Here is a 55,167-nt window from a genome sequence, read left to right on the forward strand (position 1 = left end):
TATTGAAAGGTCTGATTGTGAAATCCGCTGAATATTCGAACGCTTGACCTCGTTCCAATGTCCTACTGCAGTTTGCGACTGTTGTTTGAGTTTGTACTAGTGGGTCATTGCTAGTTAGCAATTGTTGTAGGCATCTTTGGCATTTGATCCAGTCTCGGTCGCATTCTTCCAGCGTCATCATTGTGTTAGTTCCGTTGTATGTTACACATTTTTCATTTGGTGGTCTTCCGCTTTTAAGTAGTCCCCAATTTAATTAAGTTTCCAAAAATCGGCGAATTAATGGTTGTCGTTACTGCTCTTCTCTGTTCTAGTCTTATTTCTTCCAGGTCGTCGATGGATGTTTCTGGGAAGTTCTCTTATACTTCTGGGTTTGAATTTAGTGTTTCAAATACCCATTGCTGGTTGTCGTCCATATCGTCAGGTCTGCTGCATTTTTGCAGGATTAAAGAGCGTTTGGTTCCTTCGTCCTCGTCTCGTAGTGTGATGCATAGGTGTTTTTCCAATGATATTAGCTGGTGGTTTTTTGTATCGAATAGCCAGCGCGACGTCCGTTCACCGCATTGTCCCGTAATGATCGTGTTTATCTCCGATGTCGTTAGACACGTGGTGGTTCTTCTGATTCGTAAGGTGTGGTCCATTAGGTACTCGAAGTCTGTTCCATAAGGTAATTTTTCGTCTATGTCGAATTGGTTATGGATGGTCACTTGTTTTTGGGTGTACATTATCTTGATGTAAACGATTGAATCTTGTTTGCGTATTACGCCGTTTTCTTCTATCTTTGTTATTTTTGGATGGCCTAAACGAATCCATCCCCAAGCATAAGAAATGCTGTAGAGTCGTTTTCCCAATTCAGCTTCTTCGAGTGGATCGTTTAAAAGGAATTCGACTTCTTGCTTTATGGATCTTTTCGTTTTGCTATTCCTCGGTTCTGCAAACTCATTGCATGACCATGAGTCGATATTGGTTTGATTTTTACAGGAGGGTAGGGTGTTTTTATGTATTTTGTATAACTTTCTTGTTGTTTCGGCGGGGAATATCAAAAAGGTTAGGGGGATGCCGACTACTTTAAAGCTGGGTTGAGCTAGTTCTTTATTATTATTATCAGGGGTCAGACTTGCCGCGCCGATCAATTTTCCGATCTCGATCTCCGATCCGATCTTTTGAGTTTGATCGGATCGCCGATCAAGATCGGCCGATCATTTTTACCGATCTTTTCTACGACATCTGCGCTCAAAATTTATATTTATCGAATTTAGTTGGCTGTCACAGCGACAGTCACTGACGGCCATTGATGAACTAAACAGAATTGTTCGCAAAAATAGTAGTGGTATTTAAAATCGACTTTGGCGAAAAGTGATGGTTTGGGTCAATCTTCTTTATCATTTTTTTGATCGAAGATATTATTATCAGGGGTGTTAAAGAATGATATTTCAATTTGTCTACTGGTATCTAAGAGTCTACTGGTATTTACGATTTCTGTGGTTTGGGTCAATTCTAGATATCCAATACCTTTAAGGATTATTTGGGAATTGGAAACATTACTAGATTTATCTCTCCATACTATTGTATTATTATTTTGAATGATTTGGCCGTCTTGTTGGGTAGCATTTAAATATCCAAAAGGGCTTTCAATTGGGCTTTCAGGGGTTTCCTGTCTTAATGTTATCTCTTCTGCAAGGCAATTTAGGACGCGATATTCTTTAATGGCATACCACGCACCCTCTCCCGTTGGGGTTGCTGTGAAACTTAATGAGGTTGGGGTGGCCTGCATAATATTGCCTCCGCATCTCTTATCGTTAACCATTTCCCAACATTCTAACGGTGAAATCAGTTTTGTTTCTTGGGAGAAAACCGTGTCGAATGATCCAACCCAAAAGGATCCTGTAATTTTTTTTGTTTTTATCCATTGTTTACAAGTCCATCCTTTCCATGTTTTAATGGGTTTTTGTTTTGTCATTAGGGTATAACTAGTGGGGAAACGTGGGAAATGTAGCCTGGTTCCGACATTTTCTTTATCGCAATAATAGGGTGAATTTATATCCAGTATGCCTCTTGTTTTCACATTCTTACAATCGCATACGGACACGTAAATTGTTTGGGAAGTTTCAAGGGTAGCTAACACGCAAATTACTAGTAGGATTATCTCCATCTGTTATATAAAAAAAATAGTAATTTTATTACTACAGGTTTTTTTTTTTTTTTTTTTTAGTTTTGCTTAATAAGTTCTTTTCCTAAGATTATAGCGGGCATTTCCCGAATTGGTTGGGGTGTTTAGTTCGGCATAGGACATTCTTTGGTTTTTGATCAGGGGTACAGGATTCGTGGAGTTTTTTTCTGTTTTCAAATTTAATGGGCCAATCTCTGTTGTTACATTTTTACGTGGTCTTCCAGGGCCTCTTTTGATTTTACTTTCGATTTTCACGTTTGGATTTAGTATTTCTGTGGTGTTTGGTACACTTTCTCGAGGGATATAGAGTTTCAGGCGATTAGAGTGAACTGTTGCTTTTTGTTTTTTGTTTTCAATGTTTTCGACCTCGTAAGTTATGTCTGAGAAGTTTCGTGTGATTCGGAACGGTCCGTTCCATCTGTTAATGAATTTACCTGCTGATGGTGGAGCTTTTAGCATTACTAAGTCACCAATTTTATACGCAATTCCTTTTGCTCTTTCATCGTAGTATCCTTTCTGTTTAGTTTGTGCTTTGAAGAGGTGACTTCTTGCCAGGTCTTGAGCGTTTCTCCATTTTTGGTAGTATAATCCACTACTGCCTTCGTCGTGCTCGAAGTTCCGATTTATTTTTATGTCGTTAGGTAGAATTGGTTCTCTTCCGAAGAAAAGGTAAAATGGGGTGTCCTTTAGCGTAGCTTGTTGTGATGTGTTGTACGCCAAGGTGACAAATGGTAGGTATTTGTCCCACTCTTCTGGTTCATCTACTACGTAGCAAGCTAGCATATCACACAGAGTTCTGTTGAATCTTTCTACTAGTCCGTCGGTTTGCGGATGGTAGGCGGTAGTTCTTATTTGCTTGATTTTAAAAAGTTTACACATTTCTTGAACAAGGCTCGAAAGGAAATTCGTTCCTTGGTCGGTTAGCACAATCTCGGGTGCTCCATATTTCGTTATCACTTTATTTACCATAATGGATGCGATTGTTTGGGCGGTCTGGTTTTTCATTGGAAATGCAAAAACGAAACGACTGGCATAATCAGACAGAACTAGAACATATTTATATCCCTTAACACTTTCTTGAATTGGTCCTACTATATCCATTGCAATGCGTTGCCATACTCTGTCAACTGGTGGCAGAGGTTGCAATGGTGCTATCGTTGCGCCGAAGGCTTTACGCCTTGCACATCTTAAGCAACTGTTAACGTATGTCGTAACATCTGTTCTCATGCTTGGCCAAAAATATTGTCTTTGTAGTCTCGCTAAAGTCTTCGCAATTCCTAAATGTCCTGCTAACATGTGATCATGATTTTCTTCCATTATTTCTCTTATTGTATTTCCTGGCACCACTAGTCTTCCATATTTGTCTACTAATTCACCTTTTTCGTTTATCTTATATCCATTTATATTCTCTTCCTTTCTGGTTCCCTGTTTCTTTTTTTTCATTAAATTACCTATAATTCTTCTGCAATTTATATCGTTATGCTGTAGTCGAACCCATTCGCTTTCTTCCTCTTTAATTTCGCTTTTAATCGCTCTTGCGTCTACACTAGCTATAGTTGCTACTGGGGTACGACTAAGGGTATCCGCATTTTGGTGCGATTTACCTGGTCGATATCCAATTACGATGTCATATTCTTGGATTTTGAGTGCCCATCTAGCTAGTCGTCCTGCTGGTTCCGCTTTACTCATTAACCATTCTAACGGTCGGTGGTCGGTGTATACTGTAAATTTACGTCCGTATAGGTAGGTTCGAAATACGTTGATTGCATGAACGATCGCATAAGCTTCCTTCTCTGTGGTGGACCACTTGGCTTCGCGGTCATTCAGATGTTTGGAGCTGTATGCAATGACGACTTCTGTGTCGTCTGATTCACTGAGAACTGGTTCGTTAGTCTCACCTGAATCCGCTGATTGAGGTAGAGATTGTATTTGTGCCAAGACTGCTCCTATTCCATACCCTGACGCATCCGTATAGATGATAAAGTCGCGCGAAAAATCCGGATAACTCAGGATAGGTCTAGTGATGAGACAGTTCTTTATACAATTAAAGGCGTCCCCTTCTGACTCTCCCCATTTCCATTCTGCTGACTTTTTCGTAAGTGCAGTCAATGGATGAGCTTTATCAGCAAAAGCTCTGATAAATTTCCTGTAGTAACTAGCCAAACCTAAGAATGAACTCAATTCTTTTGTATTTTTGGGAGCGGGGTAATCTATAATTGCTTTTAATTTTTTCAAATTTGGTGTTATCCCTTTTCTAGAAACGATGTATCCGAGATAGTCCAATTCTTCTTTAAAAAATTCACACTTCTTTCTTTTTAGCTTAAGTCCCGCAATTTCCAGAAGCTCGAAAACTTTATCTAGGTGCGATAGATGTTCCTTAATCGATTTACTAAATATAATTATATCGTCTAAGTATACTAGGGCGAATTTGTACAGCACGTCTTTCAGAATGTTATTCATTGCTCTTTGGAACGTACTTGGTGCGTTTGTTAACCCAAATGGCATTCTGTTAAATTCGTACTGTCCAAATTCGCAAATGAAAGCTGTTTTATATTTATCCTTTTCTTCAATCTCGATTTGCCAGTATCCGCTCAAAAGATCCAATGATGAAAAATACATAGACCCGCACAATGCATCCACAGTATCGTCAATTCTTGGTAAAGGGTATTTATCTTTAATTGTTATTTTATTTAGCGGCCTATAGTCGATGCACATACGCATCTCTCCATCCTTTTTGGGTACCATTACGATGGCTGCGGCAAACGGGCTGTGGCTCTCCCTTATTATCTTATTTTTTAGCATTACTTCAATTTTAGATTTTACGGTTTCTTTCAGTGCTTCGGGTGTTCTACGGAGTCGTTGATTAATCGGGATGTCATGTCCGGTATTTATAAAATGTTTTACTCGTGATACGAGACCAAGGTCTGATTCCTTGTCCGCAAATAATTGCTCATGTTTGTTAAGTAAGTTTTTTACTTTTGTTAAGACTTCAGTTTCAAATTCTGGGATATTGAATTGTGGTGGTTGGCTATCTAGCGCTTTCGTCTTGTCTTGTTTCGAGATATCACACTGGCTGAAAGGTTCTAAGTTACGGCGATCTTTTGCTGTTAGTTTTCCCTCTTGATTGTTAGTAAGTACTGGTATTATTGGTATGTTAATTCCCGCATTCTCGAAGGTTAGGTTATATAACGGTATATTCTGCCTATAGCTATGTTCTACGCCTAAATGGTCATAGCATATTTCTCTATTTCTAGTATTAATTTTCACGTTATTGTTAGATAGAAAATCTAAGCCTAAAATGCAATCTTCGTTCAGTTTTTCTATGGCATAGAAGTAGTGATTGATTAAATGGTTATTATTTATGGTAATTGTTAGTTCATATTGCCCTATTGATTTTAGTGTCTGACCGGATACGGTCCTAAATGTGGGCATATTTTTATTTTTTATTTGTTTTAGTTCTTTTTCATTTATGCTGAGTAAGGTATCTGCGGAAACTAGACTGGCTGCTGCTCCAGTGTCTATCAAAGCTCTAATTACTATTCCATAAATTCTAATGGGTATGCGTATTAGTTGGGGTATGTTAGAATCTAATTTATCCGATTTTATGCTACTGCGGGTTAGTGCCTTATCTATTCTATTTGTTGGTGATTCGCATAATTCATAAGTGCCATATTGGTCCAACATTCTCTTGCTATGTGTCCCTTTTTGTTACACTTATGACAAATTATATCTCTGTTTACTGGGGTACGGACTCCTGTACTGCGATATTGGCGATTGCTATCGTTTTGCTGCGGGTACCTGATATCTGCGTGGTTGTTAGTCCTGAAAGGTTGTTGGTATCTTCCCGGTTGATGTGTATAGGGGTGGTTTCGTTGGTGTCGGAAGCCTGTTGTATATGTTGGCTCACGATCCCTTATTGGTGCGTTATGCCTCCAACGTTGTGTAGGTTCGTTTCTCCTAAACGGGCTCGCTTCTCTGCTTTTTGAAAAACTCGGTTCTCTACTGCGTGAATAACTTGACGCTCTGCTGCGGTCTAAGGTATCTCGGAAACGGACTCTGCCTGAGTACTGTTCTCTGGGGTAACCTGGTCTACCTTGGCGTATGTTCGACTGCCGTCCGCTGTTGCCGTAACGGTCGGTGGCTGCAATCTGCACACTGCTTTCCTGTGATGATTCACGATCTTTATTAAAACATTCCAACTCTAATAATCTCTGGCTAAGTTGTTCTAGTTCAGTTTTTTGTTTAGACAATTCGTGATCTTGTTCTTTCTCACGGTCTGTAATTCCAGCAATTACTGCCGTTATTTCTCTATCTTCATTATTTTCCTTTTCGTGCAATATCTGTTCTGATATGAACAGTTGTTTGCAAAGCGAATCGAAGTCGTCGGATTTTTCTGGCATTCTGAGGTATAGCTCCGCTTTTACTTTAGGTAAGATCCCTTGAAGTAATATTTTTATCTTTGTCGTATCTCTCATCTTCTTTACTTTATTAAATAGTTGATCCTCTATTATTGTTTTGTCGTGGTCGAGTTTTTCTTCCTTTCCCTCTATGGTGTCGTATAGGCTGTTTAATCTCGACACGAAAGCTCTGCAATTTTCTTCAGGTTTCTGCTTTATCTTCATTAGTTTTTTCTTCAGCGCTGCTATGTCAAATGCATCTTGAAATCTTTCAATTATTGCTGCTTTCCACTCTCCATATTCCAGCTCGTCTCCTTTCTCGTCGACGTAAGCTTCATGCCATTCCATGGCTTCTCCTTTAAGTCGGTCCGAGAAGAATCGTAGCTTTTGCTCGTCGTCCCAGTTGTTATTTCGGGCCACGTGCTCAGCTGCTTTGAGCCATTCGGTTATTAATTTATCGGTGCTTTTACCCTTGAATGGCGGGATGGATTTCTTGTCTTCCCTCGAAAAAAGTTCTCCCAGCACTCTTACAATGGGTTGAGTGATGCTCATCATGGCCTCTTCTTCAGCGGTATATTTTCTGCTTCCTAGATCCGGTCTGGTGGAATCGTCGTGGTGTTTACCCATGGTCCTTTTGAGATGATAGTTTTCTTTTTCCAAGGAGGTTATATTTTTACTTTGGGATTCAACTTGTTTTCCCAATAGTTCAATAACTTTTTGCAGTTCTGTTATTTGCTCAGCTTCAAGTTCAAAATGTAGTGATTTATCTTGCACTTCACTTAACGAGGATAGGTCGTGTATTTCATTAATTAATCTTGTTACTTCCCCGGGCTGTTCCTGTTTTGTATGGGTCTCTTCGGCTTCGATGAATAGAAGTTCTCGTTGTTTATACTCTGCGATACGATTCTCCAGGCGGGATATTTTATTTTCTTGTTCTGCTGTCTGCTTTTTTATTTGCTGAAGTGCTCGATCAAGGTCTTTATTTTTAAGAACAGTTTCTGCTTGTGTCTTAGTTAGCGTGACTTTTTCTGCTTTTGACTTGTCTAGCTGAGTTTTTATTTCGTTTGTAGCTGCTTCTAATTCTTTTATCCTTTCAACGTTTACTGCTATCTGTTTTCTGGTACTGTTTAGTTTTTCTTGTAGTTGGATATTTTCTGCTTCGAGTTTATTAATTGTCTCTTGACCCTCTCTTTCAACGTTTTCGGTAATTTCTTCTCTCTTTTTCAGCCGGTCTTCGAAATATTTTTCAGCTTCTTGTGATTTTTGTAAGTCACTCTCCAATTCTGCAATTCGGGTATTTGCTTTTTCAAGTGAATTTTTCAAGGACTCGTTGTTTTCTTGCAGGCGCTCTAGGGAACTGCTGAGCGTGTACTTTGAACTCTTTGCCTTTTTCTTGTTGCTCTCGATCTGTTTTCGTAGATTGGTATTTTCTGCGGTAATCTGATCTTTTGCTTGCTGCTCTTCTACTTGCTGGTGTAGAGTTTCACTTTGAAGGACAGCTAACGTTTTGCTGAGGAATTCTTTTTCTTTGCCGTGGACTGTTTTTAACTGGTGGATAAGAGTGTCGACGAAATTATTTTCTTCGCCAGATTTCGCTAGTTGACTTTTTAAGGCTTCAGTGGTCTTGCTGATTGACTCGTGTGAGGTGGTGTCGTCTTTTGTCTCGAGATTTTGCTTTATTAGTGAGTGAGTGTATAGTTGTAGAGCGTTGTTTAGCTCTCTGTGGGAGAGTTTTCTCCTTTCTTCCAATTGTTTTATATTTGTTGTTGTTGAAGTTGTTTGGTATGTTTTATTTTTCTCGAGGAGATAGTTATATTCTAGCTCTACGAGCTCTTTCCACTTTATAGCAAAATTTTCTTTGAGGGTTTGTGTCTCAGAGTTTTGTGTTGGTAAGGTAGGATATAGTGGAGGTAATGTTACGACGGGTAAGTCTGGGTAGATCGGGTTGGTTTCGAGAGTTGCCACTACTTGTATATCTTTAAAAGTGCTATACATTCGCTTACCTCGTCTACGTCAACTTCGGACTCGTATATTTTGCTCTTACTTCATGTGGTACGCATGTACTTTTAGGGTTTATTACGGTGAACCTTTTATATATCTGAATGTCTCGTTGGGACCTCCAAATGTAAGGTTCTCATAACCGTTTATTATACCCCAGTACAAGTGCACACAGTGACAGAGCAAAGGCAACTCCGATTAATGATTAAGAAACACGGGTTTATATACCAGTAAGGGGCTACAGCAGCGCACGTCATGGTGATAATTAGCATCACGCTTAGACGGCGGGGGCGTGACAAGGTCATGGCGCGATGGCTGTATACCACGCGCCATACCCAACTCCGTGTCATGGAGGCGCTGCGCTAAACATACTCAGAGCGGCTCCTATTCGATAGGTGATGACGTAGTGTGTACACTACGCGTCGCACTTACGTCAAGGATAGCATAGGCTACCGTCAAGTAGGCTATACATGAAAGTGTATATCGACGCACTTACCCCTTAGTTATAGGACTTTTTAAAAATGTATTTAGACTGGTTCAGTCTACCTCTGATAAGCAGCAACCGTTTGAATCTCTTTTTGTTCGTAAGAAGATAAGATGAGGAAACGAGATGATTCCGCTTACCCTACTGTTTGCATTGTTTGATCAGCTTTAATATTTTTATTATACTATGAAGTAGATTACAAAATATTCAATGAAGAATTTTCCTGTCTAGTTTCTATTCTGGCCACCGTCTCCATACTGCAATTCATTGCTTCGAAACAAAAAATATTAATGACCTAATTTTTCTGTTTCTATACGTGCCATATTATGCCGTTTCCATAAAATAAGCTGAAGTCTAAAACTCTAAGCGGAACTGGGAATACTGATAGAAAAGATTGTTTTATTTTGTATATTATGTGATTTTAACTTAGTAATAACCCATACGAGGCGGAAGAGGCAAAGAAGGTGGGGGAGGTGATTGGGATTCCTCCTGTTGCCGAATGTTTGTTTTCTTTTCCTGGCATTGCCAACACTACTTTTATTCCTTTCTGAATCTGTTGTCAAAATGTTTTCCATCTGTAAAGGCGATTTGCATTACGCCTTTCTTCTTGGTAGGGGAGACCAGGGCTAATCGGGACACGGGTTAGTTGGGAGTAGCTATGTTTTACAAAAACGGTTAATTAAAAAATTATGAAATTTACACATCATATTTGTTAACTACATGGGCATTTGGGGATGAGTTTTTGTGGTAAAGGTGGCATCCGTTATTGAGATACGGCCATAAGAAATTTTTAAGGGTTCGTAAAATTATGTTGCGCTCTATTAAAATATTTATTTACGGCTACGTCATTTGATGTAAAATTTTGCAAAAAATAGAGTGAAATCCACTGTTAATTTTCACACATTTCTTTGGTTTAAAAAAGAATTCTGAAACGGTTTGCTGAAAATCACACATTTTCAAAGACACCACCCATGGAGCAGGTTGGGACAACAAATTCTGGGGTAAAATGGGACGGGATAAAGCTTTTCCGTGGCCGAATATGTAAATTCCTTTCTTGCCACTATGTGAAAGTTTGTCCAAACAATATTAGAACTCAGCTGTGATTTTATATTTTGTATTTTCATCATTCGTATTTCAGTAAAAAAAAAAAAAAAGTTTTTTTGACGGTGACCTTACTTTTTGTCGTTTCATCTTGTCAATTTTCTAGTCTCTGGCAATTTTATAAAATTCTCGCAGATTGATTAAACGAACCATGCCAAACTATATACTGGCTGGTTTGTAATGAGACAACGTACTTGGAAACTTTTTTTTACAAAATTGTAGGACCAGCCAGTAGCATGATATTAGCTCTGTCCTGAGTTACCCCATGTCCGTCCCAAGTTACCCCGGTCATCGAGTGAGCTAACGGATTTGAAGTAAATTTCAGTATTTTTTTTTACCACTAAAAATGAAAATACTTTCCTTAAAAAAATACTGTGTATAGATAAAGGCATTGTGGTTTTAATGGAAAAGAAAAGTTATGTTTATCTCTCATTAGTCGAAAGTTATTCGAGAAAAAAGAAACTCGTCCCGAGTAGCCCCGGTCTCCCCTATTATCTGAACGACAAATTATATCGAAAAAAAAAACAATACTGATTGAAGAATATGTTTGCAATGTAATCTAAAAACGAAACTCATACCGAAGCCTTTCCTAACACGGGCAGGATGTTTTCTGTTTTTCCCTATATGGCCCGTATCTTAATTCTAGGAATTTTGTTAAATGCTTGCATTTGGGGGACCTCAAACAGGCTTCGCCGTCAAACAATGCCTCCTCCGGCGCCAGGGAATAGCAGACGACCATCCAGACCAACCGGAGTTTTCCATGACAGCATTCCGCCCAACCATGTTTCCATGATCGCCAAGGAAAAACTTCGCCACTTTAGTAAAAGGTACTGAGTACCCAAACCGAGGATTGAACCCTTGGTTGGTTTGTCAAAGAGTATCGTAATCCAGATTGCTACCTAGCACCCTACTATTCGACGTAAATCAATTACAAAGTTCCTAGCCTGTATGATGTCTCATGCATATATGTTGTTAAGTGCTCCACACAATTGGTTTCGGTTTAATCGCTTATTAGGTGTATTTCCTTACGGTGTGGCACAAATGTAAGTACTGGCACATTCCGCTAGCGTTATGAAGTGTTCCGCACAATTTGTTTTGATTTGATCGATTATAAAGGACCACAACGTGATTTTACCCTATTTATTTGCGGAATCCTATACCCTATATTATGCAAATCATTTTGCGTAGCACATTCTATCGGGTAGAGCGTAAAACTGATAAACCATCGTGTTAATGTTCGAATTTGAATGAAAGGCTTTATGTGAATTCCAAGAAATATGTCATTTGGCATACGAACATCGATATCCTCTTGTGATATATCAGTATGGTAATATTCAAGACTAACACCGATAATCGATAGCATTACAGAAAAACTATAATTGTTTCTCGTGACATCGCATACTTATATTATCATATGAAATTTTAGTACCATAAACTCAAATACCAGCATGGGTAAACATTGAAAAAAACCGTTATGGAAAAAATGTAAAAGTAAAAATAGGAATGAAGTATTTGATGTATAATTGAATTATGAGTAAATTATGGATTGGCGGAGAAAAAGGCCCAGACGAAAAAGGCCCGGACGAAAAAGGCCCGCAAAAAAGGCCCATACGAAAAAGGCCCACACGAAAAAGGCCCACTTTTTTCCAAATTTAAAAGTGGGCCTTTTTCTCCATTACACTGGGCCTTTTTCTCCGCTCAATTTCCATGTTCCTACAAACTTTATATTTGTTTCCAAAATGTATTTCCAACTTTCTATTCCGTGGAAGTTGGAATGTACCGTTGATGAAACCGCTGTTGCTGAAACCGTTACCTTCTATAAGGTTTGCCGAGGTCAAACAATGTTAGCGTATGTACGCTAGTTAATCTTTGATTACTTATTCGGTAGCAATCTGATTTCGGATTATGTTAGTATTTATATATTGCTAATATCCCGTTAAATAAAGTTCATTTTTCACAATTTTTGTTTATTGAACTACTATCGCTTCTTCAAATATAATATAAGAAATAAATGTTTTTCGCACTTAGCCTTGTTCTGTGCACCTTTTTTGATCATTTCCCAAAACCCCAGTCCATCTCCCTTATAACTTCCCTTTGTCGATACTTATGCCATAGGTAAAGACCACTGATTCGTTGTGAATACGGAAACTGAATGAGTTCCGCGGGGCTTTTGTGGTTGCTGGGAACAAAAATGTTAACACGAAGACTAGTTTATTATTATTAACATTTTATAAATAATTTTTATAGGAATAATGTTACAAACTTAAACTATCGTCTGAGGCAAGGACAAAAAAAAGAATATTGTAAATCAAAATTGATTCTCATACCTTTTATTTCCTTATCAGATTTTCAATTCTTTTCACAATTACAAAGAGCCAAATAAATATATTAAAATCATAACCTACTGCTAAATAAAAAGTATCGCGATAGTATCGCAGTATCGCGATACTACCGGTACCGGTACCGCGATATTTCTTTTTTAAAAGTATCGGTACCGGTATCGGATCATAAATTTTGACTTGCGATCCCGATACTTTTAATACGTGGCGCCATCTAGGATTAAAAAGTTTGACTACTTTTTCTACCATCAGAGGGTTCTACTGTAACCTAAAATCTTCTTATCGTCACAGTGCGTCTTTTACTGCAGCCTATTTCGTGTGGTCACATTGTTACCGTCAATTCAGAATTTGTTCTTCTGCAAACAATTAGAATTTCAATTAGAAAGATTTTCTGTCAATTAGATATTTCCTAGATTTGGCATGCCTCCAAAAAAATCACAGTAAGTTTTTACAGATATTAGTTGACAGGATATATATCGTTTCATTTCGTGTTTTCAGGAACGTGAAACGGAATTTGCAAACGAGCGATTCTTCTGTTAAGAAAACTTGGAATTCCTCAAAGCAAAGGTTTCCATAAACAATATGAACAAAGATGCATTGCCTGCAGAAAGTAAGTTCAAATGTGTGTTCTACTGTCTTCAATAGAAATTACTATTGACCTTAGTATTGTAGGTTCACTATTGTTCGATCAGCTAATGTTTCTATCACGCCCTGCTCAACATTCCTCGATTCAGCTACCTGAATCAGCTGCCCAGTTAAATGTGTCTGATGATCGACCAGGTAAGAAAGTAAATTCTCTTCTTGTGTTATGTAAACTTGTATGAAATTATTAACTTGAAGTTTTGCTAGCCTATTCGTAGGATATTTTTAATTTTATATTGATAAACTGGTGGGATGAAATTAATTTATGTTGTTGCATAATGTATGTAGAGATATACCGAGGAGAAAATGATACTTCCGTATTATGGATGACATCGAATCCGATTTTTCAGAGAGCGACGCTGAAAAAAGCATTGATCCTACATCATGCGCACTTGAAATTTCTGAGGAAGAGGAGTACCCCGAATTTTCCCCTGGAATTGAAGACGAACCTGACGACTTCATTCCAATTACTGAGGCTTTATGTGAAAAGGAAAGCGCACATGACATTTATTCTCTTCCTACCCATCGCCGATGCGCTAGCCACACCTTAAATCTCATTGCAAGTAAAGACGTTTTAAGAAATTTTGAGAAAATGTTGTTTGTGAAAGTAAAAAATGATTTGCAATAAGAAGAAACAATAAAAGAAATACAAAAAATATATACTATTATTGCATTTATATCCTGTTAGTCAACTGATAAGACAAAGCGTAAGTAACAATAAAACTTGGATAGCGGAAATGTTGTTTAACGCCATCTATCGAAAAATTTTCTTAGTAACAAAATTCACTCCTAGATGGCGTGAAAGAAAGTAAAAGTATCGGTATCGGTAACGCGTGCGATACTTGAAAATAGTATCGCGATACATTTTTCGAAAATTGAAGTATCGGTACCGCGATACCGATACTTTTTTAAAGTATCGCTTCCAACCCTGGTTAATGCTTTCCATCTGCTTATACTGCCCTCTAGTGGAGGCGTCCTGAAGCTAGATTTGGCTTGAAAATGTCGTTCTCTAAAGAAAATAACAATAGGCTAGGTTCGTATAGTGTGATCTATGGAGTGACCCACGATAATCTTGAGAGACCAAGGTAAATATAATAAAGTTTAAAGATTATGACACGAGAGGCAGTTTTGGTTTATGGAAAAACTGAACAACAACTTGAAAGTGTCGTCTAAACAAATTTTGTAGGAAATGAACCTAAAATATCAAGAGCCTGATAAAAAGCGAGGGCCCGTTGACATCGTCGCACTTAAAAAGCAACTCTCTTCTGAAGACCTTTCATTTCTAGCTCATTGACCAATATTCCAACTCAAAGTGTTTCTACAATTCAAGATCTTGATAGGAATCAGGCTGGTGTTCACCACAATAGTTCTTTCGAAAAAATTGACACCAGGAACTGGGCTTACAATCCTGAAAAAAATGGACTTTCAAGGAAAAAGCTGGATTTATCTGATAAGAAAACAAAAACCAAACTAAACCAAAGTCAGATGAAATGAGGAAGAAATTAAAAAGGAAAACTAAGAAGAAGAGGTCCTGAATTGCCAAACTTGCACGAGCCACCAAGGCAGCATCTGTGTCATCGACCTCTGGTCTTTCAGAGTTTGTCAAAACAGAAATTCTAGAACCAAGACTAGCAAGCACACTGCCAACACCAATTTTCAACAGTGAAGGCTGCCTAGTTTTCAGCAAATTTGATTTTGGAGAACTAATAACGATTTTAAACGAACAAATAAATAAAGAAACGAGATACAATCAAATCAGAAAGTAAAAACAATTGGGCTGATCGCATCGAAGAAACGGAAAAGAGAAAAGAATAACAACAGAAAAAGAAAAAAGCCAACATAAAGAAAAAGAAAACTGAAAAGAAAGAACATAAAGTGGTTAAACCTAATCAAAAAAAGGAAAATTTATCGTATGAAATACTGATACCGACTCATTGATGAGCTAAACTCGTGTTCTTTCATGTGCAAGCCATGTTGTAATAGATTTTTATAAAAATACAGTGGCATGTCTTACATGATCTTGGAAAATTTCAAGAAAAAAAATCGTAGATTCATTTTAAATGGTTTATTAGTGTCTTCACTAATAAAAGACTAATAAAAAAAGCCCTTCATGGTAGAAAATAAACTAAATTGATTTGTAATTGTTAGTAGCTTTGTTAACGTCAAGTGCAAAGCTTCCTTATATTTCACTGTAGTATGTGATGTGAATAAGGTAACCAAAAGCTGCTTGAAAATGTCCATAAGGGGAAAACAAGACACGAAGAACGTAAAAAATCATTTATCATTGCTGGAAAAACGCGAGTTCTTACCAGAGACGTAGATGGTTCTCTCGGGCTAAATTTGAGGTTATTCTTTAACAAAAGATTGCTGTTTAACAAAAGCCACGCATTAACTTTTTAAGTTTGACTTATAGACGTTCCTACGCAAATTGAATATTCCAGTTTTGCTCGAACTATTTATTGCTTAGTTGAAAAGCGCTCCAAGATAACAGTCGGCAGTCACCGCCTGGCATAGTTATAGCAGTAGGTTATGATTTTAATATATTTATTTGGCTCTTTGTAATTGTGAAAAGAATTGAAAATCTGATAAGGAAATAAAAGGTATGAGAATCAATTTTGATTTACAATATTCTTTTTTTTGTCCTTGCCTCAGACGATAGTTTAAGTTTGTAACATTATTCCTATAAAAATTATTTATAAAATGTTAATAATAATAAACTAGTCTTCGTGTTAACATATCTTTGTTCCCAGCAACCAAAAAAGCCCCGCGGAACTCATTCAGTTTCCGTATTCACAACGAATCAGTGGTCTTTACCTATGGCATAAGTATCGGCAAAGGGAAGTTACAAGGGAGATGGACTGGGGGTTGGGGGCATGATCAAAGAGGGAGAACAGAACAAGGCTAAGTGCGAAAAACATTTATTTCTTGTATTATATTTTAAAAAGCGATAGTAGTTCAATAAACAAAAATTGTGAAAAATGAAGTTTATTTAACGGGATATTAGCAATATATAAATACCAACATAATCCGAAATCACATTGCTAACGAATAAATAATCAAAGATTAACTGGCGTACATACGCTAACATTGTTTGATCTCGGCAAACCTTATAGAACGTAACGGTTTCAGCAACCTATGTACATTCCACTTTCTACGGAATAGAAGGTTGGAAATATATTTTGGAAACAAATATAAAATTTTGTAGGAATATGGAAATTAAACGGAGAAAAAGGCACAGTCCAATGGAGAAAAAGGCCTGCTTTTAAGTATGGAAAAAAGTGGGCCTTTTTCGGCTGGGCCTTTTTTGCGGGCCTTTTTTGTCTGGGCCTTTTTCTCCGACTTCCCAACGAGCCCTTAAGTCACGTGTCGTAGCAAGTAATTAACGTCTGCTTTGAATAACAATGGATCCTGAAGCTCAACAGAAGCCAGCGATAGAATTCAGATCTGAAGGTCTGATTTTAAAAAATATCTCTTGTAAATAAATTTTATATGATATATATAATGTATCACAATATATTAGATAAACGAGAACGATATTTTCACGGACTGTTTAAATAAGAAGCAAAACGTTTTAAAGCAGAAATCAAGGATAAACATAATAAACACCTTACACGTCATGCTTGCTGAAATAAAAAAAGTACATTTATTTCAAATATCTTAATCACTTACTGCTTAATTTAAAATGAACCATGGTTGGATTATAGTGTGGATGAGTAGGTGCCTGAAAACTGAGTTAAAGTACAATGAACATTCCCTTCAAGAAATAGGAACTTATAAATGTGCATGAAGCTGCATTAGCACAACTATTCCTTACAATTCTCATTCTGTTAATTAATTTTGTTTAATAGTTGTTTGAAAGGAAAGAAACAGATATAAAGTTTGTCTACTCTTGTTGGCTAACCTTCACGACACAGACCAGAACGATCCAAATGTTAAGGCAAGCTGTCTCATGCCAATACGCCAGGCAAGAGAACAGACACAATCATCCATAACATCCTATCATGGTAAGTCCTATAATAACAATTGGTAATAATGGTAGTTATCAAATTTTCATCTGTTGACACTTAAACCGTACTAAAATAGCAACAAATTCCCAAGTTATACTGTTTGCAGGGTTGGAAGCGATACTTTAAAAAAGTATCGGTATCGCGGTACCGATACTTCAATTTTCGAAAAATGTATCGCGATAGCGGTACTATCGCGATACTATTTTCAAGTATCGCACGCGTTACCGATACCGATACTTTTACTTTCTTTCACGCCATCTAGGAGTGAATTTTGTTACTAAGAAAATTTTTCGATAGATGGCGTTAAACAACATTTCCGCTATCTCAGTTTTATTGTTACTTACGCTTTGTCTTATCAGTTGACTAACAGAATATAAATGCAATATATATTTTTTGTATTTGTTTTATTGTTTCTTCTTATTGCAAATCATTTTTTACTTTCACAAACAACATTTTCTCAAAATTTCTTAAAACGTCTTTACTTGCAATGAGATTTAAGGTGTGGCTAGCGCATCGGCGATGGGTAGGAAGAGAATAAATGTCATGTGCGCTTTCCTTTTCACATAAAGCCTCAGTAATTGGAATGAAGTCGTCAGGTTCGTCTTCAATTCCAGGGGAAAATTCAGGGTACTCCTCTTCCTCAGAAATTTCAAGTGCGCATGATGTAGGATCAATGCTCTTTTCGGCGTCGCTCTCTGAAAAATCGGATTCGATGTCATCCATAATATGGAAGTATCATTTTCTCCTCGGTATATCTCTACATACATTATACAACAACATAAATTAATTTCATCCCACCAGTTTATCAATATAAAATTAAAAATATCCTACGAATAGGCTAGCAAAACTTCAAGTTAATAATTTCATACAAGTTTACATAACACAAGAAGAGAATTTACTTTCTTACCTGGTCGATCATCAGACACATTTAACTGGGCAGCTGATTCAGGTAGCTGAATCGAGGAATGTTGAGCAGGGCGTGATAGAAACATTAGCTGATCGAACAATAGTGAACCTACAATACTAAGGTCAATAGTAATTTCTATTGAAGACAGTAGAACACACATTCAACAGATGTCACCCATGATTCTAACTTGTATTACTAAAGCAAATTTTACTATCCCTTTCAACTTACAGAAAAACCATCTAATAGACACTGCTGCTTACACTGCTGCACATAATCCTTGTGGGGTATGCGTAATCAACACCATACATACTGCTTTTATTTCGTGTGAGCACACCCGATGTGGAACATGTGCAGAGCATGTCGGCTCTTTTTGCAGCTTTTGCTGGGCGCCCATTCAACGAATTTTAAGGATTTTGTTCAATGAATTCTCACGGTTAATATGATAACAACGTGTGCTTGGTGATGTATATTAAAATCAGAACAACGTTTCATAAGTATAATTGTTCATTATGACTGAATAAAATAATTTTCACCAAAAATATATTAGATGAATTAGTAAATATCACCATCAGTAAAGTAATATTTTACAGCCAGAATGTATAAATATTTCATAAGAAAAAATGTTACAGTTGTAATAAGTATCATAGATAATAATGATGATAAGTGAAGGAATGATAATTATAAGTAAAAAGTTTCAGATGTAACGAGAACTGGTAAATAACAGAAGACAATACAGCGGAATTGTTGGTAGAAAGGTATGGGTGTAGAAGAAAGGGCTGGTCTTTCGTCTCGTTTTTCTGAGGGTTCTACAGGTTAGAATTGTAAGTTATTATTTGTAGTATTATTTGTAGGGCAGTCACGGCAACACAATTATTGTCGTTCTTCGAAAGAAAAACATATCCAGCGTTTCTCGCACAAGTCGGCTATCATTTCCCCTGTCCACAATCCCCAAACGAACCAAAAGGCATAAGTAGTTTCGTTCGTCATTTCAAGGAAACGAATAATAGTATGGAGACGATAACCTGGATAGGAATTTTCTAAGGACATTCTTCATTGAATATTTTCCAGTCTGCCTTTGTAACCCCTTTCATAGCACCATAATATTGTTAAAGCTGATCAAATACCCGTACATAACGTTAAGCTTACCCAAGCTTTGAGTTAGCTTTGATTGCGACCGCTCTGTAAGGAATGGCCAGTCGGCACTGCTTTCCCAACACCGACCCTGGTTCCCACGGAGGACTTTAACCTCCGAGAACCGGCCATACCCTTTTCACACCTTAGCGTTAAATTTACATGGTAAAATTCCCTACCTTTCCTGAAGTGTTAAATAATTCGACCTTCCACTTTCCTATAAAATGTTCCCCCGAAAAACCTGTAGAACCAGTTAGTTTTGTGAGTCGGAATGAATAAGTACTCTGTATTAAGTGCGTGCTCAATAAAAAAAACTTTGTTGTTTTATTCCGCCGCCAGTCGCCGCTTCTGCCATGAGCCCAATGTAAGTAGACCACTACTCCTATCTATCTTTATTGTTTGTATTGCTTGTTCTCCACCATTTGTGGCCAAGCTTTACAGTTCCAACCCCCCCCCCCCCCCCTCCAAGCTAACGATTTAGCTTAAATTTTGTATGATTTAAGCTTGGAAATTCAAGCTAACCGAGGCCCGCGCGTCGCTAGCTTAGATTAGGCAAAGCGAAAAATAGAAGGCTGTGGCTGCAATCGAACTCTGGTCTCCCCCACCACGGTCGGGTATTCTTTCCACGGGATCATTCTGTACATCTTATAATTACTATTTTTGAAAAATACAATAGAAATGTAGAAAAATACTTAAGTTTTTTCGACAACAGATCACCAACAGAATTTTAAAAACAAAGATAAAGTCGAAATTAAGATAAACTTTTGTTCCCTCAAAAGTAATTAAGCCAATTATGCTAAATGTTTTTTATTTTTAAATTTAAGTATGATTTGTTTATTTTTTTAAGAAAATGAATTATTGGAGATTAAACTTCTATCATAACTAATGCTTGTTTTTATTCTTTTCTTATGCTAAATAATATATATATTCCTAACTCCCATTTTTCTAGTTTACACTTTTTTAATAGCTTAATTTTCGTAAGCTAAGAGGGGAAGCCTAACTCTATTAAATACAATATAATTCATGTTCTCCTGTAATTTAAATTAAAATAGGATAAGAAAAAAAAGTTTTGTGAACCATTTATCTAATGAGTTAACACCATCGGTTTTTTAAAAAGGGAAATGGATATAAGCCGCCGCTCTTACGTAATACATTGCCTACCGGATTGGAGGCCCATCGTTCCCCTTAGAACAAGGTAAATGAAATAGGACTATTTCTATGGAGAAATAGGACTGATGCCGAGGAGATATAGGAATGATCCCATGGAGAAATAGGACTGTCCTAAAAGGTTTTAAAAGTCAGTCCTATTTCTCCCAGTCCTATTTCTCCAGTCCTATTTCGTTTCAGTCCTACCTCACCGGCTACTTAGGTTTGTCGGGCTCAACTAAACGAAGGGGTAGGTGTGTCGATCAGCTTTTAACAAAGGGTAAGGTATGTCGGTCTGTATTAATCGCTGGGGTAGGCGTGTCGTCCGGTTTCCGGTAAGAGAGGTAGATATGCCGGACTGTTTTAATTGAAGAGGTTGGTGTGTTGATCAATTTCCATCTAAGTAATAGGTATGTCGGACTGTGTTATTCGAAAGGGTAGGTGTGTCGGTCAGTTTTAAACGAACGGGTAGGTATGTCTGTCTCAATAAAACAAAAGGATACATACGATGGCTGTAATTTACTATATTTATAATGGGGCAGATGCGACGGGAGCATTTTTAAATTTCTTATTGCGTACATGTGTCAAGGTAGCTTTGGCGGGAGATGTTTTTTCATTTTCTGCAGGGTTATGTATGTCGGGGTAGGTCTGTCGTTTTTTAGGGTACGTTAGTCGAAACCTCTAGGTACTTGTGACGGAGGGTAGCACTGTTCTCATGCCTGCACAATAGATAGCCAAACAGAACCCCAAGATACAAAATTCTTCACAGCTGGGGCATTCTATCATAGCTACGAAGCAGCAGAAATGCGAACCTCTGCAGTTAAAGGCATTAATTGCGTTCATGTCGACGGGCATGGCAATGTTTCTCTCACTCCATGAAAATGAAGTCACTCACACAATAGGGTTTAAAAAGATTTTATTCGTTTCTATGCTTGGCATTAAAGTGATCTTAGTTGTCGCTGCTACGGGCCTTGGAGCCGTAGTGCACCTCGTAACGACAAAGTTTCATGTTCTGGAAATGAGATAGTGCAGTTAACTGGATAAGGGTAAGAAAACACTCTACCTCCTAAACCTTATAGGTGAAACACAGTACGAAGAAATCGTTTTCTCAGCCCAAAGGTCTATACCAATGAACATCTGGCACCAACGAATGGCACATGTAAACGTAATAACAATGTAACAGATGGACTCGCAACGGTTAGTTGAAGGATTAACAATTTCACGAGACCAAGGTACACCAAGCTTGTTTGTACAGGATGCGTGTATAGACAAATGCATCATCTTCCATTCCTCATTGGGGAGTAGGAGCTCCGCTACGTAATCACAGACCTAAAATTTGGGTTAGCATGAGACCTATTGATGCATTGGAGCAGCTAGAGCCACAACATTTCAAGGAAGCGATGCTAAGTGATAAGCATATAAGTGGCAACCGGCCATTCTTGATGAATACAATTCGGTAATCGAAAACGAAACCTGGTATGGTCGGATACCAAGTCGGATATTGAAGATAAGGGATATTTACAAGGACACTCCACAACGGTACGATGCCCAGTTAGTTGCTTAGAGCTACAAACGAAAATAGAGCATTAACTATGAAGAAACATATGCGCCTGTAGTCAAATCCTGCGCATCAAACTATCCAATGTATCAACCAATGATCTAAAAATGTCTAGCCCGACATTAAAACAACATTCCTTTAAGGGATTGCCAAGGAGCCTGAACGTTTTGTTCTGACCGACAAAGAGAAGGTGGTTTGCAAACTAAAGAAATTTATTTACGCTTAAAACATTCACCAGGAGCAGGGAACGAAAAATTCAACATTTTCTCTTGAAATTTGGACACGTTAGAACTACTGCTGATTCCTGTATATATTTTTGTCGCAGAGATGACACTTCAAATCGTGGAAATTTGCGTTGACGATGGTCTGACGTGTAGAAAAAGTGCCGAAACATTTTCCAATTTCCTAAACTACCTCCTGGCGTACATCCAAATGGAATGCGTTACTGAAATGTCTGGTGAGCGTCACGTAAAGACCATACTCCTTCATTTGGGGCAGCAACGGGATATCGCCTTCATGGCAAGGATCGCGTAATTTCTACGAAATTTCAGTATCTTATCGGGAGTGGATGGGGCCATCGCTTCGGCTTTTTGGTTCTGCCGATTGGGCTCTCTCCTGGGACTTTACATGTTATGATGCAGATACTTCAACCCGTACTGTTTGCCAACACCATCACAGTCCGTTCATCGTGACATTAAAATGACAACCAAGGTAGTCCTTGGGCCGGTTACCAATACTCCGGTTACTATCGTTAACATTACGTCACTTCCAACTTCGGCTGGAGTGCATTCACACAATGGCGAGAAGAAACCGCCCTCTTTTCACACCCCTAACCAGACCACTCCTTTGTAATGCTGTAGGTCCTTGTGGTAACCAAAAGAAGGACATGATCATCACGAATGTAATGTATGCAAAGTTACCCCGAACCCACATACTGTTATATTCACAACCGTATGGTCAACTAACATACAGTATGTTCCAAAAAAATCCGACTACCCCCCTTTAAAAAAATGCCCCCTATCAACGTATAGCTAAGTTACTTAGTAGTTTAGGTGGGTTATGTTAGGATATGTGAAAATGCGGAAAAAATGCAGTAGACGTTACCATAGAAACGAGACATGAATGAGCTCGTGTCTCGAATCGCTAAGGGGTGAGACAAATTGCCGGCAGGTAAAGCCAACAATTTTTACAAATCTACTAAAAATTGTATTTGTACTAGGCTACGAAGCTACGAGACTTTGGGATGAGAAGTCTTGTCTCCATGGTAACTAATTTAATGAATCATGGTATACGCGCCTTTTTCAAAATCTTTGTTCTTATGCGTTAAATTATTATAAAAATGGGGGTTGGATTATAAAACTGATACAGTTCATAAAAATGTTTCGCGAAAATAGCGCAAAAAAGTTAAGTATTGCGGAAAGAAGGTCTGTGGTATTGTTATGCCTAGCCGGGTACTCAATAAATCAAATTTCCCGAAAATGAATTGTTTTGCTCCTCGATTTTTGGTTGCATGCTCCCGACACTTGGACATCTGGTGACGATAGGACATCTGCCCATCGACGCTTGGGCTGCTATTTCTTGACCTTTCAGTCAATATGGTCATTTTCACTCAAATTCCTTTCTTCTGTTAGTTCGTTGAATTTAAATTTAAATTTGAATGTTAAATAAATTTTACGAGCTATCTTTTCTACTACGTAATTTTTTAGAAGTGTATAATAATCCAATAGAATATTATTAAATATGTAATAATCGAAGGTCATGCTAAAAAGTAACTAATAGTTTAATTGCAAGTGACAACTCACGTAATTATAATTATACTTTTCTTCTACAGTAGCAATATCTAAATTTATTACCTGATAAACCGTACTAAAATATCTACTAAATAACCACAAATTATTATGCATATCTATTCATTCAGTAAAAACAAAAAAAAAAAAAGTCTAAACGTCTCTGGCATAAGAGTCTACTTGTTGTATAGTATAGCGCTTGCTTGGTTTAGCAACATTTCGTTGCGGTGGTCAAACATCGGGAACCAGTAGTTCAAGCGTCGCTAGACAGATGTCCTAGCGTCGTGAACCACTCGTCCAAGTGTCGAGTGTCAAAAGTCCTAGTGTCGGAAAACCTATAGTCCTTTTGCCAACTAGCCCAAAAGACTCTATCCCCAACTTACCGCCAGGGACTGGAAAAGAGATGAGATAAGAAAAGATTCACATTGATTGGTACAGCTCATGCCTGCCGAATGCGTCATGTGCTCGGAAACTGTACTGTCACATGCAATAACCGTATCAAATGATAGGTGATTCAGGCTTCCTTGTTATCTAGAAGGCCATGCTACTCTGCAGATGTTCATTCGGTATAAAGTAGATTAGCGGATTCACCACTAATACGGAATGGCGCTGTAGCTGCGGTTTCCCTTTAGTTTGCTTTCTTCATCTTTTCTTTCATCAAGTTCCCCTACCACTTACTTTCTGTGTGATGTTATTGGTAGGGACATGAGAGAATGGCCATCTGCCGGAGCCTAACTTCCCCTTGAACAAGAAGATCGCCTTTGGCGTTGGTTTACAGCCGGTTTACCTTCGGTTTTTTGCAGTTTCTGGGCAAACCTTGGGTTGTTACCACGGGCGCGCTTGTACTCACTATGGCTACTTTAAATATCTGAAGCTATTAAGTGTAGTTGTGTAAGAATCCGTAAGGATTTACTTAGTTTTTAGTTTGTCTCGAGCCTGTACCGCTGGATTGTTAGTAGAATTAGGCAACATCATCGAAAGTTAAGCCTTAAGCATCAAACAATATTCAACGCCAGATGGTGTGCTGACCAGATTAAAATTTGATCAGAAAAATTCAAAAATACGAGAAAAAAAGGCAAGAAAAAGGTGGTTGACATGTCAATTTTAATCGTAAACGTCTTTCACCTACTAAAAATCTTTTGACAGTTGTGAAACAACAGTGTATGTCTTAAAACTTTCGGTGTAAAGTGTCCTTGTACAGCCATAAAACAGTGTAATCAATGTTAAGGTGAACTAATTAGACCTCCTTGTTTCAGAAATGTTTGCTACATCAAATTGTATGTAGTTATTTTATATACTTTGGAAACAGCTGAAATCATAAACAAAATCATCAAGCAGAAGAAAACGTAATGTATCCAACAAGAGAACAGTTTACTTGTGTTAGGTGTAAGGAAAAGGTTTTCACCTCTTGGAATGATTTTGAAAATCACCATGCCAAGGTAATTTTCAATAACAATGTTGCAAGAAAAAGAACAAGATAAATTCACTGTTTTTTTTATTATAGCATGCTGTCGATTTTACATTTTCTAAACTTCCGGTTGTAAAGTTGCAACAAATCCAAATTTCAAGTATCAAGTCGAAAATCCACAATCTATCCCCTATTGCCAACAGAAATATAGGCAGAAAATCACCTAATTCCATTGTGTCAAGATGCTCCAAGAATACAGGATCTCATACTAAGGAGCCAGAGTCTTCTGAAAGCAAACTAACAGAACAGGAAGACTTGCATGCTTGGCCAGGAAGTTGTGAATCTTCTAGTCCTGTGGCTTCACCAAGTAGTACACAAATTGGTGCTTTAAATAAAATAGTGTCACCTGCAAGCATGATAGCAGTGGAACTCCAAGTAGATTCAAATATCCTAGATCCAATATTCATTGAAAAACTAGGAGAGGAAATCAGTTTTTTGAACCAATCCTCAGTTGATTCTATAACTGAGGTTTGTGTGCAAAAGGATTCTTTACCAGAAGTTGTTCAATCATCAGATGTGAATCTACCAAGCTCTTCTAAATCTCCAATAGGTATCCTAACTAATCTATAGCTTTATACCTTTATGCAACTGGCTTTTGATTGTTTTCAAGCAGATTTTCAGGCCATTTCAGCAGATACCCCTGCAATAGAACAAACAATTCTACAAAATCTTACCACAGAGAAAAACCTAGCATTGTCACAACTTCTAAAAGACAAACCTGAAGATAAATCTGTTGAAATAAAGGGAAATGATGCATTAAATCCGGGAAATGAATCGCCAAAGGAAATAGAGCTACCAAAATCAAAGGGACAACTGCGTTTAGTTCCTTTTGAATCACTTTTGTCTCCATCTCGCTTGCCCGTCGATTGCACAGAGAAGGAAACAACGATAACTTCATTCCCTGTCTCGCCATCGAAGAGTCATAACAGAGAACATGCTATGGTTGTCATACCCGAAAGAAATCTGACAGAGTTAAATATCTCAGGCCAGACTGCATTGGTAACTCGTTCAGACTCTTTAAGATCCTCTCCTGTAAACCGTGAGTATTACTTAATTACTAGAAAACAATTGGTCTGTTAATTGTTTTGTCTTGCTTTTCAGCTGTGATGCAACAGCAGCAGCAAGTTTTGCAAATATCTCGATCAATTTTACCACCTGCAGTGATTAGAAGTACAAAGATTCCTTTTCTAAAAAGATAATTTGGCAGATTTAACAAAATGTTATTTCTTACTCATGCGCTCTAGCTATGCTTCCAAATCCTATATCGTCGATTTTGCCTCTGCCACAACAGCCGACCGCAACACAGTCGTACCAGTTTTATCACCCACTAGGACAAGGTTTCCATTTGCTTTTTTATTTTGTTTTATTTTATTTTATTTATGTTCTTTTTGCCATTGTGAACTCAACTTGACAAACCGATTTAACGATGGATCATGAATACGCTTACAGGTCGTCATCATCCACAGGTATATCAACAACAAAAGCAGCAGCAACAACAACAGCAGCAGCAACCAAAGCAACAACACCAGCAAAAACAACACCAGCAAAAACAACATAAACAGCACAAACAACAACAAGCATACAACGTACTACAATATCAACAACAACCAGTGTATCGACCACAGGGGATGACAGGTCAGCAACAGAGTTCGTACGCAACAGCCGTTCAGTATATCAACCGGCCTTCAAATCAACAAGAAATACGGTTTCCATCGCAATGCTACTCTACGCCTACCCGAGCTATCCAACCTAATGACTTCTGTAGAGCAAGTGTCAGTACAGCAATGACTTTTGCCAATCATGGCTCAGCACACATCCATGCAGTTTCCACTACCAGTTATCTTCACCAGACCACGAATAATCAAGTTCAGTCAGTACCATCTTCCAGCCATCCGCAATGTCAGTTTCCCATCAGTAACGACATTTACAATACTTCGTTACATCATACTAATAGCCCTTTGCCACATTACCCTGCTCAACCTTCTGCTCCTATCGTCCACCATGTTCAGTTGCAGATCCCATCTGCGCAGTCTACTCGACCATCTTTTTCGACAGCACAGACTACCGTCCGTCAACAAACAGTGGTGCATCCAGGTCAAGAAGCGCTGCGCCATGCTCTAACCAGTTTATCAGGAACCCCAATCCGTGCTCAGCAAATAATTCAACAACGCCCTGGATATGTTGGTATCCGGCCACATAGTATCCGGCCACAGACGTCCAATAATCTAAACTCAGGTAGTACACGTCCAACATCTCATGTGGCGCTCAGTTCGCAACCCGTGGGGATCGCTTTACCGTCTACATCTACGGCTTTTGTTGCGACTTCGTCAGCCATCCGTCTACCTCAACCATATCCAAGGCAGCAAACTTCAAGCGCACCAAGTCAGCCTGTTATGCAGAAACGACTTTTAACAGTCGAAGAAGGAATATCAGAAGTATGCCAACCTCCTCGTAAAATAGCCCGTGCGGAAGAAGAAGTTGCTGCCTCTACCTCGCAGCCCAGTGGAGACTGTGAAGTGCGAATTATTCAAAAGAAACAGACAGGTCTACCCGTCATTCAAAGCGTAGAAGGTGGAATTAACACGGTGATCATAAAAGCTAGTTCACAGGCCCTTCAAACGCCATCTGTTGCGTCACTGCTGAGTAATCCCAATATAACGGTCACACCGGCAAAAAATAAGGAAAATCAAGTCGCATCTGAAACCATTGCAAGTTTAAAAGCTACAAGTACCCCCACGTCAACAACAACTACCAGTACCAAAACTCCTGGTGCCATCACAATCGACTTAACAAACACAGCGTCTGTTTCACTGCAGCATCGTAACCCTTTGCAATGTCAAGTTTGCAACGAAACGTAATTATGGTTTAAATTTCTTTCGTTGTTCATATTTTTATCATTTCGATTGTTTTAGCTTCAGCTCTCAGTCGCTACTTAAAAACCATTTGGTACTTCATCTAAGAAAGGTACGTCCCGCCACTGTCCGGCCTACGAATAGTCCGCCAGTTGCCCGAAGTTTGGTTTCCAATCAAACGTTGGAAGTACATTCTTCGACGTCGCGTACGTACCCGAGTAGCCAGAGAGGACGAACTAGCGAATCGACAATGCCTAGCGCGTCCGGTTGTGTTTCGGTGCCCAATAATTCTGCAACCAGCAAACAAGGGACACATCCATCTGTGGTCACACGGGCAAGCATAGGTAACATTTAATTTTCAGTCATCATACTATTGTATCAATCAAACTGATAACATTCCAATGGGTGTCAGATGGTGAATCGAATAGTTCGGCGACTGTCATGATTTCTAATCAAGTAGGGGCAGTCGATTCGTTCACCTCTCACACCAAAACCCTTTGTAGTCCTAGTGGGCAAACCTCTAGCGCGACATCGGCCAGCACGTCTAGCAATGTTTCCATAAATAATAAGCTGGTCACGGGTACGAAGGGGCTTCATTCTCTTGCCATCGTCAAAACAACCACAAGTAAGATTCTATCTTGGGGTGTTCTGCAACTACTTGATAACATATACTTCCTGCTATCTAGGGATCAACGATGATGTAGTAAGCCACAATCAGCAATCCAAAAGCGGAGAAATATTAGGATCATGCTGGCAAATTCAACCAGCTAATTTTACGCCTAACTGTACAAGCTTACCTGTTCAACCTTCCGCCACTAACGAGCCAAATTCACCTCTGATAGAAAAAACAACTTCATCTAACGAATTTTATATTCCCATCGTGGACTTGAAACGAGAAGATGTTATGGCTAAGCTCGAATTAATGGGAATTAATCAATTTATCCCTGCATCCAATTTAACATCCTTTACTGATCACGGTGATTTCGCTATACCTGTTATGTCAGCGACCGCGGTACGACGAGCAGGCACGACGGGTTTCCCTAATTTGAGTGGAGTAATTAATCTTGGATCCCCTAAAACGTTTCCTTTTCCTTCAAAGTAATAATCTCTTAGCAGTTCTAGTTACAAAATTCACGTGTTAGCGAATTTCATCTTATGACAAATATATATCTTCTGAAACGCAAAATAATCATGAATCCTTCCAAATGTATTGGAAAATGCCATTAGGAATCTGTACAGTAGGTTATAAGTCACCTAAAAACGATCAGATGATCTACTAGCAACTGCTCTCAAATTACCATAAACCTTAGAAGGGGGAGAACCCAAAATCAAATTGCAAATGGCTCTTTTAGCAATTTGAATGTTTTGATATGAACCTAAAATGTTAATTTTTTGATCAGCCAAAACAATCCTTGTTTTTGTTACATTTTCAATGGTGAATTTAGTCCGTCCACCCTTTCCTGCTAATCTTCCAATAGCTCTGTTTAAATGATCACCTAAAAAAAAACAATACTTTAGGACATTGACACAAATTTCAAATATGGTTATCATACCTTTAAGAGATGATTTTACATCTTTAATCTCAAATGAATCTACAAAAAGGTCATCCAAACGAATCAAGGCCAATGCATCTTCCACTTCAAATCCACAAATAAAGGCTTTTACAAAATCAGCAGCCTTCTGAATGTTTGCTAATCATTCAACAAGCAACAAATAAATATATAGCAGTAACAAGATTACAATCAACAAAGTACAATTTACTAAATGAATTCTTTCATACCTATATCTTTTGTATCTTTACAAGTCCTGATTTCAACTTGCCGATTCTTCAAATTGAATCTGATTTGAAGGTGGAGATGCTCAACAATTGGAGTGAAAAGCTTCATCCAATTCTCTTTTAAAGGAGAATATCTGTGAGCAGGCACAGCTATTTTACGCATCTCAGCTGCTTTGTCTAACTTTTCTCGCTTGACTGGTGGAAACGCAGGCAGAGTCACAGTCGTTTCTTCGGATACTTCCATCGACGAAGTCTCGTTTTTATTCAAATTCTCAGCTTGGCTAACTTTACGTTTAGCTGCTTTTCGTTTAGGATTTGCAATAAAGTCACTTCTAGGCTCCGTCTGGTTAATATTTTCCATTTCGATTCTTTACTTGTGCAATACACGTGTAGCTGCTATCAGAGCTATAACAAAAGGAAATGGTAGCAGACGAAATTTTGTAACACAGCGTTTGCTCAACATGGTCTCTGCGAATCGACTAGGGTCAGCGTAAAATGCGGACGCGGACTGCGGACAGCAAAGACTGCGGACTTTTAACTGCGGACTGTCACAAAATTTTTGACAGTAGTCCGCAGTTTATGCATGCCACAACGGTCCGCAGTCCGCGTATTATACGGGGGTACAGCATAGTATATCAACATCGTACGCGGACAAACAATCACCGTTCTTGATATGGCAAATCACCTGCATTCCGAAGAGGGAAAATTACTGACTATTATGCATTACTGACTATATGCATTACTGAATAGGCACTGAACATGCTTTGCATAAAACATATCAGCTTAATTATTGTTATGTATTGGCTTTTGTTCGTGAACAAAAGCATGTGCGCAACAATTCCAATGAGTGAACATAAAAATATGTACAGCCCTTAGTCTATGGATAACTTTTTCGATATTTTCCTATAGGATAAGATCCATTAGAGTCAATTTTCATTGATGCACAACTAAGAATTTGCAGTGGACTGCAGGAGCGGAGGTAATGAGTCATCAACAACCAAAGGTAGTTCGCCCTTCAGATCGCCGAATATTCTTGGATAGATTTTCTGTCATGGAATTCGTTATTGACGGCGAATCATTAGTGGAATGTTTTGTTACTTCCCTAGTCTTTGCGAGCACCTGCTCGTCGGCAATCTCTGTGTTAAAACTTCGTCGCCATAACCCCTCTCATTCCGACCTTGGTCTTATTCTTTTGATCACATGCGAAGCGATAAAAAAGGGTGACATAACTACATTTCGTAACAGCAGGTACATCCCTCATTCTGTTTCTGAACTCTTACTCTGACGGTAGTTCATTTTGATAATTTAAGTGTTGAATATATCGGGTGTTTATATGCAATATGGAAGACGGCGATTATGAGTTTATGGTGTCGGACGAGGAAGCTGAAAGAAAGTGTAAAGAGAAGGGAAGTATCCACATACTGTTTCAATAAACGATATGTTAACTTAGTCGTACTTTTAGTTTGTTATTTAATATTTGATAATGTTAACACCGATATCAAGGGTATTGTAATGGGGTACGGGTAGGCGATAGGTATTGTAAAGTAAGTCCGCAGAATATCAGTCCGCTGTTTACCTTACCCGTTCCGCAATATTAACCGGTACACGTACAGTATCCTGCACAAAAAGAAGAACACCCGATTTTATTTTTAAAAGCCATCTATGGGCAAAATATATTAATTATTGACCTTTTTTAAATAGGGTTAGGGCGGGTTTGGCGCAAAAACGCTATAAGTTGGGAAGGGTAGTTTTAAGTCCAGACACCTTTTGCTAATGCCTCAGGTGTTACGAAAAATGTCTGGAAAAAGTAGAGTCTAGTCTTTTTTTGTTAGACCCCAACCCCCATGCCCCAGGCTAAGATGACAAATATCTAATGAAAAAAATATTATCCTCAGTCACCCACTTTGTTCAACGGCGACTTTACAGCGCGGTAAAAATTTCGTCTCATTTCGGGATTGAACCACTGCTATCCGTGTCTGAATACGAACATCTACCACTGAGCTACAATTTCTTAAGACATTGTCTTATAAATACCTATATAATCGTTTATTTCATGGAGGTTGAAGGGGAAATTTTGTTACTATTTGTAAGTTATATTATTTACAAACGATTCTTCAGAACGACATGATGTATAAAAGTGATTTTCTATATGAAGTCTTGAACACCGATCTCCCGCGTCGCAAAGCGAAACTTACCGCTTACGCACCATAATGACTAACTAGATTGGCAGCGTATAGCACTGCCATTTTTGTATTCATCTTCCACATCGTTTTATAACCAAAAGTATAGACAACAACGAGTAAAAGTAATAGGTCAGTGGCACAGGATCGGATTCAGATACGGATTGCAGTGGTTCGATCCCGAAATGAGACGAAATTTTTACCGCGCTGTAAAGTCGCCGTTGAACAAAGTGGGTGACTGAGGATAATATTTTTTTCATTAGATATTTGTCATCTTAGCCTGGGGCATGGGGGTTGGGGTCTAACAAAAAAAGACTAGACTCTACTTTTTCCAGACATTTTTCGTAACACCTGAGGCATTAGCAAAAGGTGTCTGGACTTAAAACTACCCTTCCCAACTTATAGCGTTTTTGCGCCAAACCCGCCCTAACCCTATTTAAAAAAGGTCAATAATTAATATATTTTGCCCATAGATGGCTTTTAAAAATAAAATCGGGTGTTCTTCTTTTTGTGCAGGATACTGTACGAAGCCGTCCGCATTTTTCACTGACCCGAGGTCAGCGAATATTTTTTCAAAAATTTTGTACAGCCTGCAGCTAAAAGACTGCAGTTTTTCCAGTCCGCAGTCCACGACCGCATTTTACGCTGACCCGACTCGACTATTAGGGTTGCCAGCAGCACACGCTTCTAGCATTCTGATTGGCTCTCTAACTGTAATTCCAGTAGCCACCATAATCGAAAGAAAGCAACAGCACGGCTGTTGACATGTCGCCTGCATCTTGAAAAATTTCAAAATAGGCCCATAATTACTCCAAAAACATTTCCCTGTTCTTAACTCTACCAATAACAATAGGAAAACTGAGCAGTAAAGGGCGGACAGGAAACGAAAGAAAGAAAGTTCAGAGAAGAGAAATTTATAGAAATCGAAATCTCTTACCAAGCGCTATTCATTGCAATTAAAATTATTCATTCTAGACCCATAGTTTGTCCTTTAGTAAATATTTTAGTTTTGTACGTTTATAGGAGGGAAAACTACGAAAAACTGTAAACTTCGGGACCTTCGGGAATTTTTATGCTTGTTATGTGTTGTATATGTAATATTTAGATTCCTTGTGACACAAGGAGTGTTTTAATGTGTATTACACCACAAAATTTGTCAAATCAGTTGAACAAATACAAAATTATTAACAGCCAATCATAGAAGAGAAGACAGAAGCCATTACTTTTGGGCGAATTTTTTAAATTTTCCATTGTTGTCGATGTAAGAAAAGTTTCAAAACAGTTTTGCGATTGTAGGGGAGCGTGGGGTGCGCCGGGGCAATGGGTGAAGTGGGACTGAAGGGGGAAAAAATAGTAAAAATTTATTCAGAATTTCCCATAAATTGCGAGACGTGTATTCGTGTTTTCTGTTTACGGTTAAAGTTTTTAATAATTATGCAATAAAGTACAGAAGTTATTTACAACGTTGAAAAACATCATTTTCTTCCCTAAAAATTTTGCCGCCATTTAGTGTTTCTCGTTGCAACCAGTGATCGACCGAATCAATTTTTGATTCGGATCAGTGATTCCAATCAATTCTGCTTGATTCTTACGATTTTTTATTTTCTCAAAAATTTGTTTTAATTTTTTGTTCTGATTGTATGATTTTCTTAACAAAACTGTTTAACAAAATCAATTATTTTTATTAGTTATTTTTGCAACCACGGAAACGTTTAATAATAATGTGGGCTACGCCACAAAGCTGTCTGTTTACTCTGTTAAATAGCAGGCGAATCATAGTTTCAAACGAGCTACATTTGTACTCTGAACAACGTGACAGTAGTGTTGGCGATTATCTGGTTCTGCTAGATACAAATTATCTACGCCCAATTTTAGATAACGATACGATTATCGTTAAAATTCTAACAACCCCCATCTAGCGGCCAAAATAGCACTGCGTAAATGATAGGGGTTAGTTTGTCGGGTATCGATATCGATAATTATTCACAATAACCTTATTCCGGCAAGCATCTTCTAAAATAACGTATGTCATGGCGGTGTGGTTAGAGTAGTGTTGGCGACTATCTAAGTTCTGCTAGATACAATTATCTACGCCCACTTTTAGATAACGATACGATTATCGATAAAATATCTAATAACCCCCATCTACCGGCCAAAAATAGCACTGCACAAATGATAGGGGTTAGTTTGTCGGGCTTGTATCGATAATTATAAACAATAATATTTAATAATATTATATTAACGGGAATTCACAAATATTTTGCATTACAGTCCTATATAAATATTGTGCCGTTTTTAATAGTTAATTTGCTGTATAAGAATACTATTAATTGCGGTGGCAACCCTGATATCAATAGTAAACAAATCTTCAATTTAAATCGTTGCAGACGACAGCAATGTTAGATTTTCGTCTGCAATTTGTATCGATACTTGTAAACAGGATTATTATGTATTGCTTTGCAAACACTTTTCATGAGGTAGTAGCGCTGTGGATAAGTACTGCGATTGGGATTCGGAATTCTCGAGTTCAAATCTTTTGTGGGGCAATTTTTTTTACAATCTGCTAGACATTAAATTTTAAACGTATCTGAGTAACAAAAATTTAGGATGATCGCTCTCTGTTAACTGAGGCGTGTATGATACTAATAAAATAACATTTGTAATTTATAAATGTAACAGATTTTCATAGCAAAATAGTATTCTGTTTAGCATTGTTGATAAAGCAGATAACGGTAAGTAACAGTTGCTTCTGAAATTAATTTGTATCGATACTCGGCACCAAACGTTGGACTTGTTGCCTGACACACGAAAACTGTGGAGAGTTAGCTTTGTGGATCAATTCCGCGCTCGCAATGCAAAGTACAGAAATTCGAATCCGTCTGCGAGGCATTCTTTTAAAATTTGAAATACATATTTTTATATGCTGACGATAAATACATTTGCACAATGTTAAATTATTATTTTCTCTACATTTAATATTCATGTAATAAAAATTTCAACAAAAATCTATTGTATTTCATAAGGCAACACTGATATGTATAACTAAAATCATCTGTTAAGACTTGTAGAGTAAAGCAGACGATAAAAATATTGTATTTTATGATATTTGTATCGATACTCGCCAACGAAAACCATACTTCTGCCATGTCGTTTTTATCTTACTGGTTTAGTGGTGTGGGTTAAGTCGGCGCTCGTAACACGAAGCGGCGGAGTTCAAATCTAGGCAGAGGTGAAGATTTTTAAATTATTATAGTTTTTTTTTCATTTGCACTACACGCCATCTATTGTTAAATGTGAGATCTATTTGGAATGTATCGATACAGCGATTATCTAAAAAAGTCGACTATCTAAAAAGTATCTAAAAATATCGATATATCGTTTTCAGGTTTAGATAGTCGCCAACACTAGGTTAGAGAAGACGCATACGATTAAATAGTTCCGAGTTCAAATCCAGGTACGGATGTTTGATTTTTCTCCACTTTTATATGTTAGAAAAAATGCATTTTACGCTTTGAAAAGCAAGCAGGCGACTAAAATATTTATAGTTTCGTTTTCAATTTGTATCGATACTATTCAACAACAATGCATTTGGATTTTGGTTCAACTTTTATAAAGCGTGCTGGCGCAGAGCTATAATGCGTGGTTCATTACATGAAGTCTTTGGGTTCAATCCCATTCGATGTAGTTTTTCACAATTTTTGTTTGTGGCAGAAAAATTGCATAAATGTTTTTACAAAGGGTGTTTTAGAAGCGGTAGCATTTGTCACGTATTTTTTAATTTTTATAATAATGTATTAGAAATATTAGAGAACCGATAAATTTTATGGCAACACCGCTTATATGAATAATGAAGAAGTTTACTGCGCAGCTTCGTAAACTAGAGCAGACGATGCTAAAGTTAGATATTCGTCAATAATTTGTATCGATACTGCCCTACGCCAAATACCCCCTTGCTAGCTACACGTTTTGTAAGAAATTCATGCCGTAATCGAAGAAGACGTGACTAGGGATCTTAAGGTACCGAATTCAACCCCGAATGGTAACTAAGTTTTTTTTACCGCTTTTAACATTTGAAAAAATTGTTTTACATGTTTTTTAACGGAAATTCCAAAATGTTTTGCATAACAGTCCTATATATTATATTGTGACGTTTATAATAGTTCATTCGCTGTATAAATACTATTAATTTCGTTGGCAACCCTGATATCGATAATAATCAAATCTGAAATCTAAGCGGTGACAGACGACGGCAATTTTAGATTTTCGTCTGCAATTTGTATCGATACTCGGTAACAATATTATTATAGTTAACACTGAAAATAAATTTTATGCGGTAGTAGCGATGTGGATAAGCACTGCGCTTGGGACTCGGATTACTCGAGTTTAAATCTGTTTTGAGGCATTTTTTTTCGACAATCTGCTAAAAATTATATTTAAATCGTATCTGAGTAACAATAATTTAGAAATGCTTACAAATTGTTAACTGAGATGTGTACGGTACTAATAAAACAATAGTCTTAATGTATAAATTAAACTGATTTTACAGCTAAGTAGTATTCTGTTTAGCATAGTAAATGACGCAGACGATGGTAAATAACAGTTTCATGTGAAATTTGTATCGATACTCGGCAACAAATGTTGGATTCATTCCATGACACACACAAATTGTGACGAGTTATCGTTGTGGATCAATGCGGTGTTCATGATACAAAGTACACGAGTTCGAATCTGCGTATCGGTTTTTTGTTTTATTTTAAATAAATATTTTTAGATGCTTACGATAAATATATTTTGCGCAATGGTAAATTATTATTTTCTTTTACCTTTTATATACATGTAATAAAAATTAAATAAAATCCATTGTATTACGTAAGGCAACACTGATATTTATAACTAGAAATTATCTGTTAAGACTCGTAACTTAAAGCCGACGATAAAAGTATTGTATTTCATTTTGATATTTGTATCGATACTCGCCAACGAAAACCATCCTTCTGCCGTATCAGTTTTTATTTACTGGTTTAGAGCTGTGGATAAAGACGGTGTTCGTAACACGAAGCATTGGAGTTCAAATATAGGTAGACGTGAAATTATTATATTAAATTACTTTTTTTTTTCTGATTTGCATCTAACGCTATCTGTTGTTAAATGTTGCCATATAAAATATAGTTTACTGTATTCTTTGAAAATTGTGTTTAAACATGTATTAAATTATTTAAGTAAAAAACATTTTTAAGACATAATTTCTTTTGTTGGAAATTCGCAATGAATATCTTAAAAATACGTCCATTAAAAACATAGTTTGGCATCTTTGTTAAGCTAATCAATCGATCTAGTTTCCTTTCCAGATGTAGCCTAGTATGATATTGTTAAACATCGCTAGCAGAAAATAAGTGGATGGGTTTCAGTTGTTTTGTTCATTTATTTGTGAAAAGAATTGATATTACCAGCCTCCTTTGGATTTCTCTAGAAGAGAGTATATTACTCAAAACTGCTTATCACTGAGGTTGGTTTTTATTGGTTGGTTGCAGACTTGCCGTTGCGATTGTTTTTTCGATTTTGATCGCCGATCAAATCATCACTGATTGATTTTGATTGGCGATTCGATTTTTTCAAAATGATTTGATCGGCGATAAAATTTCAGCGATTGCGATCATTTTGGGGCGAAATCTAGTGGTGGAAATTTAAACTAAACTGTCACCATTTCAAGTCAATGGCGACCAAAAAGGCGTCTGCTGCGAAAAAAGGATAAACAGCATCCTCAGCAAAACTTTTTAGCAAAAATTTATATGAATCATAAGTTTTTACGTTTGGTGGCGCTGACTTCAATCGCAAAAATGATCGCTGTCGATCAACGAGTTTTTTGATCGCCGATCAAATCAAAATCAAAATGTAAAGATTTGATCGGCGATCGTTTTTTTAATCGTAATCGGTGATCGATGATCGCGATCGCGGCAAGTCTGGTTGGTTGTTAAAAAACAGTGTTTTCTTGTTCGTGGCATACATTACCATCTCCACAAAGCCAATAAACTTTTAAGGAACCTATTTCACGAACTGTAAGGTAATTTAATACCAAAATGATTTCACCATACTCTACTTTGCTTCTTTGTGATTTGTGGTACATAATTTAACGTTTTTTCCTGTTTATTGCTGGTGCTTTCACATTTACATTGCATGCAGGGGCCAACTAATTTTTTTCTTCCAACCCGCTGTATGCATACTTTCGTCGGCAGTTCCCACGAATAAGCTAAAGGTTAAAGATTTCGCTTGTCCCAGACAAAGAGCTCGTAGAATTCGTAAAATTGTTGATGAACAACTAAATGGAAATGGAAGCGACTGCGTCACTTGTGACAACGAGGAAGTGGATAATTTACCGGAAGAAATACTGTAACAGTTTCACTGGATTTATTTATTCGTCGACAGGTTACAGCTTTACACGACAGCACTACACGACAACAGCACTAACACAGCTAACAGCTACACAGGCTTACTACACTGGACTGCCCCTTTAGCCAGCCGCAGACGGGCTCTTAAGGCCTCTGACATCCGGCCAGATTGGCAAAGTCCATTGACATCGCACATTTAGGCCACTTAGCATCTGATGCTAAGCGCCAAAGTACATTGGCGCTACAATACCAATCAACTACGTGGGAGAAGGGGATGTTGGTATTGTTGTTGGCGATAGTTCGTCATCAACGAGTCACGTTGAAAGTATTGACGATTCATCAGTTGGGACAGGTAGTGATGTTGAAGGAAGTCATTACGGTCCTACTGAAGATGAAGATAGCTTTGCAGATAACTTAAGTGCTGTGGACTTAAATGAAACTCAGGAACTCGTTTCGCATAACTGTGATGATTTAAGTGATTGGGATTTGGACTTAGAAGGTGTTGATGACGGTTTAAGTGTTGTTGAACGGCAGCAATTATTTAGGAAATGAATCGCGGAGTGGGCAGTAACGTTTCAAGGGATAGTGTAAACAAACTTTTGGCTATCTTTAGAACTGATCCATATCTTTCTTTCCTCCCCAAGAATTATAAAACGCTGTTAGGCACACCCCGTAAGGTAAACGCAATCAAAATTAGTCCCGGTCGGTATTTCGAATTCAATTTACTAGATGGTATTACCGTTTCTTTGAACTTATTAAACGTAACTTTTGAATCTGGGGAAGCTGTAGTAAAAATGGTCCTTGGTTGCGATGGAATGCCTGCGAGTAAAAGCACTAATAGCCAGTTTTGGCCGATTCTCGGTCTTCTTCAATTAGAGAGTGCTAAACCGTTTGAAATTGGTTTTTATAATGGCCTATCAAATCCTGATCATCCAAATGACTATTTAAACCATTTTCATACTGAGATTTCATGCTTGATTGAAAATGGTTTTCATTACAAGGACCGGTTGGTTAAGCTTGAGCTAGTTGGATTTTGCTGCGATGCACCTGCTCAAAGTTTCATCAAACGAGTTAAACCTTGTGGAGCATACTTTTGCTATATGAAATGTGAAACCGAAGAAGAGTATGTTTTAAACGAAAGCGGTATAGGTGGAAGGGTAACATATCCGGAATTAGATGCGTTGCTAAGAAAAGACGAGTTCTTTAGAAATCGTGAACAAGGCGTTCATCATTTGGGAAAATCAGTTTTGGAAAACTTTCCAATTGATATGATTGCATCTTTTTTCATTGATTCAATGCCTTGATTCAATTCTTTATTTGGGATGTGCGATAAAACTACTTCAGATTTGGGTCAACGAAAGAAGAAGCATGCGAATCAGATTGTCATCCCATCAAATTGCAGAAATTTCTCGCTTCTTAGTTTCCATTAAGGAACTTATCCCAGTAGAATTAATCGGAAAACCAGGACATTAAACGAGCTATCGCGGTTCAAGACGACTGAGTTACGTTTATTACTATTATATCTTTGCCTCTAAAGAACAGACTCCCTGAGAAGTGTTCCAACATTTTCTGTTGCTACACGTTTCGATGCGGATTTTGTCATGTGAGTACAGTGTCTGCAATGAAGAAAATATTCACTACGCAAATAGTCTTTTGATTAATTTTGTTAATCAGAGCCGTGGAATTTATGTTGAAAAATCACAAGAACATGATCAATCACTTATAACATCCATAATCTCTGTCATTTGTCTGAAGAATGTCGACGATTGGGCGCTCTAGAAAGCTTTAGTTGTTTTGTTTTCGAAAATCACCTTGGTAAACTAAAAAAACAAAGTGCCATGCCATTGCAGCAGGTTGTCAATCGAATTGTCGAGCGCCGTCAAAATCCGCCAGTTGCCAGTACACTACGCAGAAATCTAGATTTTATTAATTTAATTGACGAGCACTTCAAAGCTCCATTGCTTCCTGGAATGCTTGGGCTTCAGTACAAGAAAGTATTATTTCATAAATTAAGATTAAGTTCAAAAAGCTCAAAGAATTGCGTCGTCATTGAAGATGATACTGTTATTTTGATAATAAATTTCGTAAAACTATCTAATTCTGAAGTTGTAATTCTTGGCTACAAATTCTTGATGTACGAAAATTTCCTTGATGGGTTTAATGGATTGGCGGAGAAAAAGGCCCAGACGAAAAAGGCCCAGACGAAAAAGGCCCGCGAAAAAGGCCCAGACGAAAATGGCCCATACGGAAAAGGCCCACTTTTTTCCAAATTCAAAAGTGGGCCTTTTTCTCCGCTCAATTTTCATGTTCATACAAAACTTCATATTTTTTTCCAAAATTGTATTTCCCACCTCCTATTCCGTGGAATTTGGAATGTACAAAGGTTGCTGAAACCGTGATGTTCTATAAGGTTTGCTTAGATCAAACAATGTTAGCGTATGCACGCTAGTTCATCTCTGATTATTTATTCGGTAGCAATCTTATTTCGAATTATGTTAGTATTTATATATTGCTAATATCCCATTAAATAAAGTTCATTTTTCACAATTTTTGTTTATTGAACTACTATCGCTTCTTCAAATATAATATAAGAAATATATGTTTTTCGCACTTAGCCTTGTTCTGTCCACCCTCTTTGATCATTCCCCCCAACCCTTAGTCCATATCCGTTATAACTTCCCTTTGTCGATACTGATTCCATAGGTAAAGACCACTGATTTGTTGTGAATACGGAAACTGAATGAGTTCCGCGGAGCTTTTGTGGTTACTGGGAACAAAGATATGTTAATACGAAGACTAGTTTATTATTATTAATATTTGATAAAGAATTTTTATAGGAAGAACATTACAAACTTAAACTATCGTTTGAGATAAGGACAAGAAAAGAATATTATAATTCAATATTGATTCTCATACGATTTATTTCCTTATCTCATTTTCAATTCTTTTCACGATTACAAAGAGCCCAATAAATATATTAAAAATTTAAAATCATAATCTACTGCTATAAATATGCCAAGTGGTTACTGCTGACTGTTATCTTGGAGCGCTTTCCAGCAAAGCAATAAATGGTTCGAGCAAAAATGGAATATTCAATTTGCGTATGAACGTCTATGAGTCAATCTTAAATAGTTAATGCATGGCTTTTGTTAAAGAGCAATCATTTGTTAAAGAATAACCTCACCTTTAGTCCGAGAAAAACCATCTACGTCTCTGATAAAAACTCGCGTTTTTCCAGCAATTATAAATGATATTTTACGTTCTTCTTGTCTTGTTTTCCCTTTATGCACATTTTCAAGCGGCCATTGGTTACCTAATTCACATCAAATACAACAGTGCAATATAAGGAAGCTTTGCACTTGGCGTCAACAAAGCTACCAACAATAACAAATCAATTGTAATTACTTTCTACCATGAAGGAATTTTTTTTTAGTCTGTTTTTAGTGAAGACACTAAGCCTTATAAAACGAATCTAAGATTTTTTTTCTTAAAATTTTCCAAGATCATAGAAGGCATGCCAGTGTATTTTTTTTTAACTATCACGACATGAAAGAACACGAGTTTAGCTCATCAATGAGTCAGTATCAGAATTTCATACGATAAATTTTCCTTTTTCGATTTGGTTTAATCACTTTATGTTCTTCCTTTTCAGTTTTCTTTTTCTTAATATTGGCTTTTCTCTTTATCTGTTGTTATTCCGTTCTCTTTTCCTTTTCTTCGATGCGTTCAGCCCAATTTTTTTTTACTTTCTGATTTGATTGATCTCGTTTCTTAATATATTTGTCAAGCAATTCCAGTCTTCTACCTATTGCAATAAAGAAAGGTTAAAAGTTTTGAACGTCTTGCAAATGTGTTTGTCAAATTGATAGTTTACCTGCAAACCTTCAGCTATTTGAAGAGCACCATTTCATGCCCGTTTCTCTTTAATGCTTCTTTCATTCTTAAATTCAGCTTGGCCTACCAAGATTTTCACGTTTAATCATTTAAACGTTGTTTTTGTTTAAGTTTTTTTTTCATTTTAATCATTGCCACTTATTGATCTAAAGTGCTCTTTTTCAGAATGGGTGAGGGATTAAATAATTCCCTAAGAACAAATTTGCTTCAAACTGGGCAGCCTTCACAGTTGAAAATTGGTGTTGGCAGTGTACTTGCTACTCTTGGTTCAGGAATTTCTGTTTTGACAAATTCTGAAAGACCAGAGGTCGATAACACTGATGCTGCCTTGGTGGCTCATGCAAGTTTGGCAATTCAGGACCTCTTCTCCTTATTTTTCTTTTTAAATTTCGTCGTCATTTCATCTAACTTTGATTTGGTTTCTGTCTTCTTATCAGATAAATCCAGCTTTTTCCTGAAAATCAATGGAGTAAATGGCTGTTTTCCTCAAATGTAAAGATTAACACATACCTGTGAAGTGTGAGAGTTTAGCTGTTGGATGTTCTTCCATTTCTTCAGGATTGTAAGCACGGTTCCTGGTGTCAATTTTTTGGAAAGAACTATTGTGGTCAACACCAGCCTTATTACTATCAAGATCTTGTACTGTAGAAACACCCTGAGTTGGAATATTGGTCAGTAGGCTAGAAATGAAAAGGTCCTCAGAAGAGAGTTGCGTCTTTAAAGCGGCGATGTCAACGGGCCCTCGCTTTTTATCAGGCTCTTGATTTTCTGGATCCATTTCTACAAATTTTGTTTAAACGACACTTTCACGTTCTTGTTTTCCGTTTTTCCATATACCAAGACTGCCTTTCATGTCATAATCTTTAAACTTCATTATACTTACCTTGGTCTCTAAACATTATCATGGATCATTCCATAGATCACACTATACGAACCTAGACTATTGTTATTTTCTTTAGAGAACGCCATTTTCAAGCCAAATCTAGCTTCAGGACGCCTCCACTTGAGGGCAGTATAAGCAGATGGAAACCACGAACAATAACAAAGTACCTAAATTTTGTTGAATTTGTAATATAAGAATTAAAATAAAATAAAAACTAAATAGACAATCTTAAGAGTTTATTTTACTACGTTTGTTTTTTGTTACTACTATTCATACGATTTTTTGGATACTTACTGTGCTTATACTGCCCTCAAGTGAAGGTTTTGATCACTACTTGGGCTTTAATAACAGCTTTCCACCGTCCGCCACGTAGATTTGGCTTGAAAATGCCGTTCCCTAAAGAAAATAACAATAGACTCGTTTCGTATAGTGTGATCTATGGATTGATCAGTGATAATGTTGAGATCAAGGTAAATAATAATAAAGTTTAAAGGTTATAATATGAGAGGCAGGTTTTGTAAATGGAAAAAGAGAAAACAAGAACTTGAAAGTGACGTCTAAACAAAATTTGTAGGAAATGAGGACCCAAAAAATCAAGAGCCTTATAAAACGCGAGGGTCCATTGACATCGTCGCTCTTAAAAAGCAACTCACTCCTGAAGACTTTTTCATTTCTAGCTTATTGACCAACATTCCAACTGAAAGTGTATCTACAGTTGACGATCTCAATAGCAATAAGGTTGGTGTTGAACAAGAAGAATGTCTAGCAGCTAACACCTCACACTTAACAGGTATGTGTTAATCTTTACGTTTAAGGAAGACGGGCCAGCTTATTCCATCTATTTCCAGGGAAAAGGCTGGATTTGTCTGATAGGACAATGAAAACCAAACATAAAAGGAGTTAGAAAAATTGAAGAAGAAGAAATTAAAATAGAAAAATAACAAGAAGTGGTCCTGAATTGCCAAACTTGCACAAGCCACCGAGGCAGCATCAGTGTCATCAACCTCTGAACCCACAGAGTTTGTCAAAACAGGTATTCCTGAATCAAGACCAACAAGTACATCGCTAACACCAATTTTCAACAGTGAAGGCTGCCTAGTATTCAGCAAATTTGATTTAGGAGAACTATCTAATCCCTGACCCGTTCTGAACAAGACTACTTTAGATTCAAAAGTGGCAACGATAAAAAAAAAAACTGAAAGCCAAAGTGAAAATCTGGGATGGCCAAGCTGAAATTGAGAATGCGAGAAGTATTGAAGAGAAACAGGCATGAAAAGGTGCTCTGCAAAGAGCTGAAGGTTTTCATGTAAACTTTCAATTTGACAAATATATTTGTAAGATCTTAAATAATTTTACCCTTTCTGTATTGCAATAGGTAAAAAACAATGTCGAATTGCTTGCTAAATCTATTAAGAAACATGATGGAATCAAATCAGATAGTAAAAAGAAGTTGGCTGAACGCATCGAAGGATAGTAAAAGAGAAAGGAATAACAACAGGAAACGAGAAAAGCCAACATTAAGAAAAAGAAAACTGAAAAGAAAGAACATAAACTGAATGAACACCTCACTTTTAACAGGTATGTGTTAACATTTACATTTAAGGAAGACCGGCCAGTTTATTCCATTGATTTTCAGGGAAAAAGCTGGAATTGTCTGATAAGACAACGAAAATCAAACTTAAACGGAAGTTAGATGGAATGAAGAAGAAATTAAAAAGGAAAAGCAAGAAGAAGAGGTCCTGAATTGCCAAACATGCTCGAGCCACCAAGGCAGCATCTGTGTCATCAACCTCTGGTCTTTCAGAGTTTGTTAAAACAGAAATTCCTGAAACAAGACTAGCAAGTACACTGCCAACACCAATTTTTAACAGTGAAGGCTGCCTAGTTTCCAGCAAATTTGATTTTGGAGAACTATCTAATTCCTCGCCCATTCTGAAAAAAACCCACTTTAGATCCAGAAGTGGCAACGATAAAAAAAAAAACTGAAAGCCAAAATGAAAATCTTGGTAGGCCAAGCTGAAGCTGAGAATGCAAGAAGCATTGAAGAGAAACAGGCATGAAATGGTGCTCTGCAAATAGCTGAAGGTTTTCAGGTAAACTTTCAATTTGACAAAAGTATTTGTAAGATCTTGAAAACGTTTAACCTTTCTGTATTGCAATAGGTAAAAGACTATGTGGAATTGCTTGCCAAATCGATTAATGAACGAGACCAAATCAGAGAGTAACAAAAATTGCGCTGAACGAATCGAAGAAAAGGAAAAGAGAAAGGAATAACAACAGAAAAGGAGAAAAGCCAACATTAAGAAAAAGAAAACTGAAAAGAAAGAACATAAAGTGAATAAACTAAAGAAAAAAAGGCAAATTTATCGCATGAAAGGCTGATACTGACTAATGGATCAGCTAAACTTGTGTTCTTTTATGTGCAGCCATGTCGTGATTTTTTTTTAGGTTTTTTAGAAAAATACACTGATATGCCTTCCATGATCGTGGAAAATTTGAAGAAAAAAAATCTTAGATTCATTTTAAAAGGTTTAGTGTCTTCACTAATAAGAGACTCTCATAAAAAAAAGTCCGTCATGGTAGAAAATTGATTTGTCATTATTATTAGCTTTGTTAACGTAAAGTGTAAAGCTTCCTTATATCTCAATGTAGTATGTGATGTGTAATTAGGTATTCAATAGCTGCTTGAAAATGTGCAAAAGGTGAAAACAGGACACGAAGAACGAACAAAATCATTTATAGCAGTATGTTATGATTTTAATATATTTATTGGGCTCTTTGAAATTGTTAAAAGAATTGAAAATGTATAAGGAATAAAAGGTATTAAAATCAATATTGAATTACAATAGTCTTTGTTTTGGTCCTTGCCTCAGACGATAGTTTAAGTTTGTAATATTATTCCTATAAACGTTATTTATCAAATGTAATATAATAAACTAGTCTTCGTGGTAACATATATTTTTGTTCCCAGCAACCACAAAAGCCCCGCGGAACTCATTCAGTTTCCGTATTCACAACAAATCAGTGGTCTTTACCTATGGAATAAGTATCGACAAAGGGAAGTTATAACGGATATGGACTAAGGGTTGGGGGGAATGATCAAAGAGGGTGGACAGAACAAGGCTAAGTGCGAAAAACATATATTTCTTATATTATATTTAAGGAAGCGATAGTAGTTCAATAAACAAAAATTGTGAAAAATTAACTTTATTTAATGGGATATTAGCAATATATAAATACTAACATAATTCGAAATATAATTGCTACCGAATAAATAATCAAAGATTAACTAGCGTGCATACGCTAACATTGTTTGATCTCTGCAAACCTTATAGAATATCACGGTTTCAGCAACCTTTGTACAATCCAAATTCCACGGAATAGGAGGTGGGAAATACAATTTTCGAAACAAATATAAAGTTTGTAGGAACATGGAAATTGAGCGGAGAAAAAGGCCCAGTCCAATGGAGAAAAAGGCCCACTTTTGAATTTGGAAAAAAGTGGGCCTTTTTCGTATGGGCCTTTTTCGTCTGGGCCTTTTTCGCGGGCCTTTTTCGTCTGGGCCTTTTTCGTCTGGGCCTTTTTCTACGACCTCCGTTTAATGGGTTGGATTCAAAGGCAGTTGGTATACAAATTGTAGACACTTTATCAACAAATCTCCAGAGCTGGCCATTGAAATTGATTCGTTTCAAAGCTATTAAACTTCCTATAGTACATAAAGCTCCTCCTACTGCAAGTATCGGCATAGTAAGAATAATGAATTTTCATGTAAACAACAACCAGTAATGAAGCCTCCACGGAGGTTAGTTTTTATGTTTTGTTTATAAATATTACATATCTAACCTAAATATTGATTATAGTAGATTGGAAACTCGGTATTGCTTCATAAAAATTTTCTTTTCTATATATTAGATGAAGGAAAATTTATTCCGGTGAATAATGTTTGCCAGTCACATCCTGAGATAGACACCGGAACATTTCCAGCTTATTATCATTTCCACATTTTTATGAAACACTTTACTTTAACCATGAACAACGAACATTACACAGGCTTTCAACTTCAATAACTTGAATCCCAAAAAATCATTCAGCCTGTGTATAAAACAATTTAAAAAGCATCAATTTACTCATTTGTATATTGCATATATGGTACGAGAAGGTTAAGTACGCCTCGGTGCCGCGCACGCCAATTGTAATCTTTCATTTTGGGAACATACTTTTTAACTGTTGCTTATAGTGTTACACAAAATTGTTGCTGTAATTCCGAAAATAGTTTATGGAGGGAAAAGGTGGAAAGATGTTTTTCATAATACAGCATGTAGACATCTGGTGGACATCAGTAAACTACACCAATATTTGACAAATAGTACTATAGGCTTACAGTTGTTTTAGATAACCAAATACAGTAATCAGACAAGTTGATATCTATTAGATATAAAAAAGATATCACGTTCTACTAGGGAAGAGATGAAACGAAGTTTCCATGGCCGCCACGGTGACAGTTGATTCTCGGTAGGCGTCCCAAAGCTCATCACTGAAAATAGACCATCCTCTTGGTAATTGCTCAATTATTGCTTTGATAACTTTGTTGAATTTTGCTGGAGAGACAATTTGAGGGGCCAAATGCCCGTTGGCTAATAGACTGAAGCCGATGTCGAGACTATCGGCTAGTTGTTCTAGCCACAGCAAGATTTGATTCATCGCTTCAAACATTTCATCCAGTTGGGAAAAATATTCGAAGTAATTTAGTTCCAGTCCTTCTATTTCACCATTCTCTCCATTATGTTCGTTGTGACATTCTTCTTTATGGAATACTGGTCTCGCAGCTCTCTGATAAGTTTTGTGTTTGTTCTGGACTCCCACAGTGATTCATTTACTATCGTTGCTTGTTGGTCGATGATGTGGTTTACTTCTCTTTGATTTCGAGGTTTCTTGATGAACTCAGGACATGAAGAAAGTCAGTTACCGACGTGTATCCGACTCTTACGGTCAGGTTCTGATTCAGCTCGTGCTTTCTCATATTGTAATATTGTGTTTGAGAATTGATCTTTGTCTTCGTATAAGTGAGTGTTCAATTCTCGTATCGTGTTTTATCGACGTGCCGACGAGTTGTGTTACACTTCGTCGTCATCTTGCATCTATTCTCATATTCTGTTCGCGCTATTGCGGTAAGCTTACACTACAATTGTCCCGCTACACTTTCCGTTTCCCTTTTTATTTGGTATAACTTTCTTCCGTTCTTCCTATCAAAACCTTTGTACTTTTATGCTTAAGTAAGACAAATATAATCATCATTGTGGATACAACGCCTCTGAGTTCTTTTTAGTTCTTTTATTCTTTTATTCTTTGTTGTCTTAAATTCGTAAAGTCAATCTTTCCACGGGAAAGATGCTTTACACAAGTAGTATCTAACTGTTTAATTCTTCTAAATCTTTTTGTGTTGAAACTCCAAACAGCCATTTCAGGATTGATCCTCCATCGTCAATGAGACTTCGACAACTTCTTTGGTTAGTGTTCAAGGTTTTTTTGATGTTTGTCAATCGGTTTGCTGCGTTCTCCATTCCTTTCAGAATTGTTTGTATTCTGCTGGCGATTCTTCTAGCCACTATTCGTTGTGGTCGTGAACCTGCATTCTTCGACTTTTCTGCGACTTCCTGTTGGTAGATTATCTTCTGCTTCAGGTATGCTGTTGCTGTATCAGCTAATCCCAAGTCAAGATCTGTTACGATGGTTCACGATGATTCACTGAACGCAACATCAGTCTGTTGTTTGAATAATACATTCTCTCCCAGGATCTGATATGCCTGATAGCGGTCCCAGCAGAAAAATGAGAAACGGCACCACTAGAGTTAGATACCTCGCTGGAGGTCTTCTATTACGATTAGGCCTTCTGGTTGAAGTTGGCGTGATCAGTTCTGGAGTAGGCGTGACGGGATAGAGACAGTGATCCCCCTCGTCATAAGTACCTAGAGGTTTCGACAGACGTACCCCAAAAAACGACAAACCTACCCCAACAGACCTACCCTTACAGAAAATGGAAAAAACATATCCCGTCAAACTACCCCGACATATGTACCCAATAAAAAATTTAAAAACGCTCCCGTCACAGCTACCCCTTTAAAAATTTATTTTAAAAAAGCCGTCTTATCTACCCATTTGTTTAACTGAGACCGACAAACCTACCCCTTCGCTGAACACTGATCGACATACCTACCTCTCCGATTAATGCAAGCTGACATATCTACCCCTTCGATTAATACAGTCCGACAGACCTACTCCTTTGATTAATACAGTCCGACATACCTACCCTTTCGATTAATACAGTCCGACACACCTACCCCTTTGATTAATACAGCCCGACATACCTACCCTTTCGATTAATACAGACCGACATCCGTACTCCTCCACTGGAAATTGATCGACACACCTACCTCTGCGGTTAATGCACTCCGACACACCTACCCCTTCTGTAAAAACAGTCCGACACTCCTACCCCTTCGTTTGAAATATCCGACTTACCTACCCCTTCGTTTAATAGAACCCGACGCACCTACCCCTGTGTTACAGGACTTTTTAAAAATGTATTTAGACTGGCTTCAGTCTACCTATGATAAGCAGCATCCATTTTTAATCATCTTTTTGCTCGTGAGATAAGATGAGGAAACAAGATGATTCCGCATTCGCTATTTTTTTCATTATTTGATCAGCTTTAATATTTTTATAATACTATGAAGTAGATTACAAAATATTGTCGCGAGGGGAAAATCGTTGACGTGGTTGTCATTTCTTAAAAGACGTGACAACCAACGTTTTAATTGCGTAAAGTACAGCTTCTTATGAAAGATGCTGTAACACGCAGATAAACTAGTAAAGATAGTTAAGTCTTAGAATTTGTGTAACCCTAAAGATTGGGCGTATATCCTTCACAAGGGTATAAAAGCCCATACATTTTAGCCCTGAGTTAGTTATCCCTATATTTCCTAGTCTCTTCACGTTCCTGTGTTCAGGCTAAGTAAAAAGCGTAGTTATTCTTCATTTCTGTTATGTTTTGTATTTCCCCTTAAAGTTCAATACAAATCATTTATAAAGTTAAGTCCAGTGTGACAATATTCAATGAAGATTTTCCCTGCTTAGTTTCTATTCTGGCCACCGTCTCAAAACTGCAATTAATTGCTTCGAAACATTAAATATTAATGACCTAATTTTTCTGTTTCTATACATACCATATTACCCCGTTTCCATAAATAACGTGAAGTCTAAAACTCTAAGCGGAACTGGGAAAACTGATAGAAAGGATTGTTTGGGTTTGTATATTAGGTGAATTAAATTTAGTAATAACCTACACGAGACGGAAGAGACAAAGAAGGTGGAGGAGGTGGTGGGGACTCCTGTCGAATGCTTGTTTCCCTTTCCTGGCAAGACTTCTTTTATTCCTTTCTGAATCTGTTGTCGAAATATCTTCCATCTCTAAAGCCGATTTGCATTACGCCTTTCTTCTTAGTATTATCTGGACGACGAATTATATTGAAAAAATCAATAATGAATGATCAACCATGAAATGAGTAGGGAAGACCGGACCCATCTTGGACGCCGTTCCAAGTTGTACATTGCCGCGAAAAATATAAGTTGTAAAAATAAAAATATTATATTTACAAATTTTGTTTGAAACAGGTTTTTTTAAATAGTGTAAGAGTTTGCGTTTCGTGTCTTAATTATTTACTGAGTTATTAAATAAACAAAAAAAATGAGAAAAAGTCTGTATTTTTTTGGTTCCTTATCGGTGATTTTTCCTACGTTATCTTACAATTATTTGTTTATAAATAATGGCAGTAAGTAGAGCAGAGATTTTTTAATAATATTTTAAAGTCAAAATAATTTTAGTCATTCAACTTTAAACACATCAGTTTTCCTGCGAAAACTGTTTTTTGGGGCCAAATTGTACAGACGGCATGGGTGATATTGGACACGAAATGGGCGTGCAAGGAAGGAGTAAGGTCAAAGCGCGAAAGTTTAAAATGTTTCAATTTAACGGAACATTTACAATATAGCTAAAGTTTATTTATATTTTTTATCTAAATGAAAAAAAATTATCCAAATGTGTTGGCTCCACCTCCTCCTATGTCTTCCCTATCAGTAAAATGAAAATATTTCAGTGATAACACAAGTCTTTTATTTCATGTAATATCTTATTAAGACATTGAAATTGTTCCCTAATTTAATAGCCATAAGTCCAAATAAAAGTAAAATTTTAAAACAATTCATTCTACCTATTTTGACCCCGTCCAAAGTCATCCCGGCTCGGTCTAAACTCGCCGCAAAATATAAATCGTAATAAATTCTAAAAAAATTACATTATATCGCTGAAAAAAATTCAGGGGGTGGAGGAAAAGTTGAAAATTCATTTTTAACAAATTTTGCGAATTTTGCGTAAGTGGGATGGTAAATAATGGGGTAAAACCGAAACTGTCCAAGATGGGTCCGGTCTCCCCTACTGTTGCAGCCCATGGGTCGTCGTTGCTTTCATAAAATTAAAAAATTCTCTACCATCCATAGCCTTCTCTACCACCATTCCTTGATTGCATTCCGCAAACTCTGTTTCCGTGATCGCCAAGGAAAAACTTCGCCACTTTATTTCAACGTACCTATTACCACACGCGGGGATTGAACCTTAGGTTTGTTTGTCGAAGAGTATAGTAATCCAGTTTGCTACCTAGTAGCCTACTCTTCAACGGAATACGCTTACAAAGTTCCTAGACTGTACGATGTCGCATGCTTATGTGTTATTAAGTGTTCCACACAATTTTTTTCGATTTGATCGATTATTAAACACACAACGTTGCTTTTACCCCATTTATTTGCGGAATTTATACCCTATTATTGCCGAATCCAAATCATTGTGCGTAGCACGTTCCATCCGGTTGAGTGTAAAACTGACAATATATCGTAGTGCCTCTCGCACGATTCAACCTACTTGCTAGTGACCGAATTCCTTTGAACAGGGCACTACCTGATATTAGATAGCCACAGTGCAAAGTGCTCACTTACTATGTCAATGAACTTCCCACTACTTCAGTTATAATTGTTTTTCATAATGAGGCATGGAGTACTCTGGTGAGAACAGTTCACTCTCTTATGAATCGATCACCAGATAATGTGTTATGGGAGATTATTCTTGTAGATTATGCAAGCAACAGAATTTTTCTAGGGAAGCTACTGGATGATCATGTTAGCAAATTACCTGCAACAGTTATGGTTTTACGATCAGGCAAGAGAATTGGCCTGATACGAGCTAGACTCATGGGAGCTCGCAAGGCCACTGGCGATGTGCTAAAGTTTCTAGATGCTCACTGCGCAACTACTGTTGGATGGCTTGAGCAACTTCTATAGCGTATAAAAATGAACCCAAACTTAGCCGCCGTCGTAATAATTGACATTATTAGCGATGGCCGCGTTGCCCTCTTACGAAGTTTCGAACTTCATCACGGAGGTATGTCATGCAATCTGCACTTTCGATCGTTTGGTGCATCGTAAGCCTTAATGTCGACGTGGGAACAGGACCATTCCTTTCAGGACTCAAGTGATGGCAGGCGGATTATTTGCAATTGGCAGAGATTATTTTTGAAAAATTTGGAACATACGACGACCAGATGGATATTTGGGGTGGTGAGAATATTGAAATGTCTTTATGAATTGGCAGTGTAGTGGTCGAGTAGAAACGGCCCAATGTAGCCATGTCGCTCACGTATTCCAGAAATCGAGTCCTTACACCTTTCCAGGGGGGGGGGGGTAAATCAAAATCCTCTATTCAAATCTTGCTCGAGCTGCGCTAGTATGGATGGACGAATGGAAAGAATTCTTTTTCAAAATGAACCCTGAAGCTAATCGCCTTCGTGATGCCCAGCCATAGGGTCGTCATGCCATTGCGTGATAGGTTTAAATTCAATGATTTTAATTGGTACTTGAATAACGTTTGGTCTGAGAACTTCTCCTATGCACCAGACAGATTTTTCGGAAAGGCCATTCATAAAGCAACTGGCAAATGTATAGAGCGATCACTTGGCGGTGGAGGTGTATCCCAACCGGTTGGTACGGCGCAAGCTCGTTCCATGCGTTACGCATTGGTTTGATACACATTTGTGGGTTGCCACATGGAATAATACCAAGAAAGATAGTCGTACGCATGTCGGTTATATTATGTACGACGAGTCATTGAATACTTTCCAGTCTGTCTTTGTAACCCCCTTCATAGCATCATAATATTCTTAAAGCTAATCAAATAATACAAACAGTACGGTATCTCACATGGAAATAATATCATGTTGTTTCATTACCTTACCTTCTTACAGAACAAAAGATAATTAAAAACGGGTGTTTTTTATCAGAGGTACAGTTAAGCCAGTCTAAATACACCAATAAAAAAGTCTGTATCAAATGGGTAGGTGTGTCGGGCTAAATTGAACGTAGGGGTAGGTAAGTCGGATTTTAAAAACGGAGGGGTAGGTTTGTCGGGCTCAAATAAACAGAGGGGTAGGTTTGTCGGGCTCAACTAAACGAAGGGGTAGGTCTGTCGATCAGTTTTCAACAAAGGGTTAGGTATGTCGGTCTGTGTTAATCGATGGGATAGGTGTGTCGTCCGGTTTTCAAGGAAGAGGCAGTTATGTCGTACTGTTTTAATTGAAGGGGCTGGTGTGTTGTTCAATTTCCATCGATGTGGTAGGTATGTCGGGCTGTATTAATCGAAGAGGTAGGTGTGTCGATCAGTTTAAACGAACGGGTAGGTATGCATGTCTTATAAAACAAAAGGTTACATACGACGGCTGCAATTGTAGTTTATTTATAATGGAGTAGATGTGACGGGAGCGCCTTTTAATTTTTGAGTGGGTACATATGTCGGGGTAGCTATGACGGGGGATGTTTCCATTTTCTGCAGGGGTACGTGTGTCGAGGTAGATTTGTCGTTTTTGGGGGTACGTCTGTCGAAACCTCTAGGTACTTGTGACGGAGGGTAGCACTGTCCTCATGCCGGCGTGACCACGTCGTTTTCCTTGGTGCCTGGTGACGCATTACTTTGTTCAATTGGTATTGCTTCCGAATCAGCCTAAGGTTGTGGATCACTTGAAGCAGGTATATCTTGTAATTGTTTTTCTTGCTGATTTTCATCTTCTTTCTCTGAGGCTTCTTCGGTAAAGCCAGGACCCGACACAGCTTCATGAAATGATTTCATCCGCACTACGTGAACGATATCTGTTTTCCATCGGCCGGTTGCCGATATCGTAGTTCACGTGTGGTTCTTCGTAGTTCACGTGTGTGGCAAGCCACACCCGTGAACTTAAATGGCCACTTCAAATGGTCCTAGCCAACGATGAAGAAGTTTTTCTGATTTTCTCACTTTGCGTATAGGCTTGTAGGCCAACACCAAATCTCCTTCGGTGAATGATAATTCTCTATGGCGTGCGTCTTAGGTCGTAGGTTTGTTGTACTCGCTCCATTCTAATTTTGACTTTTTTTCTAGCTGCTGCTAAGTCAGCTATTAGACGATCTGCATATCCCACTGTTGCTTCCTGTTCTTCCAGCAATGGGTTTGGATCTGGTCCCACCTCCAAGTCGATGGGAAGTCTGGGCTCACGTCCGTAGAGAAAAAAGAATGATGAGTATCCTGTAGATTCTTGTCTGGCTGTGTTGTATGCGAAGCAGACGTATTGTAAGGTTTCGTCCCAACCTCGTTGGTCACTGCTGACGTACATTGACACCATTGCCGTCAATGTATGGTTCATCCTCTCCACTGCTCCATTTGCCTGAGGGTGATACCTGAAGTCGTCTTGTGGTTGGTGAGTAGTTTCTTGACGACAGCTTGAGTTTGGCGATTAAACACTTTCCTGGATCCGTTATTGTTTGCTCTGGAGCTCCGTGGCGCAGAAAAATTTGATGGACGAAGAATTCTGCAACGTCTTCTGCTTTCCCAGTGGGCATAGCTTTTAACTCAGCCCGTTTGGTTTGGTAATCCACTGCCACTATAACCATCCTGTTCCCTTTGGTAGACAGTGGAAATGACGCTAGAAGGTC

The 55,167-nt window shown here is 37.7% G+C and overlaps 2 protein-coding genes and 2 long non-coding RNA genes across 6 annotated transcripts; 2 read left to right on the forward strand and 2 right to left on the reverse strand.

Annotated features, from left to right (window-relative positions):
* Positions 1 to 24,465: 24,465 nt before the first annotated feature.
* On the forward strand, positions 24,466 to 29,173 carry LOC130699719 (putative mediator of RNA polymerase II transcription subunit 26). Of its 2 annotated transcripts, none has more exons than XM_057521923.2 (10): positions 24,466 to 24,892; positions 24,950 to 25,103; positions 25,169 to 25,682; positions 25,743 to 26,171; positions 26,234 to 26,302; positions 26,377 to 26,469; positions 26,582 to 27,986; positions 28,045 to 28,328; positions 28,397 to 28,609; positions 28,671 to 29,173. In XM_057521923.2, exons 2-10 carry the CDS (start codon positions 25,014 to 25,016, stop codon positions 29,084 to 29,086), a joined length of 3,513 nt encoding a protein of 1,170 aa, XP_057377906.1. In that variant the 5' UTR covers positions 24,466 to 24,892; positions 24,950 to 25,013; the 3' UTR covers positions 29,087 to 29,173. The 2 variants fall into 2 exon arrangements, with proteins under 2 accessions (XP_057377906.1, XP_057377908.1); XM_057521925.2 differs by having other exon boundaries at positions 24,467 to 24,892; positions 25,746 to 26,171.
* LOC130699720 (RNA-binding protein PNO1-like) lies at positions 29,171 to 30,183 on the reverse strand. The gene is made up of 3 exons (XM_057521926.2): positions 29,765 to 30,183; positions 29,538 to 29,675; positions 29,171 to 29,480 (listed from the first exon to the last, which is right to left on the reverse strand). Exons 1-3 carry the CDS (start codon positions 30,120 to 30,122, stop codon positions 29,239 to 29,241), a joined length of 738 nt encoding a protein of 245 aa, XP_057377909.1. The 5' UTR covers positions 30,123 to 30,183; the 3' UTR covers positions 29,171 to 29,238.
* An 11,650-nt stretch (positions 30,184 to 41,833) lies between these two features.
* Positions 41,834 to 43,209, reverse strand: LOC130699718 (uncharacterized). Its single transcript, XR_009003543.2, has 3 exons — positions 42,732 to 43,209; positions 42,202 to 42,675; positions 41,834 to 42,132 (listed from the first exon to the last, which is right to left on the reverse strand). It is a non-coding gene; the product is annotated as an uncharacterized LOC130699718 (long non-coding RNA).
* Positions 43,210 to 43,462: 253 nt separating this feature from the next.
* LOC130699715 (uncharacterized) lies at positions 43,463 to 45,599 on the forward strand. 2 transcript variants are annotated; one of them, XR_009003539.1, is made up of 7 exons: positions 43,463 to 43,574; positions 43,679 to 43,894; positions 43,953 to 44,137; positions 44,190 to 44,410; positions 44,480 to 44,682; positions 44,741 to 45,197; positions 45,267 to 45,599. It is a non-coding gene; the product is annotated as an uncharacterized LOC130699715 (long non-coding RNA). The 2 variants fall into 2 exon arrangements; XR_009003540.2 differs by lacking the exon at positions 43,463 to 43,574 and having other exon boundaries at positions 43,596 to 43,894; positions 44,195 to 44,410.
* Positions 45,600 to 55,167: the final 9,568 nt, after the last annotated feature.

Source organism: Daphnia carinata, chromosome 8, assembly GCF_022539665.2.
Source record: "Daphnia carinata strain CSIRO-1 chromosome 8, CSIRO_AGI_Dcar_HiC_V3, whole genome shotgun sequence".
Classification (NCBI taxonomy): domain Eukaryota; kingdom Metazoa; phylum Arthropoda; class Branchiopoda; order Diplostraca; family Daphniidae; genus Daphnia; species Daphnia carinata.

Excerpts from the sequence above, each read along its gene's own strand:
- LOC130699719 (XM_057521923.2), top strand. The coding sequence starts at position 25,014 with ATGTATCCAACAAGAGAACAGTTTACTTGTGTTAGGTGTAAGGAAAAG. Across the intron at positions 26,470-26,581 it reads TTATCACCCACTAGGACAAG|GTCGTCATCATCCACAGGTA; the intron begins GTTTCCATTTGC and ends ATACGCTTACAG. Across the intron at positions 28,610-28,670 it reads CATCGTCAAAACAACCACAA|GGATCAACGATGATGTAGTA; the intron begins GTAAGATTCTAT and ends CCTGCTATCTAG.
- LOC130699720 (XM_057521926.2), bottom strand. The coding sequence starts at position 30,122 with ATGGAAAATATTAACCAGACGGAGCCTAGAAGTGACTTTATTGCAAAT. Across the intron at positions 29,676-29,764 it reads TAAAGATACAAAAGATATAG|CAAACATTCAGAAGGCTGCT; the intron begins GTATGAAAGAAT and ends TTGAATGATTAG. Across the intron at positions 29,481-29,537 it reads TGTAAAATCATCTCTTAAAG|GTGATCATTTAAACAGAGCT; the intron begins GTATGATAACCA and ends GTTTTTTTTTAG.